General features: G+C 44.0%; 2 protein-coding genes across 2 annotated transcripts in view; both read left to right on the top strand.

Annotated features, from left to right (window-relative positions):
• Positions 1 to 5,700: 5,700 nt before the first annotated feature.
• Positions 5,701 to 43,988, top strand: PAH (phenylalanine hydroxylase). Its single transcript, XM_072849481.1, has 13 exons — positions 5,701 to 5,742; positions 9,990 to 10,097; positions 20,987 to 21,170; positions 29,794 to 29,882; positions 32,089 to 32,156; positions 34,966 to 35,162; positions 35,520 to 35,655; positions 36,965 to 37,034; positions 38,573 to 38,629; positions 39,649 to 39,744; positions 40,074 to 40,207; positions 43,214 to 43,329; positions 43,945 to 43,988. Exons 1-13 carry the CDS (start codon positions 5,701 to 5,703, stop codon positions 43,986 to 43,988), a joined length of 1,341 nt encoding a protein of 446 aa, XP_072705582.1.
• Positions 43,989 to 50,073: 6,085 nt separating this feature from the next.
• Positions 50,074 to 71,504, top strand: part of LOC140654304 (tyrosine 3-monooxygenase-like) — a 34,436-nt gene continuing 13,005 nt past the window's right edge. Inside the window, exons 1-9 of the mRNA XM_072867877.1 lie at positions 50,074 to 50,097; positions 50,554 to 50,751; positions 51,670 to 51,844; positions 55,317 to 55,405; positions 58,940 to 59,007; positions 60,205 to 60,255; positions 63,985 to 64,130; positions 70,524 to 70,659; positions 71,310 to 71,379. Of these exons, the coding sequence (XP_072723978.1) occupies positions 50,074 to 50,097; positions 50,554 to 50,751; positions 51,670 to 51,844; positions 55,317 to 55,405; positions 58,940 to 59,007; positions 60,205 to 60,255; positions 63,985 to 64,130; positions 70,524 to 70,659; positions 71,310 to 71,379 (957 nt within the window). The remainder of the gene's footprint in view (positions 50,098 to 50,553; positions 50,752 to 51,669; positions 51,845 to 55,316; positions 55,406 to 58,939; positions 59,008 to 60,204; positions 60,256 to 63,984; positions 64,131 to 70,523; positions 70,660 to 71,309; positions 71,380 to 71,504) is intronic.

The raw sequence follows: 71,504 nt of genomic DNA on the forward strand, positions 1-71,504 counted from the left end.
TTTTTATCTTCTTCTTTTTTTCTTTTTCTTTTTCTTTCTTTTTTTTTTTTTTAAATCTTGAACTGTCATTATTTTATAGTGGCTTTTTTGTGTGCCTAAATTGTAGCCACACTCACGAGGTCTTTTGAAGTCCTTGCCTTTTTTTTTTAAAAACTTTGGTATGCCTTTTTTTTTTTTTTTCCACCCCTTTTCTTTTTTAAAGGCCATTTACGTTATGATTAAATGCCGTCTTGGAAAAGCAGAACGAAAGTCGTTAATCTATATAGATCTTCAAAGAATCGATACATTCGGGACTTCTGTAGGATTTGTTACACTCCATTTTGTTACAGTAGGCAGCTCGTCTGGATTTGGGCACATGTGTTTCTCTCCCTCCCCTCGCCCTCCCCCTCCCCTTTCCAGCTTCCCCCCCCAAGAGTGAAAATAAAGTAAAAGGTCTTTCATGGTAAACAAAACCAGCTTATTCTCCACATAGAACACATGAATAGCTGGAAAAAAAACTTACAATAAATGGTGCATTTTTTTCTCTGCTGGGTATAGCATTCAAGATCAGTCCAGTATTCAAGAAGCAGTCCATTTTTTGCTCAGCAAGAGAGTTTAGAAAAGAAGCGTGGGGTCTATTCAAGGATCTTTTCCCCCTTCACAATTGCTGGGCTTTATGAAACCTATCTTCCATGCCTTGTCAGAGTATTTCTGGGGACCAATTAGTGCTTTGTTGCAAGGCTTCTTTGCTGAATCTTTGAGCAGCAAGAAAAAGCTCTCTTGAGTCTCCCCTTATTTTGACTATTTCAGTCATTACTCAGTGTAATAATTAATATGACAACTGGACGCTGAAGTTTGTATAGAAACACCTCGGCTGCAGGAGAGAGCGTGCAGTGGGTGGTAACAAGCTACAGATCAGACCGAGAAGCCACACACACAAGGAAGGGGGAAAAAAAAAAGAGAGGGAGAGAGAATAATGAATGAAAAGAAAGAGAGAAAGAATAAAGATAAATAAATAGTTGGCGCAACCCGAAGAAACATAATACAAGCTTGGAAGGAAAAAAAAAAAGGCAATTAGGAGGGAGGGGGGCGACCCCGGAGAGGTAAACTTATTTTGAAACAGTTTCTATGTGAACATAATTTTCAAAACTTTGCTACTTTCAGAAGGCAGGAAAGTGATTTTTCCCTGACGGCTGTTCCTTCGGGTACGTAATTTTCATCTGCCTACACTTTTGCATACTTGATAAACTTTAACGTCTCTTCCTAAGCATCCCTTTAGAGAAAGAAGGACTTTGAGCATTAAACCGTGTTCGTGAGTAAGTGTTGCCCATCCTGCCCAGGGTGGAGGGAGGCTAGTTCTCGGGATAGCAAGTTGTACGAGTTGTCTTAGCGTTGTATCGTCTACAAGAAGAATAAAGCCTGCGCCCCAATGAAGAATTAAAAATGACGTTTGACCAGGGACACTGCTGAATTCTTCTCGAAAGGCGTCTTGGGATGAACACTCATCACTTTGCAGACATTTCTTGGGCTGCCAATTAGGGCATAATAAATAATTAGAGGTTTTAAGCATATTAGATACAGCTCATGCTAATGAGCTACATCAGGTCTTGTGCTAACCTGAAGTGACAGTTTGCATATAGGGCTGCAAGAAAAAAAAGAAAAAAAAAGAAGCAGCAGCCGCGGCAGTCGCTCCCCCCCGGCCCCAGCCCCGGCCCGCTCGCCCCTCCGCCGCTCCCGCGGGTCCCGCCCGGCGCTGCCGCCCGCCGGCGCCGGGGTGCGCGGCGACCCCGGCCCTCCGCGCCCGCGGAGCGGGGCCCTTCGCCCGCCGGCCCCGCCGGGTGGCCCCATTGTGCGGCCACGCGTCCCGCGTCCATCACAGCCCCGGGGGATAAATCACACCGGGCTGCCCCCCCGCCTCCCCCCATCGCCACTTTTTGGAGAGCTAAATTTTGGAGGCTGGGGGGTGCTTCTCCCGGCGCCTCCGAGGCGGCAGTCCCCTGGCAGGAGGGGTGGGAGGGGGTTTGGGTGATGCCTGCCGCAGCCTGGGAGGCAGACCCCCTCCCCGTCCCCCCCCGGGGGCAGGCGGCGGGGACCGCCGGGTGTTCCCCGCCCCCGCTCCCGGCCTCGGCGGCCGCTGCCGTGAGGACACAGTGCCACCTCCCGGCCACCCCGCGCTCCGGAGGGAAGAGGACGGGGGGAACTCGTCTGGGGAGGGGACGGGGTGCGGCCAAAAAAGCATTTAGCAGCGGGCTGCAGGAGATGTCGGGGAGCCCGGCTCTGCAAGGAGCGGGGGATGTGGCCGGGCGGTTTTGCAACCACGGTGTAGACTGGGGTGTGAGGAAATGCAGCCTGGCTGGCACGTAACGGAGAGCTGCAGCACCCGGAGACCTCTGGTAAATGCGTACACGATATCGGTAAGGGGGAGTCCCCCCTGCCATAGACACACACAACCCCTCTGAGATAGTCACTGAATCTTTGTTTGGAAATTTTTCAGGAGCTTCTGGTTTTACTAGAAAAGCCTCTCTCCATTGCTCACTGCTCCCTCAAATCAACCAGGACATCCTGAAGCAGCAGGGCAGGCCGGGAGCTGCAGAACAAGGATAGTCCCAGTGTCCTTGCACAGGAAGGGGCATCCCTGCCCAAACCAGAAAACACACAGCTATGAGGAAGCCACCGCTCTGCAAATACTGGCTAAAGGCAGAGGCGGGAAAGAGCAGTCTGAAAAGCAGCCAAAGTCCGTGGCCCTTTGACCGTGCATCATGCCAGCCAGGAGAACCAGCCAACTTTCAGTGCAAAGAGCCCTCTTAGTGGTGGCCGAGCAGCACAGCCAGGAATGGATGTTTGTGGTGCAGGTGTGTGTGTGCGTGCCTCAAGAAGGTGTGTGTTTCTGAGAGTGAAAAGGTGTTTTTAGGTGGAGGCAATGTGGGACATCAGTGCATACCTGCCTATGGTTGAAAGGAGGGGGGTTGCACAGTGCCGCAGCAAGAGCCCAGAGCAGGTCTAGTGGACGCAAAGCTCAAGTGCTCACCCAGAGTACGGGGAACCGGACACATAAGGCAACTTGAAAGCCAAGTGGGTAATCCCAGTTAGCAATATCACTGCAAGGGGATGAACCCGTGCACTGAACTAGTACTTCAAAGAGGACAGGGAAGCTCAGGCAATTTGGACTCTGAAACGGTCCAAGGTAACCAGTAGTGATGCAATTGTGTGTTCATACTGTAATGGCACTGGACACACACAGACACACACACACCCCTTTGCTCCAGAACAAGAGAATTTGGGAATTCCTCCTGGCAAGAAGGAGCTTTGCTTCCCTCCAGCCAGTGCCTTTTGCTACCAGGCAACCTCTGACAGTCCAAGCTGATTAAACAGTGAACTGGTGGCAGTACACTGGTGATATTATTATGATTATGTAGCAATAAGAGTAAGAGATAAGCTTGCAATATCAATAGAAAAAGCAGGGGGTAGGAGGAGTCAAAATAGATAATTATGAGGATTTGGCATGAGCAGTATTTTGCATACCCAATATTTTACTTTGCCTTGCCATTACTGTCACAGTGGAGTGAACATAGGGTGTAATACATAAGAAAAGGAATGGGAGAAAGGAAAAGAAGGCTAAATGCATGTAAAAGCCACAGAGAAGGAAAAAAGGTTGATCAAAGGCTAGTGAAAAGAGAAGAAAAAAAGAAAGAAAAAGGAAGGCACAAACAAAGGACAGAAAAAAAATAGTTTATGACTTTGGATGCCTCAGTTATTTAGGCCAGCCTTAGGATATGCATTTAAGTTTTTAAAAATCTAGTTGAAAAATATATCAGGTAGTGAGGAATGGTGTGTGCGGAAAGTAAACAAGACCAGTTGCTGGAGGCTGTCCTGCCCTGCACAAGGACTACTATAATCAGTGTTGTCACAATCCTCATCTCACTGCTTTTTTTTTTTGCAAGGTGGCCTTCAGTGTCCCTATCCATATAGGACTGTGCTGGTTGCTGCACAAACACAGGACACAAAATACTGCCTCCCATTGAGAACTTATTGGCTGAGCAGTTAAAAAAATGGTAGTTTTTATATTGCTGGTAATTACCAAGGTTAACCTCCCTTTCTCCTACTGCCCCATCTCTCCTTGCCCCAACCTGCTGCCATGGTGTCAGCAGGGCCCAGTGTGTTATGTGTATATTGCATTTGGATGCCTACCTTGACCTGCCAGCCCATACCACAGGCTTGCTGGTCACTTCAGAAAGTAACTTTCTACCCCTGCATGCAGCTGCAGTATGCACAAACAAGCAGCTCTTCTGAAAAAGGTATGTATTCATGCCCAAAGCACCGAGTTACTTCAGATGCACATTATACAATCAATAATTTCAGTGGGCTGGATTCTAATTCCATGGTCATGGGGTTCAACATGTGTTCGGAGTGAGATCCCTGAAAGTGGCTCCACTCAGTTTCCCTACTATGAGGCTGATCAGATTTAGCAGCTGTTGGATTTTGTAAATACCAATAATTCACGGTAAATCTTTGTTAGTATTCACCAATCTGAGTGTGCACTGGTGCATGCAGTAGAGCTTCTCTCAAGGCTAAAATAACTGTAAAGAGATGATCTCTTTATTCCACAGAATTTAGCTTCATCACAAAAATATAGCAAGATTATCTGCCTTGACATAGCTTGTCTCAGTACAGACTTCATCTTTCCAAATAGCAAGACAGATACTTGACCAGTTCTTTTTTTTTTCACCTGCCCTCCGGTATTGGGCTACAGCTTTCCATTATTCCCTCAATGCCTTTGGTGACTCTTTCTAAACCAAATCTGGGCTTTTTTATATCAAGCCTTTAGGAACCTTTTCTGAAATAATTCATGCCCCGCCACCCCATTCCCCTTGTAGCTCTCCACGGCTGATACTATATACAAGCACACATCTTCTACAGTTCTTCTGCATCCTCCTGCCCTCTAGCTCTGACCTACTCTTCTCTGTTCCTTTTCTTCCTTTACCTTCTTCCCTTTCTCCAGGTCCAAACTCATATCCCAGTGTGAGGTTCATGCAGCTAACCCCTGTCTCATACATCCTTTACACCGGGTTTCTCTCTCTCCAATGTCTGGTGTGTGGAGCGATGTCTCCTGCTCTCTGACCTCTTGGATGCAGCCCAACAGGTTCTACTAAAGGACAAATCCCTCAGCTGCTGTGCTGTGTCACAGCCCTCCCTGGCTCGTGTCTGGCATCCAAAGAGTGGATCCTGGAGAACATCTGATCTCTGGTCACGTGGAGTGAGCCCCAATGGGAAACCCACCTGAGGCTGAACACGCACGCAGTGGTGGGAATGGACTGGAGGAGGCTGAACCGAAGACGATGCATTGACGTGCAAAAATGAAAACTGCATCTGATGTCAATCAGGAGGAGGAAGGCTGTTAATTCAAAGCATGCCGCTTGTCCACATTGGGTACAGATAGAAACAATATGCTGGAGAGCTGCTATGTGCCGGGGTGGGACTCACAGGGGCCAGCCGACGTGGAGTGGCTTGTCCATGTGCCAGGGGTGGGTGGGGGGGGCGTGTAGGGAGAACGCCCCTTTGGCACGGTGTCCGGGGGAGGGAGCTGGGGAAGGGGATGGCTTTGCTTCACTTGCTCCACTTTAAATAACTTTGCACAGAGCTCTGGCCACTGTAGTAAGGTCAGAAGGCTTCACCTGCAGTGGCGAAGGGGCCTCCCTGCGTGGGCATCGCTGCCCCTGCAACATGGACGCACAGCACTGCAAAATGAATGGTGACCCTTTCCAGGTAAGCGATGGGGTCTGTGTGCCCGCTCTTTGCGGGGGGGGGGGCTGTGGCTGCCTCCCTCCCACCCCCCCATGCTTGCAAATCTTGTCCCCCGCTCTCTGAGAGGCAGCGTGACCCAAGATGGGGGGAAACAATGTGCCTGTCTTGATGCTTTGCGGTGCCTGGTTGCCATCATTCTCCCTTTTGGCAGCCAGCGCACTTGTCTGTTGTTAATTGTGGTCACGAAAGTGCAATGAGAATGAAAATGAACATTGCAATAGTATCCTTGCATATATGGCAAACAGAAGAAGCAGCAGAAAAGACCAGCAGCTAATTAGAGGTCTTAAACCTGTGTGATGAAAAGCAAGTTGTCTGTTTCTGTTAAAGGAAAGCAGCTGAAGTTACATGCTCTTTTGGTGGAGCTATTTGTTAAATTTTGGGACTCTGATATCCCTTTTTTTTAATGTTTACTGACTTACTTTGAACCCTTTGCTTTCAAAAATACAGGGAAGTCCTGAAGCCCATGCCTTTCGATTACAGGCACTATAGTTACTGCAGGGGCAAGCAACATAACTTGAGGCCAGCATGCTTAATTATTAAGCATTAAAATATTAAGCATTATTAAAAATTCTGCATGTGTGTCTCCTATGCAATGCTGCTGAAGCCAGAGACAAGCTGTAGAAGACATGGGAAAAAAAAAAGGCTCCAGTTTCTACAAGCCATTTTAAGAGCGGAGAGGCCAAGGAAGCCCGGTTTCCTACTGCTTTGTGTGTGAGGCTGAACTCCCACAATAATTCTCCAGGGTCTCACCTTGCTACTTTCCCAAGTTGTGTAATTGCTTGGTCCCAATGAGATCTGTGGGATCTAAGCATCTAAATGCCTTAAGAAATCTGACTTGGAAACTAGTTCTATCTTCAGAAGTAACTTTAGGAATTTTATTTCCTTTGAAATATTTTTTTTCTGAGTTTTTCCCTACTATTTTGTCTATCTAGTAAGTCTGGAATTTGTGACACAGAGGTGAAATTTTTCTCTCACTGAAACTGCAGGCCAAACTTCCCCTGGCTTTAACAGTGTTGGAATTCACTCTGAAGGGCTTTATCTAACCTGCTCGGAAATGGATTAGAAGGCTGATAGGTCTGTGTTACGGATCTCTAATACTGCCACATGTTCAGGAAGGCAATATGAATCTCTGGGCAAAGTGGTTAACTAAAAATGCAGGTTTGCATTGCACTCAGGTAAACCCCTCCTTGCATCTACACGTCACCTGTCTTTGAGATTGTAGTAGGTCCAGGAATGGATGTTCATTTTGTCAACTGGTTCTAATTTTACTTCTTGAAAAAAAAAGAAGGAGCTGGAAGAAAATTAGAGCTTAATTTACCCCACACTACATTTATAGATCACATATACATGCCATATAGGCAATATTTAAATGACAATGAGGCAATTTGTTCAACTCTTAATCATAATCACAGCAGTAACAGAACAGTAGAACTACCCCAAAGTTGCAATTCCTCTCTATATAACAGGTTGAAAACCACGAAATTAGCATGAGAATTGAGAATGGATAAACTGTGATCAAAAGTTACAACTATGCATAGGTACTACAAAAAGCTCAGCAATAAATGTGCCTGTGTGTATGTTGATGTATATTACCTCCAGTGTATATGTTGATGTGTGTTGCCTCCAGTGTGTATTGATGTATATTGCCTCCATATATATTGATAAGAACTGGGTAGCAGGAAAACAATCATTTTACTCTTCTTTTGCAATGAAAGCTGTCATCTCTGCAGACAGACTCAGGCATGAACTAACGTTTGTACAAAGATCTTCCAGTGAACTGAGTGCATATGCAGATGTGCAAGAAGTTAAGCAAGTATCACACTATTTGCAGGATTAGTGCCTGCTCCTACTGCAATGTGTCCTACTTTTAAGCACCAACATAAGTCAATTTACAAGAGTGGGAAAATGAGTGAGGACAGATTGAAAGTGGCTGATCACAACACATCAAGGCTAGTGACCAATGAGAATCTATCTGGGTTGGAAAGAAGGTTTTTAAGGCATTTTTTGGGTAATCTCATTATATAAAGAGATCAATTAACATCAGAATTACCTTGCAGGACTTGAACCTTGCATTATATCCCCTGCAGCTGTCCAAACCACAAATTCTTCCTTTGTCACACAGATACAAGTCAACCTGCCATAGAAGTTGGTCCTCCCGGCATGCCTTGGCAAGAGTATTTTAAATACGTAACTGCACGGCTTTTAAAACAGTTCCAGTGCACACCATGAAAACCAAATCCTTGGTCCATTGGGTAGACACTGGTGTAGCACAGTTCTATCCTTAAGATCAGTTTTGGTTGTGGTGGGAGAAACCAGAAGGGCAAAGCAATGCATGGACAGAACAGAAGGGCAAATCAGATGATGGTTTTGGTTACACTAACTATCATCAAATTTCCAGACTACTGATGTTTGGCTTGCCTTTTGACAGACTCCTGGCGTTGTTTTCCTTTGTGGTTGCTTCAGGTGTAAATGGGTTTCATTAGCAAGCTGCCACATCACTCCTGACTGTTTTTCCTCTTGGTCCCCACCATGTAAGAGCTGGGACAGCTTCCTGGCTAGGTGAGGACCCAGGAGACACAGAGATGCTGCAGGAAGTGTCACGGATGAACAGGTGACAATCTTGCCTCTGGTGCATAAAACCAGTATTTCTACTACAGTTCTCACTAGAGGTTCCCCAAGAAGGTGGAAAACATATGGATAACCTTTGCAAGCTCTGGAAATAAAGCCAGATAGAAAAATCTGTTGCCAGTTTCTGGCAATGAATTCTCAGGTTAGCAGCAGCCTCAGAGACAGCCTGAAGAATCACAATTATTTACTTTAGAAAAGAAGGCGGTTCCTTGTAACACTGCCTTAGAAAATGTAGTTCCACCAACAGCTTTATGGCTTCAGTGCAGCTGGATTTGATTACTAATTTGTCTGCTACAAAGACTGTCTTTTCTAAGGACAATATTTGGGAACTGAGACTCTTTATACTCCGATTTATATGTTAAATTAAGCAACAGGTATAATGAGGACAGTCTCTGACTGAAAATACAGACCTTCATAAAGAAAAATTGAATGGATACCTTGAGCCAAGTTTTGGCTCAGGACTTGTTACCTCAGTATCTGTCTGTGTTGCGGATATCTGGTGTGATCTTTGAAATACCAACCAGGGGCAATTTGCCCAAGGCCAGTAGATGTTAAAAAAAACCCCAGCAAATAAGGCATTAATGTGACTTCCAAAAGTTTGTGATGGTTGTGTATCAAATTTACTCTGACATCAGACAAATTAAGCTATTCTGGAAATCTCAGCAGTCACTTACCTGCCATGTCAGCTACCCAGATAATTTTGAAAATCTGGCCCCACTCCAGGACTCAGTTTCCTTTTTCCGAAGTGGTGAAATAGCTCTTCTCTACTTAAAAGGGGTTTTGTGGAGAGAAACACATGTACTGAGACATACTAAGACATTCTGGTAATGAGAACCATGAAAATAATTGAAATAAACATTCTCCTTGCTTGGGCATACTGGAAATGGCCTTTTAGAATTTGCAGAGCAGAAAATCAATAAAAGAAAGGGAACAAACATAAATGAAAACACATCTTGCCTTGAGTCTTTACTCACTGTGGGATTTAGGGAAGATCTAAATGTTTGCTCCAATATTTTTCCTCCTTTTTTTTGCTTGTTGTTGTTATTTTGTTTTTAAAACAACTTCCATATCCCTCTTGTGAATACCTCCTCTCCTGAAGCTACCTGGAAGGTAGAAGCAGAACTGAAGGGAAACATAGATCATGGCCTGCATCTTTGCACAGAGCTCACCTACATTGCTCTGCTTAATCATGAGTGTTAAAGAAAAGAAAGCCTGAAGGAAGGTCTTTGCACTGTAGCTGAAACCAAAGTGCAGTAATGTTTCCAGTCATCCCTGAGCTTGATACACTTGAGAGGTGAAGCAAGACAGAGGTGATACTTGGGTATTTTCATGTCCTTTTTGACTACCTTGCTCCCACATGAGCCCTAGTTTGAGAGACAGGATTTTTGTCTGTACCATCATAAATCAGAGCAGCCCCAGAGCTGCTCTACTGGCAGCAACAGTGGCCTTGATTCCCGCTTAAAGCAACTTTATACCCTCTTTACATTGCTGATGCCATGCAAAAAGGGAAATGGAGCAAAGCAAAACTGACTTCTAGGGTGAATGTACTTTTTTTGTTTGTTTGTTTTCTTTTCTTTCAGGAATCTATGTACATTGAAGAGTCCTCAAATAAAAATGGTGTGATTTCGTTGATTTTCTCTCTGAAAGAAGAAGTTGGGGCATTGGCTAAAGTTCTGCGCACATTTGAGGTAAATATTTCCCTTCAAGAGACCTGATCAGGTCTTTACATTTTTGCATTGCAACAACATTTGCTCAGGGTATTTGTGATCATGTTTGTAATTCCATTTCATTGCCATAATGGGGGAAACCACCATGTGTTTCTTTTCTGGAGTTAAAATCACTTAAAGTTCTGGAGCAGAAGTGGCCTTTTTAGGTTAAAATTTGACTTCAAACTTTTAAATTAAAACCTCTACTTTTAACAGATATGAGGGTGGAAAAAACACATTTTCTCAATTTAAGAAGTAGATATTCCATTGTAACTGCTTGAGTAAGAGGTAGAAGTGAATTGGGCCATAACCAGAGATTGACATCTGAGTATGTATATGTATATGTATATGTATATTTATATTTATAGAAAGGCAAATATAACCTGAATGTGAGCTGTATGACTCATAGTGCACATGTTGCATGAAGTGTTTCTACTGGGGGCAGCTACTGTCCTCTTAGCCCTTGTTTACCTCAGTAAATCTGATATAAATAAGGCCACCATCTCCCACTGTTGGTACTTCTACGGAGAGGGTAGACGGTACCTACAAAACAGCATAAAAATGGCAGCATTTTGCACTTTGTTCACTCCAAAGGAACTCAGCAGCTTGTACTGACTGATTTGGAAAGCTTTTGGGGAAACAAGGAGCCATTTACCTTTCAGGACATTGTGTGCCTATTTATTCTTCCATAAATATTTCCCAGATGTCATGGATGCCTTTTAAAAAGCATAAAATCCTTGCAATTCAGGATGGCTGTGTTGCAACACACACATCTGTGTACTCTGTGCTCCCAAGCAAATACACTCTGTTATATTGGTTTTGTGCCTTTTTTTTTTTTAAGACCATCATTCTGTAATGGTTGTGCTTGAAAGCAGCTTCCTGTAGGACACTGTAAAAAGTTGTGGCCTGCATACTTTCCATTTGTAAACTGAATTGATTAGGGAATGAAAGGTTTGTGTGGTATTTGTACAAATGAAAAATAATTATGAGTTATAGGACATATTTGATTCATTAAGATGAAGGGAAATTCATACCAAGGAGAGCAGAGCTGGTCTAAATCTGTGAATTGACCATTGTAATACAGTCCTGCAAAATGTCCGTATATCAGCGGTGTGCATGTCTGTAGGTGAACTAAGGAGGCCTGTTGATATTCTCTTGTTAAATGCATTGCTGTCTACTAACCAAATTGCTATCAGCCTTAAAGGAAAATCTGCAGGGCAGCTAGTATAGGAAGGAGAGAAGTAGCCACTCCTTGCATATCACTCTTCTTGCCCCAAAGCAGGTACCTAGACTAGACCAGCTGAATCATGGTTTTCCCAAGTGACCCTGACAGCAACCGAGGGGATGGGGCTCAGCTAAAGATGTCTGCACTGTGGTGGTTTCCCATCCCAATGAGGCTGATTCTTTCTGTGCAAACTTGCAGCCTCCCCCAGCACCAAGGTTTGACGAGAGACCGGGCATAGGAGCTCTTATGCCAGTTTTGCATGCTGCTGGCAATGTAGTAGGGCTGGAGGGAAGGGATTTAATGGTACAAGCCTGACCTGTAGCTTCAGCTCCTCAGGGCTGTCATTAATGAATTCGTAAGCACTGGGGTGTGTAAACCAGAGCAGCCCTTGGGCTGTTCTAGCTCAAAGCGAAGGACCTCGCCCTGTGTACAGCTGCCTAAGACTCATGGACATGCACGGCTGAGACAACCTCCACCCTTTCCCACCGAGGCCATAATCATGGTGCCTCAGAGACACACACTTTGTGCTCAGTGACATCTGCAGCAGGGATGGGGAAGATGGTGATACATAGGTGAAGGGTGGGGACAAGGAGGAAGACCTTGAGAGTTTTTTTTCGTCTTGTACCCCTTCCCTGCTTGATAAAATCAACTGTGAGATGCAGGTTAGCTACAGGAGTTGGTCCAGACCCTCTGTTGGTGGGCAGGGAGACCCCCTTGCCTTGTCCCCAGGGTTTCTGTCACTGGCTCAGTGCTGGCCTGGGGAAACACAGCAGGTTTGTCTCAGACAGGTGGCACAGGGTGGAGATGTGGGGATGGCTGCTCTGGCTGTCACTGCCTCACACAACCACATGAAGTAGGAAAAAGGAAAACACAAAAGCCACAAAATATGATCAGACTGTTCCCCAGAGCAGACGTAGCGCTGCAGCTGCTGGCCCCCGCAGAGGGCCAGACCTTGTGCGGCCGCTCATGCTGATGGCCATGCGTGCCACATTCGGAGCCCCTCTGATCCTTGCTGAGGCTGGGAGTTGCCCAGGCTGCCGGGGTCTCTCTGGGCACTTGCGCGTGGGAACGCAGGCGGAGAGCACAGCTCAACCCTCTCCGCCTCGCAGCTTGCGCCTGGAAGTGATTAAAGGACAGTGGCTGGCTTTGAGGATTTTGCCTCTTCTCTAGCCAATCTGTAAAATTACTCTGGGACATGGAGAGGGGAGGAGGAGGATTATGAGAGCTGTAAATATGAAAGTCTTGAAAACAAATCCTCTCTCAAGACAGGGAAGAAAGCATGGAAGCAAGATCCAGACTGAGACACAGGGAACTGAGGGGATACCTAAAGAAAGGAGAGATCTTGTGGTGCCACCAGCACCCAGGCTGCCTTTCTGTAAAGGAGGTGTCTGTGTGGACCTTGGGAGGTTCATCCTCTCACTGGTTTAAGAGCTGGAGAAAAAAATTTCTGTTACTTTGGGAGGGCTGTTCAGTCACTCTTGTGTCCCTGCCCAGGATGCAGGAGCAGCTCCTCACTCCCAGGTTCACATCCTCCCCATGTCCTACTTCTGTGCTGGGGTGAAACTTGGCCAGGCATTAGCCCCCACCACAGCTTGATCTCCATGGGGAGCAAGAGCCCAAAGGGAGCTGTGCTGTGCTCCAGCCTGGCCATCCACCTGGGTAACAGGAGGTCCAGGGCTGATGGCAAATCAAGCACCACAGCTGCTCCCCAGTCCAGACATAACCTGTACTTACCCAAGAGGCAAACCTCCCAGGGAAGGAAGTAGTGTCCAAACACGGCCCGGATGAACTAGGTAAGCCCCCATTGTGGGCCAGGATGGACTGAAGGTAGGGGAGCCTCGTATCCAGGTAGGTGAAGGCACAAGGCCAGTGGCTACAGAGAGAGCATTGATGGCACAGAATTATATCCTGTAACTGAGACACCAGGCTTAAGAGAATTTCAATGTGTTTTGGGGAGACTTTAATGTTCATCCTACTCAAATATCCCTCAGGGTTGCTCATGCAGTTGACAGAGTGCTGCATGTTCTCACATTTATTTTTTTGCTCAAAGACCCAAACTCTTGTTTTCTGTTCAGATCCCAGTTGCACACAAGTATGTGGCTACAGAGACAACTGTTGTTTTTCCTATGTAGCTTGAAGGCTTTTTTCTGAGGAATCTCCTCTATGTACTCAGCTCCTTATGTCTGCTGGCTTTGTGTCCAGAATGTACTTGATTATATCCACTTTTTTCTTATGTTTACTCTTGATTCATATTCTCTCTAATGCGAGAGAGAATATGGGCCAATGCACAATGTCCAAAAAGCAAGCAGTCTGTATTGAAGAAGGGCTGGACCCTCTGAATGGCAGGCACATATTTAAAGAAAGATTATATGGCTTTTTAAGCTGAAAGCATTTCTGTCTTTAAAAGCAAACCCAGACCATGTCTATGGAAGGGTTCAACATCCACTTTGGGTGGGAGGAAAGTCCTTTCCCAGTCTCACACACAAAAGTAAGCAGCACTCAGGAAGACACACACCCCCCCCCCCCCCCCCCCCCCCCCGACCTCAGCAGGCTCCTAAGCTCTTCTGACCCCTGGCTCTTGTCTCCCCTCTGTTTTGCAAATCCTTGCCTGGCTGCATGAATGTGCTCCTCCTGAACTGCTCTGTACCCAGGGTCCCCTATGCCAATGTTGACAGTAGAGTCCCTGCAGTCCCTTCTCCACCTTCCCTGTGGAGACGCAGTGTCCACAGGGCCAGACTCGCCCTCTGACATGTGTTGTCATGTAACAGCAGCTCAATCATACCCAGCAATAAGCAGATTGTTAAAACTGAATACTTTTCTTCCACACTAGCTGCTCTGTGTGTATATTGGGATGAAGTAAAGATTCACTTTCTGCTTATCAAACCCAATTATTTTGCACTTGAAAAGCCTATTTGTCCATAATCTTTATCTGTCCTAGTGCACATACAACTTCCTTATGGGTTCTGCTTCGGTAACACCCCTGTCCTCATTGCAGGTTTGAGGGTGGTCATAGAGACAGCATAAACCCACCAGCAGAGTCTTTTCACCAACTTCATTTTAGTAGGACCCGCTGTATACTAAGGCACTGCTTGGTGCAGCCATATGCTGTTTATTTGTCTCATGCTGTTACAGAAGATGATAGCTAGGAAGCCAAAACTCAAATAAATACCTTAGTCTGAAACAGAACATCACACATAAGCAAGCATCATGCTTAAAATCAGGAAGACAGAATAGTTATTGTGGAGTTATGTTTCTTTTTTGATTCACTGAACAAATCGAAAAGTTATAGCATATAAGTCCAGGTCAGAAAAAGACAGAAATCTTCCAGGTTTCAAAACTGAAAAAGCAAAGCAGAGCATTTTGGGCTAAACCAAATGTTACACTTGATGGGAATGTTTATTTTTCTCTGTAGTGATAAAAGCCTATTGAAATTGAGATCATTTTTTTAGACAACAACAAAGTCCATTCTGAAAGAAAAAAGTGAAGAAAAAAAAAGTTGTCCCCTCTCAAAGACTGGCATTTCCAAAGTTAAATTAATAATTAAAAAATATCAGAACTAAACATTTCAATATGCAAAAAGGATTGCCCTCAGTTTTAATTGAAATTTTTCCACATGAATTTGTGAATACATTAATCTCCTCCAAAGTTCTTTTCCTGATGGATTTACAGGTAGTAGAAGACATGTCAGCTGTAGTATGTGGCAAACATTGGGTTGGAATATATTACAAGTTTGCTTAACCCATTCTCAGAGAGGAGCTTTCCATCTTCACTAACGTCACCTTCCCAAATACAGAGCAGGACTTCAGTACAAGGTCCAGCTGTCAATGGTGTTACTTACAGTGGGTAGGGCTTTAGCTCAAAAGCAGCCCCATTGATTTGCACCGAGTAGTGCTCCTGCTCCCAGAGTAAGTTACTGCTCCGTGGGAGGACTGGATGAGAATAACGGGCTGCACCAAATGAGACGCTGTGCTTTCAGAGCCAGTAAAGGTGATTGTGCTCTTTTTCTGTTTAGGAGCTTACTTTATTCAACAGAAAGTCCAAAGTGACTGTTATCTCTTTGTCCCTTGGGAAGGTATTGGCTCTGCAGTGTTTTGGGTTGTTTCCAAATCAGGAGAAGCGAGCAGTCACTTTGGCCAGGGGGTGTGTTGGAGGTGTCTGCAGTGATAGGTGAACAGGCCAGGCATGCCTCTCCCAAGAGACTTGTTTTCTTCATCACAGTATGCATATGCACAGCTACATTTTATTACATCTGAAGTCACTGCTCCAAATCTGTGTCCTTAGTTTGAGCTTTCCTCTTTCCAGGGCCAGGAGAGCAAGACTCCTTGATCTAGTAAACCAACATGAGTTTAAAGAGAGGAGTGCCGTCTTGCTAGGTGCTTGTGCAGTGCCACATGCTGTCACATATGCTTTTTGGTTTGTCCTGCTCTATGTGTTTTGTGGCTAGATTGTGCTGAACACCTCATACCAAACTTTAGGGTTGGAGCAGAAGTGTCGAGTGATGGACACCAGGGGCTGCTCCACAGCTGGCTGCCCTTTGGAGCAGTTTGCTGGCATGGGCCAGCTCTGGGTCCCTTTGCCTCCATGAGCTTGGCGTCCGAGGAAAACCCTAGCAGATGTGAAGGAGAAGATGGGGAAGCACTGTCTTCAGCTGAGAAGCAGACCCTTGGACAGTAAAGCTGAGCCAGACGGCTGCCTTTGCCTCCACTTTGGGAAACCATGGCTGAAGGCATCGCTGTAACTTCCTAACTCCCCTGATCTCCTGTGAAAATTAGGCACTGAGTTTCTACTTGTGCTTCTGAAATTGTCCACCTTCAGGAAGCCCTGAACTAGCCCATGACAAGCATTAAAAGAACATGTCACTTTTTTTTGTATCAGGAAAGTGCAAGTAAATCCTTGTTTTGGGAGATTTAACCCAAGTTCTCACTGAATGTTGATTAGCGGCATCGTAAGTGCTGTCGACGGTTCTTCATCTGGTAACAATGTGGGGTCTCCTGATGAAGCCAAACTTACTTAATGACAACAGTCAAGAAAACAAGCTGCAGATGGATTTCACAGCTGTACTTAGTTTTAGCAACCATATACAGGAGCATTTAGTTATGCGTAAACAGAAGGACATATGAACGCCATGGGAAGCAGCAGCCCATAACATTTCCAGAAAGTATCCATCCCCACTGAAAGCTTCCCCATGAAGCTATGAAAACACAACTTTTCTTTTCCAATGATCAGGCCATTAAACTCTCTGTGGGTGGGACTAAATTCTCTTGGTGATGACCTCTGCAAGACTGCCGATGTAGTGTAACACCAGGCTGGTTTGATCCCGCTAGTGTGGGGCAGCTGCAGTGTCGGAGACACTCAGTTGTGGTGGCATAACTGGAATAACCTAGAGAAGGGGCTGGAGCTGCTTCATGGCCTCTGAGAGGGAGCTAAGGCTGAGATCCAGCACTGTGGGGTAAGGCAGGCAGGGAGATAGGCAATCTCCCCCTGTGTCCACCATTGCCTCTGGTGTAAATTGGTGTCTGTATCGCTAACCCCTGTCATTCAAAAATCATGACTTACACAGAATGGACGTAGTTCTAACTTTATTTTTGAGCTCTGAAAATGTCTTGACACTTCTTTGATGGGGAGTGATAGAGATACAGTTAACTTGGATATTCAAATAATGAAGGCTGACATCTTTCACCCCCCAGCAGTGGAGGTTTTAAGAAAAAAAAGCAAGAAATTTGGAGTGACTTCTGCTAACTTCAAGGGATCTGGCAATACATTACCCCTGTGATCTCCATTAAGTGTTACACCTAATGCTACCCTCAGTCCTCAAGACAAAATCTGTTCTGAATTATTAATACTTACTAAAAAGTATGTTAGAAATGGCCTAGTACACTGCTTTGAAATAAATGCAAGGTGAACAGCTACCCCCACCTCTACCAACACAGAAGCACTGCAACAGGTACGTAGTTGTATGATAGGATGTGTCCATGTAGGAGAGACTCAAACTCTATGCTGGTCGTAAACCTGAGGAGAAGTAGGGAAGCACCAACCTGCTGCAAGGTCTTTGCAGCTGCAATGAATGGTGGGGCAAATTCAGCAAAGGCACATCTAGTCTCAAGCCATGGGCTCATCTGATTCCTACCAGCTCTAAAATAGGAAACGCAGAAGAGACCAATGTTAATAGTTCAGGTGTGAATCCCGCCTCAAACATGTGACAGCCCAGATGTTCCAAAAACAGTTGGGTTAGGAATTAGGTTCCATCAACAAAAAATAGCTCAGAAATTATGAAGTCCCATAAAATAAATACAGAATTTTTATTAGCTGCCTTTTGAGGGCATACAATGTCAAGATTTCAAGCTCTACTAAAAAACAGAGAGATTGAAAACTGCTTAAAATTAACAACTAAACCAAAAAATGCCCCCCTTCTCCTTTCTCAGGTAACCATTTGTCTCCAGAAGTTGGAGCTTTAAATAAAGCATCAACTACTGTGACAAACCTGGCGCATTTGCAAGATTTGGCAATACTGAGGATACAAAAAGTTTTGAACAATGTGAAACTATGAAGATTAAACACTAGATGGAGTAGTTGGACTAGAATGAAATTGAGATTTGTAAAGCAACTCTAATAACAGAGCCATTGTAAATATTTTGAAATCGGGGGCTTAGTAGCAAGGCACAGTGTATGACAGCATATTTCTACAGGAGCGCCAGTTCAGGGAGTTGGATGTATGCTGCTGAATTCTTGCTTTGAAAACAGTGACCAGAAGGGTTCTCCCTTCAGCTTCTCTGCCGTGAGGTCCTGAAGCCTTCACACAAGGAGGTAACAGGTTGGCTCTGCACATTGCTGAGCTGCAGGCACCCCTCAAATAAACAGCAAACCAGCTTCACACTCTGGGGGAAGCTGTTTTGCTTATCCCAGGTGTAAGAAAGGAGGTGACTCTCTCCATGAGCTCCTTCCTCCCTGTCTTCTTTTTTTTTAACTTTTTCCCACTCTCTTAGGTTGTGGCAATACTCTGGGAGGCATTGATGCTCCCACTGCCTTCAGCATGCCTTGTGCCCATCCCGCAGCTGGTCTCTTCATTCCCAAACCCTGCATCATTCCCGCCATTTTGTGGGCACCTCTGTTTGTGCAGCTGCTCACTGAGTCAGGTTGGAGAGCTGGTACAGTGGAAAAGTCACCTGGCCAAAAAAAAAAAAGATACAGTTGAGGTACCTGTGTGATCTCTCAAACAGCTCTGCTATCTCCAGGGGAGGGATGCTGAGGCAGGGATGAACATTTGTGGGTAGGGGAGGAAAGCAGGGGACAATGGCCACTGGAGATGTCCATGTTACCACAGCCTCTGCAAGACATAGAAAGCCCAAGCAGGGTCCGGGACCTCATTCCTCTGTGAGTCTACACAGAGACGGAATACAGCACCCTGACGCATCAGTGCAAGGCGAAGGTAAAGCAGCACCCAGTGTGCCTGAGCTGAGCCTTTGCACGGGGGGAGGTTTTACACCCACTCTCCACCTTTGTGAGTGGCTCCGCAGAGCAGCCGAATGGCCCAGGGCTCTGGGTGCCAGCCCCACGTTGCTGCACTGCTCTCCACGGCATGGCTGCGGCAAAGGGGCTGGCAGCCCTCTGCGTCTGCTCTCTGTAAAAAGCTTTCCAGCCCCGAGTCATCTGAACTTCCATCTCTGGGCCGCCCCACCTCCCTGTGCCTCACCAAGCGCAGGGTACAATGTGTGGTCTGTCTGTGAAACGGGGCTTTGGAGGCCTAAAACAAATTGTCTTTGGGGCCCAGGACAGTGGCCGCCATTCTCTCCTCCAGACGGCCCTGTGAGGACAGCCTCTCTCAAGAGCAGCAAATGCGCTTTTGACCTTTTCAAGTTATTGTATTGGTATCTAGCCAAACAATTTAAGTTCATCTGTAGCGTGTGACACTCAGGAAACAGAGGAATGACATGCATGCTGTTTCCTACCAAGTAATAAACTGCCTTTTGTGGTGGAGTGAATGAGGCCTTTGCCACTGATGGCCAGATGCCCCCCTGCGCTGTGCAAGCACTGAGAGGAGCAAAGAAAACCTTAAAGGGCTTGAGAAGCTCAAACTAGAGGGAGGTACAGAAAAAAAGCTTCCCTCTTTCTTCCCTGTAGGTCACAAGTAGATCCTTGCAGCGTTTCTTCGTGGATGAAATCCTGACCCCACTACAGCAGGGGGTTTGACACTGACACCAGCGGGGCCATCGTTTCACCCCATGTAGTTTGGGGTCTTCTTAAGCCTGAAAGCAGCAAGCCAGCAGCTTCTCCAGGGCTGCTGAGCACTGTGTGTCAGCTCCTCTGACTCTTCTGCAGTTGATCTTCAAGGCCAAATTTCCTCCAGGGATTTGCCTATTCCTCCCAGGTGACAGAAGCCCAGACTTGGCCTGGGCATGCCGTGGCTGCAGCTCCAGTGTGAGCCTGACAGGAAGGTCAGGTGGTAAAGTCGGCACCAACTGAAATCTGTTTAAAAGGTTTTTCTCAAAAAAAAAAAAAAGTAATATTTTCATATTCAAATTACAGTGCTCAGGAGAACATTTGAGTTCAGCTAAACTGAGGTAGATTTACCTGGACTTGTGTTTAAGTGACTGGAAAAATAGGATTTTTAGCTACTTGTTTTATGCATTGACTTGGTGGCATGTCTGAGGTCAGGTACCCACTGGCCGTAGTCATCAAGACTATAGTTGCCAATGATGCCTTTCTTCAGAGCTAGGAGGCACTGCTGCTGGTCAGTGAAGATATTTGGTGAGATGGAATTTTAATTTCCATGCTAAGGAAAAGCCTTCTTTGCTGTGAGAGTGACCAGACTCTGGAGCAGGTTGCCCAGAGAAGTTGTGGAGTCTTCATCTGCGGAGATACTCAAAACCCGACTGGACACAGTCCTGAGCAATCTGCTCTAGCAGACCCTGCCTGAGCAGACTGTTGGACTAGGTGATCTCCAGAGGCTCCATCCAACCTCAGCGACTCTGTGATTCTGTGATTATTTTGTGATTCTGTGATTTAAAACACCCATGTTTTTATTTGCACAAACCTGGGCTAACTTTTTGGTGCAGATCCATGCTTTCCATTGGATCTCTGCCCAACACCTGCTCACAGCCCTGGAAACTGTGCAGGTGGCTTTGCAGGTGACTGTGCAGTGGCTTGACAGAAGCTTATCTCACAGGGTGCCCAGCTGCTTGCTCTTCCAACCTCCTTTCAAGATGCTCATAAATACAGCATTCGCTTTCTCCTGAGAGGGTTCTCTACAGGTGGAACACCTACTTCCCATGTTGATCCTGGGGAAATGTTCTTGTCCACCCAGACAAGCTACCATTATGTACTTGCAGTACTGGAGTCACCATTTACAATACAAAGCCTGTTTATAACTTGTATCCTGCTTCCACCTCTCCCAAAGATTTATGTAGTGCATAATCTTTATGCTGGTGCTCTGCACAAGGGTGAACCCCACATCCTTCTCATGCTTCCTTTTTGTCTCTCTCCCTGTTGTGAAAGTCTTCAGTCCAGTGGCCACCAGAGGCAAGTCTCTACTTTTGAGTTATTTGGATTGTATAGTATGGGTTGTTGACTAACACATGAATTTTAGCTAGTCTTTATGTCATATTTCTTCCCCCAAACCCTGTGTGGCCAAAATAACTCTTTCTCATAGGAAAAAGGTATAAACCTGACCCACATTGAGTCTCGACCTTCCCGTCTCAACAAAGATGAGTACGAATTCTTCATTAACTTGGAAGGCAAGAATGTCCCAGCGCTGGACAAGATCATCAAGTCCTTGAGAAATGATATCGGAGCAACGGTCCATGAGCTTTCACGAACAAAGAAGAAGGACACTGGTAAGGATACACTGACAAGGATAATATTGACAAGGAATATTTATGTCACTTACTTAAATGATTTCTTTTTCCTGTAGCAAAGGAGTTCCTCTTGGATCTGTATAGCTGCATTTCCCTCCCTCTGCTATTTTGCCTATGTTGTAAGCTTTTTCATATGAAGATTTTTCTCTCAGTGTAAACTGCCACGCTCCATCTTTTGCCATGCTTCTGACTAGGTCTCCTGGGAACTGGTGTTATGGTGTTATGTTGTCATCTGTCTGGTTGGTTGGCAGCACTCACATTCTCTTAAAGACAGCCTTGTTGCAGTAGCTTGTTACACTACCTGCAGAAGTTAAAAGGGATCAAAGGATGATTGCAGTTACAGGCTAAGGGCTCAACTTGTAAATCCCTAAGCAATGGTGCAGGAAGTTGTAGGTACATCTATTTTCTGCTCCCGGTCTCTACCCTGTTTTAAAACACAGCTTTTGGTAAGTCATGCAGGGTGGCAACTTTTGTTCTTGACACACACCTGTAATGTGAAGGAATAACAGGGGTGCAGGTGGGACACAAACTGCCATGTTTAATGCAGATACATTAGCTTATCAAGCCCAACGACATATCCCCTGAATCTCTGACTACCACCCCATAGCTTTTGGACCACTGTGCACTGAAAGCCACTGCAGGGCCTGTACACTTTTAGCCTTTTCCTGTGTTCTCTGCCCACATGACAACTTAGAGGAAGAGAGACAACAAGGATCTCTGTGTGGGATGCACTACTCTGCCTAGTTACTGTCTGCCCTGAGTCAAAAAACCCACATAAACTCAATCACAATTTAAAAGGGCAAACAGTTCCAGCAAAATCTGCAGGTGCATGCGTAGTCTCAGTTTGTAGATGGTAGATCAATTCCCGTGAGAAATCCAGGCCTTGATCTGCCTCCTTTTCCCTCTCACCCCATCCCCATAATAAATCTGTGCCTGTCCACTACCCAGCAGAGTCAAGCCTCTACAGTGCCATTTTGTGGAAAAGTGTCACCTACTGAAGAATGCCTTTCTCCTTCTTAAGGAAGGATGGCTCCCTGGAGTCCCAAGGGAGGTCACCAAGAGGGTGTCCTGGAGACAACTACAATGCCTGTGCATTGTGTGTCCCAGCTGAGGGACTGTCCTATCTTGAACACTTCTCCCAGAGGGCACTCAGGTGAAAAGAAGCTGGTTTTTAACTTTTAAATGATATGCAGACCCTGTGAACCCAGTCAGACTTTGTCGTCTTGTACAGTGAGTCCATTCAGAGTCTATCCATACAGAGCCAGCACTGACAGGTGAGTACGTTACAAATATGATAGGGCATCTTAAAAACAGGTGTAAAATTTAAAATCAGAAGATGGGGATGAAAGTCCTGCAAGGGGTTATGTGGTCTGTCCCCTGGCAAACGGCAGGACTAGCTAAACCACTGTCTGTCCTGAGCAGTGGACGTTTCCTCGGCTCCATGGCTCTGCACTGTGGGGCTGCCCTGCTCTGACCCCGTCTCACTTGCTGCACTGATAGCTGATGACTTCTCCTCCTGCCTGCCTTTGACACTGGGAACTAAAGATACTCTTCCTCTTTAGACCAGCCTTTTTGGTGTCTGGTGATATATCCTGCCCAACCTCAGCCTTCTCTTCTCAGGGCACCTGGTTTCTGGCCTTGTGGTCAGTCTTGTTGCTCTTTTCTGGAGTGTCTCCAGTAGAGTAGATAAAACCTAGGTGTAACTATAGGCTATAAGGATTCTATTGCTTTGGTGAGAAATTAATTAGCTATTTATTAAACCAGTTGTTCCTCATTTCCTGACTCTTTATAAACTTTATTCAATGGATCCTTCACACAAAGACCAGCTGCCTTCCAGGTTCTCCTTATTCAGGTAAGAACTGCTGGTAAAGGGCAGCATAACAAAACAAAAAGTGACAGTGAAGTGCTGTCGCAGTGCCTTCCCCCTTGCCAAATATCTCTGGGACCTCACAAATCAACCTGGCACAAACCTTGTGGTGTAGCGGATGTGCCAAGAGCCTGGCACCAAGCAGTGGCATCCTCATGGGGCAGGAGGAGGAATTGCCCTCCTGTGTTCCTGAGCTGGCATGTTCCTTTGAACGCCTGGATTTACTTTCTGATTTTGGTCTCCTGGACTCTGGCTGCTGGCTGCTGCAGCCCCATCCTTGTGGGACCCTTGCATCTCTGGGCTGAGATGAGAGGAGGGGAGGAAAAGTCCCCTGGGGTGACCATCCCCCCTGCTCCCCGCTGTGCCTCACACAGGTACATGTGAGTCCAACACCATCCGTCCGCCTCTCCACTTTTTGGGCCTGTGGATGCCCCTCACTCCTGTGATTGAAACTGGGGAGGCTCTGCCACCCACTTTGGTGGGAGCAGGAATAACTCTCTGTTCCTGGAAGAAATCCCAGGGAGGTCAGTTGTAATTCTGCCTTCAGAGGGAAATAAGGAAAGATTTTGTGAGTTGTCCATGCTCCTAATTGTCAGAGATTTTTGCTGGAGTTGACGCTGCTCAGTACAGTGGTGGCTGCCCAGCATCCAGTCTGAGACATAATTAAATGCCTCTTCAGATAACAGATGTGATTTTAATAGGATTTCAGACTTTAAATACTTTTGGTCTGGATCTTCCTCTTCCTTCCTAGGAACAACATGAAAGGCCATTAATACCTTCTTGAGATCAGCACTGGTAATCCTTTTACCGTTTCCTTTGTGTCCTCCCCATGACATTACATTTGAAGATGAAAAAGAAGAAAGCAGATACTCTTTGGAGTCAGTTCTCTCCATTCATGAGACAGAGGGACAAAAGGTTGATTAGGTGATTTATGATCACGTCAAATCAAAGATGTTCTTTTTGGGGGGCTTTTTTATTTCCAGAAGAAAGCTACAGGGCCTAGCAGGGCTTGCCATTACTTTTGTTTTTCTAATTATTACTAAGAAGTTAATAATAAACTTTATTAAATAATTAAGTTTTGTATAAGCATAGACCAGAGTTGGATAGAGATACAGCTCTAAATATCAGCCAAGAAAGGCTTGTGAGTGAAATTCTGACCTCACAGAAGTCAAAACTCCCATGGTCAGCTGTAGGATTAGGATTTCACTGCATGTTACTGTGTTGATCAAAGGATTTTTTAAGCTAGATTATCCTGTCAGTGCTGCAGAAAGGGACTTGAGCCCCTTCTGTCTGAGAGGATAACTTGTATTTGTTTGTTAGTTTCAGTAATTCAGAAATAGTATAAAGTGGAAGCAATTTATTGCCAAGGAAAGAGAGGAAGATTGATATTTCTTTTTGCCCTTTCCCTTTTTCTTTTCTGGTTTTTTTTTTTTTTTTCAATTTCAACTTCTCTTATGAGTAGTAAGGGTCCAGTCAAACTGAAATCACCAAAGAGACATATTTTGAAACGTCAAACAAGGCCTGCTTAGGGTATAAACTGTGAGTGGCAAATTCTGGGCTGAGGCAGCTACAAGGGCAGAGCCCTGGCAAATCTGGTCATAATCCACAGATGTGATTTTCTGATTTTTTTTTTCCTAAAACACAGAATGAGACCAATAGGCCTCCAGGGAGCACAATCTCAGGAATATGGTTTATGGGGACATTGTCACACTTTTTTTAGTTGGCAGGTAAAGGCTGGGAAGTTTTTCTCCTGAAGGCAGTCTGAGCTTCCATGGGACTGATTCTTTCATTGCTGCCTGAAAATGCTCTCAGCCCTTCTTTGCTAAGGCTTCACTTTGCTCATGTTCATGACTTGAGCAAAAAATCCCTATTTTACTCAGTTTCCTATAGGAAGCACACAGTGCCATTCTTGGGACAGTGTTCTGTGGACAGTCAGAAAAAAATTCTTGCCTTGCCCTTCTGTATAGTTCAGCATTAAACACATGTGTATGTGCTTTATTGGGCAAGGTATAAATGAACAGTGCTTTTTTTTGGTCTGAGCACTCTGTTTTTAGGATCTTTCCTCTCTTCAACACAAAATGTAATTTTGGTTTCCCATTTACACACCAAAATAGTTACAAATACCAGGTTTGGATCAACAGTGTAATTTTAGCTGAGAGCAGGCCAGCAAAATGCCCTAAATCTAAAGGTAGTTTTAGAGCTTCGGAGGAGATGGGCTAGCAGTCACTGGGCCAAAAGCCCTTTGTAGAGATGGAAAGATTTGTTGTGAAAACACAGTGCATCTCTTCATGGCTCTTTTTGGAAACAAGCTGGGTATCTGCAGACCACTCAGAGCCCATGAATAAAAATAATTAAATATTATTCTGTTGCAACATTAAGGGAAATGCAGACAATTTATTGCATTTCTGAGACAGGCTGGAGGCTGAGGTTCTGTAGGGGCCTTGTTTGCTAAACCCTGAGGCTGGCCAAAGCATTTGGGACTGTTTAAAAAAGGCCTAAACCTGGGCCTTGAACTGCTATAAATTGCATAGACCTGTCTTTGACCCTCCTCACAATGGCCCGAATGGAGGAGTTCTGCAGAAGTCCTCGCTGCCCCTGCTTTGCTGCCCCTCATATAAATGGCTTATTAGCATTCTGCTAAGCATTTGACCTCATGGTAATTTGGTCACCACTTGGGTGTCCAGCATGATCCCATAAATGCTGCTGTTTCACTTACAGACAAATCAATATTTATTACTGATCAGCCCACGTTTGCTCCTCAGACCTTCACAGAGGCCCAGTGTTGCAACAGCTTGCCCTGGCAATTCATTAATGGCTGTGCAGACAGACAGCTAGTCTGGTGAACGGGGCTGGAGGAGGATGTCACAAACAAAATATGGGATAGATTCAGCCAGGGGGTAATTTGATTTGATCTTTTAAATAGTTGCTGGGAGGGCTGGGGACAGCCTCCTGGCACACCACAGCTAGGCAGAAGACCCAGTAGCCCTTTTGCACCCTGGTCCCTGACGCGAGGGCTGTACAGACTTGGTGCAGTGCCTGCCCTGAGGCTGTGCTTAGCGCCTTTGATTCTTGTTTCCACAAGAGCTGAGAAGGCTCAGGACTTTCCAGGGCCTGACTTAACATCAACTATGATGGTGCAAATAGCACTAAGCATCCTCAGGATTTCCCTTTCACAGCCTGCCCCTGTCATGCAGCTCTGCAAGCTCAGAGCTGCTCTCTCTGAGCTACCGCTGGTGTCTGGGGGGACCTGGGTGAAGGGTAGAGATCTGCTGAAAACAGGTCAGGTACCTATAGGGGCTGCATGCCTAAAAGATAAGGTACTGCTCCTATGTAGGGGAAAAACAAGCCACCCACCTCCGTGCCTGGGACTGATATCACATCAGCCCAGGGCTCAGTCTGTCCCAGAGTTTTTCATGAGCTCTGCACCAAGTACTTTGGAGATCTTGAGAATAAGATATATTTAATGAAAGTAAGTCACTATTATATATCTGTTTATCCCTTCTTGAAGTTGCAATGATTCAAACCCTGCCTACCTAGACTTTTCTGATTCAGGGCAGCAAAACCCTACAGATATCGCTGCTGAAATCCACTTCAGCCCCCAGCAGTCTTTCTGCACATTCTGGACCCTTCAGGTCATGGTGGGTCCCTGAGAATAGCAATTATTCACTCTGACACTGACAAATCCTTTGCTGTGGGGCTGCCAGACAGCTTTTTTTCTAGTGCCTAATCCCGAAACATTTATCAGTGTGCCTCACCCCAACATGATAGTGGGGAGTCTGAAGCACAAATCAGTCAAGTGATTCCCCACCATCACACAAAGCTCAGTGGCAGAGGTAGGAGATAAACCCTGTGCCTGGCTGCCCATATAGAAAATAGGGGCAGGATGGCTGGGTGTGCTCACCCTTCACATGGTGTAAGTGAGTAGTGACTCCTCTCTAGGACTCCAGCACACCTTTTTCTCCTTACCTCCTCTGACCGGTTTAACTCAAGGGGCTGGAGGTGCAGGAAGGCTGCTAACAGCAAGGTGAGAGAGTATTTCTGGAGAAACTGGAGAGCTAGCGGTACACCCAGCAAATAAAGTCATTTTGGGACGATCTTCCTGGGACTGCTGCTGCCATCTAGTGACTTGTTCAGGTCTGGTTTTTAGGGCAAAGCAGAAGGGTGTGCAGCTCGGAAAGGGGGGGACCAAAACCCACTTCTGCTGGGCGGGAGAAAGGGAGGCAGAGCGGGGAGCACTGCCGAGCCGCCGGGACGGGTCTCTGCAGCCCAGGGAGCCCGGGCAGCCCAGGACCTTCCCCGACTGGCAGCCACCAGCCGCCTGCTTTGCCTGGCCGGCCTGAAAGAAATCTGAGGGCTCCTAGCGGGAGCGTTGGATGGAGCCAGGCTGCTGGTGGGACAGCAGGTCAGGGGGAGCGAGCACTCTGTGTGGGGCTGAGCCGTGGTCGCCCAAAGTGTGCCCTGTAAATCTGCTGTTGTTGCACCGGCCCCTCTGTGCAGGTGCCTCGCAGAAACCCAGCGCCACAAGTGCCCTCCGTGTTAGGCTCAGCAGAAAGCAAGGCTGAACAGTCCTGGAAACAGAGTGATCCTCTTATCCTGTAGGTGGTCCATCCAGGTCCGGGATGAGCCCCATCAGCCAGGCACTGCAGGGAGCTCATGCAGCAGCTGCCGGATGGGGATCAGGTTGACAGGCACAAACCCCAAAATCAAATGGGGAGGTATGGCTGAGTGGCAGTGCTCCCAGCCGAACAGAGAGCCACACAGGGGAATGAGCTGGTTTCCATGCACTGACTGAGCAAGCGACACCCGTTTGTGCAAGAAGGTCACTAAATGAACTGCAATGTTTTATTGATAGAGAGACTGCTCAGAGCCCCTGGGCTTGGACTAGCAGACCTTTGGGTGATATTAGCCTCGGAGTCCATGGACCTGACTTGTACTCAGTGTGGGGAGCATATCGGACATGACTGAAGGGCCTGAGCATGGGGTACCTCCTTAGATGGAGGTCTTGTGCCCTTTCCTCGGAAAAAAACCATGGTAGAACTGGAAGTAGTGCAGAGAGAAGTGATGTGAGTGCTCAAAGATAGCCCATGGTTTCTGTGCCTAAAATACACAGGCAAAATCTCAGCCAGGACAATGGATGGTAGATGGAGGACCTGACAGAGAGCTATAAAATCCTAGGTGGCCTGGAGAAGGTGAACAACAACAAATGATTTTTGTATGCAGGAAGTAATTAACATCAAATTAAATAATCAAGTTTAAAACAAAAGGGAGTAATTTTTCCTATCACATGTAAAGAAATGATAGAGGTCAGTGCTGCAGAGTTTGCTGGAGACAGATGTGTACACAGGTTCAAAGAGCAGTTAGTTGTATTTGTGGGATGTTCATCACAGGCTTTTCAATTCAGGCATGGCTGTAGCCTCTGACTCAGGCAGAAGGGAAAGGAAAAAGTAAAAAGGCAGGCAGCTAGGGTCAAAGGGCCAAAAATGTAAGAATAGGGCAGCAGAAGGGAAAGCCAAACAAGCCAAACCCAGCAGCACTGGCGGCTCCCAGGATGTCCCCAGCTGCCAGTGGTACCTACTGGTGGTACCTACAGATGCACTTCCCGAAGCGATGACAGGACAAGGGAGAGGAATGGGCCCATGATCCCTGCACTCCCTCCGTTGAGCTTCCCTGTCTCAGTGTTTCAGAGGGCTGGGGTGGCCAAGCCCAGTGGTGGCTGACAAGGATGTCTGTTGCTTGGTATGCAGCCAGATCCTTCTGGAGGAGATGGAAGAGGGAGCTGCAGCCCGGTACAGCCACTGTACATGTGTGCCAGGCCTCTTGCTGGTGAGGGGACATGTGGCAGGGGACTGCCTGGACCACTGGGTGAATACACTCATGGCTCCAGGAAGGAGGGCTGACCTAGGATGACTGCTCCATGTACCTCATGAGCTGCAAAGAGCCTCTCCTCGTAGTGCAATTGCAATGAAGGCATTTTCCTTCTGCTTTCCCCTCTCGGAACACATCGCATCTGGAAAGCCCTATGATTCTTCCTTGCTCTCCACCTTATGTCATTCTGTAAAGGGAGGGCCACATGGGCATTACGTGCTGTGTAGTCGGTGAGGTTCCATTTCACATGGTGGCTGCACCGTAGGCAGTGTGTATATTATGTGAGTTACAATGCAATAGAGAACCAGGCCCAGAATGTTAATTAAATGAATGCATTATTGTATAATGACTGCAGTAATACAATCCTAGTCTGAGGTATTAGGGTGCCATTTATCATTTTATTTCAGCATCCTAGCTTAAGTAAGGCCACCAAGTAAGTCTTAGAAAGAGATTTTCAGAGGGTCAAATAATCCTGTATCCTTCTTGCTGTGGGGTTTCTTGCTGTTCCTTTGAAACAGCTGATTCTAGCTACTGTGAAAGGAAGGATGCTCTGGAAAAATTCCTACATTTTGGTAAGCCAAGAAACCAGAATAATAAACAGAAAATCATAAACATTACAAGCCAGCTCTGCACTAAGGGCTAAACATTCCTGATGCTCTGTATTCTTCCAATAGTGCAAAACAGCTACAAATTCAAGACAGCTTGCAGGGTTTGCTCTTGCCTCCTACTACAGGGAAAGACCATAGCTGCCCAAATAATTTAGCCCCTTGCATTTGTTTCTTTATGATGAAAAGATGGAAAGACCAGAAGAAAGCCCCAAACCAAGTAACGAAGCAGCACACCAGTCTCTATTTCTTTTCTGTTTTGCAGTGCCATGGTTCCCAAGGAGTATCCAGGAGCTGGACAGGTTTGCCAATCAGATCCTAAGCTATGGAGCAGAACTGGATGCTGACCATCCTGTAAGAAAAAGAGCTTTATTTTTTTAACATGTTTCTAGTTATTGGGACAGATGTTTCTCTCATTTACATTTGCTCTGCTTTAAGACAAATCTAGTAGACTAAGTCTCACGGGGTTTAGGACAAGAAGGGTACCACATTTCTAGGGTTAGAATCAGCCCAATCCTTACTATGAAATAAATCAGACCAAAGGGTGCTTTAATTTGAGCAAATACCAGGCGACCTTAAAAGTCATAGAGGTTATCAGAGCACAGAGCCACCACAGGGACACCTCTGGTTTTCCCAAGTGGCTCTGATATGGTGACTTCAGACTAATTTTGTGAATCACTAGCAACAAAAACTTCAGAGCAGCATATCATAGCCCAGAGATAGGAAGACTCTTTTTTTCATCCTTGATCCCATAAACACGATTAAGCTTAGTGCCTTGTTATGTGGTTGTTAAATCTGACATGATGCTTGTATGGTGAGACAGAACAAAAGAAAAGGTCTCTGTTTCAAAAAGTTTGTGGTTTAAATGGTAGAGCCAGAAAGTTTTGTTCATTGGCTTAGCTGATAAAAAAAAATTATTCAGTGGTTTTTCAGCTCTTCCAGATACAAGAATACTTTCTGCCTCTATTCCCTCTCCAAGCAAACAACAACTTATTTTCATTTGTCAAAACACACTGAGTTCCATGCAGCGCAACAGAAATTGCTGCTATTAGTTTAATTGAGATAGGGTGATTATAAATAAATTACATGCAGTGCAACAAAAATTGCTGCTATTAGTTTAATTGAGATGGGGTGATTAGTCATTCACTACCTATTGCTTAATTCGAGATGTGTTATGTATCATGTACAATGATTCATGATGTTCAGTGTGGTCATGTGAAAGGCAGACTGAAAGGAGATACAGTGAGTCAATGGCCCCCTTGTGTGTCATATGGGAATAGACCAAGATTGTATTTGAAAAAAGACACCAAAAAAAAAAAGATATTAAAAGGAATGAAGCATCTCTACTCCAGTTCCTAGAATTAGTTAGTGAGCAGTTTGTGCCTTAAAAAGGAAACCCAGCTGCTGGGGTAAATAGGTGTGACAGTACATAGAGTGCAGAAAAAAAGAAATTAAAGGAGCCTGGGTCTTTAGTAGTAAAGTCATATGTGATTTAATCACAAATGCTATTAACCTATGCTAGGTTAATCTTGGACAGCACATTTTTTAGGCCATTGGCTGCATCTTTTTGACTCACACTCTTAGATCTCCACTCTGCTTCAGCTGCCTCCTGCACCTGGTTGTGTTTCGTGGCCCCTCATTCCGGTTGTGCCATGCACCACTAAGAGATGCATTCATGAACTGCTGTGGTGCCCAGTGAGTTGTTGCTATTTGCCCTGCAGAAGTGTGTCCTAGCTTGGAAGGATGTTTCTCTATTTTAGGTGGTGAAGACACTCCTAGCCCTGAGGAACTTTTAGTCTAAATAGCAGGCACACTGGGATAGAAGAATGGTTATACTAGATGAAGATTTAGAGATTATATTTCTTATCCCTGGTTCTATTGGTAATTAGCTGCAAAGGTCAAGCTCCCAACCGCAAGGTCTATTAGACATTCTCTGTAGTAATTAAATCCCTTCAAATTGTTGAATTCATAGTGCAAATGGGGCTTTTGGGCCTGCAAAGTGCCTACTGTTCTTCTAACAGTTTGAAAATGAGCACCTTTAAATGTGGTTTATGTTGAAAACACACCTAAAAAGCCTGACTGAGCTGATGAGTGTGCTTCTAATGCGGTTTGACTCTGCTTCTCTAGACCAGCCCAGCTCTGTTGGGAACTGCAACAAGCTTCATAAGAAACTAGAAGGACCTGGTTATCTGAGTGCCGTTAATGAGGTGTATTGCTGTCACAGAAGCACCTTTGCTGGCACTGTAAAGGAGCATGCTTCCCCTTTTTGTAGCAAGTGTAAATAAGAAAATGAAAGGACTTGGGAGGTAAGAGGTGTTGGGAGGCTGTGGCTGAATGGCTGCTCTGGTGGCCCCACAGACTGGGAAGGAGTGTCCTGTGTGAGTGTCCTGAGGCTCAAGGTGTCCTGTGTGAGCGGAGCCGGGCAGGACGGAGGCAGCTTCCCCACTCACCCTCCTGCACTTCTTGGACTGCACCAGCCGTGCCCAAGGGCACTTGGTGAGAGGAACGCTGTTCACCACCTGCACTTACACAGGCACTGACCATCGCTGTTTCTCTTTAGGGCTTCAAAGATCCTGTGTACCGGGCCCGGAGGAAGGAGTTTGCAGATATTGCCTACAACTACAGACAGTGAGTGCTCAGTGCGTGGGCAGAAAGCAAGCGCACATCTCCTGCCCTCTCCTAGGGCTCTCACCCTGCTGTCAATCCCTATTTTTCCACAAGCGTCCTCCTGCTGTTGGCTTTTCTCTGCCATGTGTTTAAATCTTCCTGTTCATGCATTTATCCCCAAATCACAGTAAAACAAAAGTAAATTGTTCCAGGCACACGTTCAGAAGAGAACATCGCCTCCCTTCTTTCCCCACAACACCCCTCTTCCCCAGCTTTGTTGTCTAATTGAGCAGCAGACTCCGTTGCTACTACAAAGATCTGAGCATTGAATAAAGCCGCTTCTGGTATTCTCCCCATTAAATCAGGGCTGGGGGAGGAGTGCCTATAATTTACATTAAAGCAGGAGCTGCATACACTATTAAAATAATGAATAACTTATGGTTCTGATGCTAATCCACCGCCTGATACTCTACTTTTATCATGTCTGACCCAGCTGCAATCAGCAATTTGGGCTCTCATTTCCCAAGAAAAATAAATGGAGATGATAAATTCAGTTAGAACAGGCTTGCTTGATTGCTTTCAGTGATCAGATGTGGAGGAGATAAAATTCTGTTCCCATAGCCACTCACACATTTACATCAGTACTACTGGGCCTGATTCTTGCTGAGACTGGTAAAAATTGTGATTGCAAAGGATAAAGTAACATATGTTGTACATTTAGGGCTCCACTTTGCACAAGACTCTGATGAAAAGATAATCCCTGAGCCAAAGAGCTAATAATCTAATCACAAAATGAGACAAAATTGGACTGATTGATGGAAAGTTAAAAAAGTCAGGTGGAAAAAGTCAGGAGCCCCGTTTATAGCTAGAAAATTTGGATAAGACTTTGTGGCCAGATGTGGATGGATCTAAAGCCCATTTATAGGTGTCTCACATATTTATCTTTCCTGCATAATGGATAGCAAATTCTGGTCTCTAGTTTGGAGGCTTTCACCAAATCCTACATAGAGATAAAACAAAAAACATGTTAACCACGCCCTTCCCCCAAGATTCAAACTGAAACCATCTTAGGAAGATGAAACCATTATATTCCAAGATGTAACTAATTAATATTTAGTCTGTTATCCAGATCCTCAGACACACCAGAAACAGAGCCTATACAGACCTGGACCTATGTCCGAAAAGCACCTTTTATGTGAACTTCTTGGACCTTCCAATTAGGTCTTTCAGTAACAGAGCAGTAAGAAGGGTGTGAAAGCCCATGTCTGGACTTCTGGGGCTCATGGAAAGAAGGCATGTGGTTTTTGAGACTTTGGGTGTTGATTTGGGAAGGCCCAGATGGATCTGTGATGTCTTTGCCCTGGGTGCTACACCAGGCGGACATGCCTTTCGGGGTCTACAGTGGGGAGGAGAGGTCAAGGGGGTGTCTTCAGCATGGGGGGACAGAGACGCAGAGAACCAGGCAGGAGGAGAGGGACAACCAAAGTTATCAAGCTTCATATCTGAAAAGGCAAATGTGATTAGCTTGTGAAGGTGCTACCCAGCTACAAAGGTGAGGTGGGTCTGCGGTTGCTTGTTTTGTACTCTTCTTTCCACCATCAATTTCATCTTCTTCTGTGTCCTTTCTTTTGCACCTATTTTGTCCTCTTTCCTCCTGCTGTTTGCCTCTCTGCTCTGCCTTTGCTCTTTTGCTTTCTCTCCCGATACATTTACACATTGTTTTTGTTGAATGCTTAATTTCCCTGACTTCTTTGCTTTTAGCTTGCCTCTTCCCTCTGCTTTCCTTTGCTTCTGGCCCTGTTAATCCCTGAATTTTTTTAATTGAAATTTGAAAGGTTTTTAAGTCATAGCTTCCCCCTGTAGCCCTGGAAGGTGGTTGAGGATTACTTAGGAGTACCATAGGAACAACAATCCCCCAGCAATCCTCATAATTCAACATGATGTTTAAAGCTCCACAGATCAAGGAGGGCTGATACAGAGAGACAGAAAATGACGGCGCTCCAGAGGAGCTGCCCTGAGGCTCAAGGAAAAAATGAGGGAGTGGGAGATGGTGGGGTGTCATCAAGACTTTAACAATGGGTCTCTGGGGCTTGGAAAGCTCCAGCATTATTCCAGCAGTGATGTTAACCCTATTAAGTTACTTAAAACCCTTTGATTTTTCAAAGCTGCTGGATTCACCTATGGCCCTATCATTATTGTTAAGGAATTGACTATTCACAGGAGGCCAAACTACATTGCTTGCGATTGTCTTATTCCTGCTAGCTTCAACATGAGCTAAGCACATGGAGGCCTGAGGGTGGGATTTGACTCAAAATTACTCATTACAATTATAAAAAGTCAAACTGGCTGGAGTCTGCATCTGTTACAGCATAAAGCACAGATCAGAATTTCTCTGCCCCTCCAAGAAACAGTTTTCTGGAGCTGATGGCTTCCCTGTTGTAACCAAAACAATTAATGTAATGTGTATTAGAGCAAGAAATAAAACAGCTGCTCCATATTTAGAAATGCAAATAAATTGAAACCAACAGCCAGCAAATATTTTTAGAAGAACATCTTGATAAGACAAATAAGCACGAATTTATTTTTACCACAATAATGCAAGGAGTTTTCTAAAGGCCAGTATCTCAGCTGATGTCAGTCAAGTCCTTCCCAGCATGTGCCTAGGGGCAGGTGAGGGTCCTTTTGCACCTGCATGTCAGACCAAAGGTATCTATCTCCCCTCCTGCACCAGCAGCTCCTGGACAGCTCATGTAAAGCTCCTGAGTATGATATGGGTGGCATAAGACATTTTCTCTGTTGCTCCTATGGAGGGTATCCATTTTCTTTCCAGTGGCCAACCTATTCCTCGAGTGACCTACACAGAAGAAGAAAAGAAAACATGGGGCACGGTCTTCAGGGAGCTGAAGAGTCTCTATCCAACTCATGCTTGTTATGAACACAACCACGTGTTCCCACTGCTGGAGAAGTACTGTGGCTACCAGGAGGACAACATTCCCCAGCTTGAAGATATTTCAAGATTCTTGCAGAGTAGGTTTGAAGCATATAAAAGAACTAAACCAAATGAAAGGCCTCAGCTGTCAGTGGGGTTGGTGCTTCCAGAGATGGAAAAGCGGTCCTTGCTTTATCACAGGCTTGGGCATCACTTAGCCTGTGTCCCAAGTCCCTCTCTGAAACTTCCAGGGGTACAATGGTACAGATGCTCAGATACTGTGATTGTGGTACACATGGGTAGAAAATTCCCTGCTCTTTCACAGCTAAACTCTGTTTAACATAAGGAGAGCAAAGAAAACAATTAAAAAACTTTTTCTGCTGTGAGGAGTCAGGATAAGGACACATTAAGCACACTAGCTGTTTTTAAGATGCCATTTTTTTTTGTCCCTTCAGCCTGCACTGGATTTCGCCTGCGTCCTGTTGCAGGCTTGCTCTCCTCTCGGGATTTCTTGGCTGGGCTGGCGTTCCGAGTATTTCACTCTACGCAGTATATTCGCCATGCATCCAAACCCATGTACACACCAGAGCCGTAAGTACTGTGGCACAGAAAGTGTGTAAAATTGCAGCAGACTAACAGTGGGGTCAGCCCAACTGATAATAACCATGTGGGACTCTGGGGCACTCCTGGGAACAGAGCTAATGGAGAGTGGCCAAGCGACTGCTCTCTTCTGAAAACATTTCCGGAAGACTTCCAGTCTTTTTAACAAGCTGCATCCTCTTCTGCAAGTTCTTATGGGACTGATCAGACAGTTTTGCTACTGAAGGCATGCTTGCGTGGTGGCTGGGAGGCGAGAGAGCAGTGTACAAAGGCATTTAGCTTAGCTATTAGCACCCAAACAGTGGTGTGAAATCTAGTGCAGGAATGACTCAATATGTTGCAAGCAAGCTTCTGGCAGCAATAGAGGAAGCCTAGATCATTGATCCTTTCTCTTTTTCAGTTTTATATTGTAATGTTTCTCTCTGTCCCTGTCCATTGTCCTTTTCCACTTGCCGTTTTCAGAACAGTTTTCTTCCTCTGCTTCATATTGTTGCAATTCTTTCTCCTCTCTCTTACCGTTTCTTTGCTTCCTACTTCTTCACACAACCTCCTTTTTCCCTCCATTTTTCTATCCCTTATTCTTCTGATTTTCCTCCCTGCTTCTCCTCACCCCATTCTCATTGTGCACAAAGCCAGGCTGAAATATCTTTCACAGAATTTGCCCTCCTGGGAACATCTTATCCCTCTCCCCTTTCTGTCTCACCAAATGACTTCTCTGTCTTTGAAAAATCTAGCAGTCCCTAGGTAAGTCCTTCCCCAAACATGCCTGTCCAGCTGCCAACTTCAACTTCTGATGAAAATAGTTCTACCTGAGGAAGGGTGAGCTTCCACCTCTCAGTGGGAGGCTGTGGGCCTGAACATGGACTGGAGTTGAGCTCTTGAGGTGCATATTGACACCATGGTGAATTGTCTTAGTAGCCTGAGCTTCATCTGAAGACGTTTCTTGTCCTTGAGACTGAAAATCCATGTTCCCTTTGGTGGGGTGATTTCTTTCTGGGCTTTCCTGAGCTGGGTGGGCTGTTGAGTGGATGATTTTCTTCCATAAAGAAAAACAAATAATGTATCATCCTTCCTCTGAGGGATGTATGATGACAAAAGCACTGAAAACCCTGGAGTGTGCAAGCCTTTCCATCACAAGAATAATTTTAGAGCAAAATATTTTCCCGTGAGTCTTGAGCATTATTTGCTGGTAGGAGCAAGTGCATAGTACTCCTGACTATGTGCTGACTCTGGGGCATTCATCCTGCATTGATGGACTTTTCCTAAATTAAAGTTATTCAGATGTCATGTTTTCCTGCAGTGATATTTGCCATGAGCTGCTAGGACACGTGCCTCTTTTTGCCGATCCCAGTTTTGCTCAGTTTTCCCAGGTAAGTTGCTCAGTGGTTTTACTATTTTTATAATTGAGCACACCAGAGACTAGGTAACCCAGAGGATGAACCAAGAGCTATGAGGGGTGTGGTGTTTATTAGCATATTGTTTGAGTGACTGAGGCTGATTTATTTATTGCTTGAAATCATGACACAAATCACTTAGGTGAACTCATACACCCAAACTCCAAATGTCTGTCTTGTGTGAGTTGTTTTTTTACAGGCAAACCTGTTGCAAAGCTGTCATCTAAAACCTTGTTGTAGATGTTGATCCTTCTGAGCAAAGTTAAATGGCTCATGAGTCAGATGAATTATTGCCCCACCCTGCAGTCCAAATGTTAGGGAAAGTGAAGATTTTTTTTGTTTTCTATTGAAGCCACAGAGGAGACTGAGTGAAGTGGGGAACTGTCCCAGCTGCAAGCACGGGAGAAGGCTGGAGAGGAGCTTTCTCTTTGGTAGCGTTAATGTCTCTGGAAAAGAAGCCAAACCTCGGTGAAGGAGTAAACTTTTGTCTGCATCTTACCAGAAAACATGAAAAGACAGAAAGAGAGAATGTCAGAAAGACAGAGAGACAGACAGACAGGCAGACAGAGAGAGAAGGAAGGAAGGAAGGAAAGAAAGAAAGAAAGAAAGAAGGAAAGAAGGAAAAGGAAAGACAAGAAGAGAAAGAAAAACAGAGACAAAGGATGGAAAGAAGGATGGAGGACAGAAGGGTAGAAGGACAGAAGGAAGGAAGGAAGGGAAAATGGACTTGATGTAACATCCTGCTCACAAGACAAAAGTTGACTTGATGTAGTTAGTAAGCATTCAGTATTGCTCTCAGGCTCTGCCTTTTCCCAGAACTGGGGTTTCCTTCCAGATAAGCCCTATTGCACCTTGGTTTATTAGAATTTGACATGGTGATGGCTGCTCCCATGCTCTTGGTGTGGGTGTGTGTGTGGCTCTTATTTTGCACTGCCCAGTCCTCACTGGAGCAAACCAAGAAAGGTACCTCGTTATATGCAGTGTTGTGTGGCTGTCTTCTGAATCCAGCTATGGCATGCATCCTGGGAAAGTCTCCATTAGCTCCCAAGGTACGAATAAGCTCTTTCAAATCGTGCCCTGCCATTCAGGAAAAATAACTCATTCAAGGCTCCAGGAAGACTCCTGCAATCAGGGTCCATCAAAACAAAGAGAAATATTTAAGGTGTGTGGGTGTGACTGATTTACCTCCTTTTGACCATATCATTCTCTTGGGTGTGCATTGTAGACTTTATCAAAAGCCTGTCAAAGCAAGAGGAAAATTTTATTTGACCTCAGTGAGCTTTGTACCAGGCACAAAGGATCATGCCTTGTAAATGACATTTGGACAGGACCTTTTGTTCATTTCTGGAGAGATTTCTGGTTTAAAATTGATGTTGCATGATAGCAACATGTCCTGTAAACATTTGTGTGTGGTAGTAAGTGATGGTAACATTTAAAATGTGAGAAACTACATAAGACAAGACGGGAAGAATGTTTGCAATAACAGCTTGAAGAATAATGGTTTATTGTTACAGGAAATTGGACTGGCATCTCTGGGAGCTCCGGATGATTTCATCGAGAAACTCGCTACGGTAATTTAATAAATGAGGGCTCAATTTTCCAAAGCACCCTGTGTTGTCTTAATTCTGCTGCCACTGAAGTCACTGATAGAACTCCCATAGAGTTGAATGGGAACAGAGAGAAGTCCGTGATTGGAAAACCCCACCCTGAAACAGTTGCATTAAAGGAAAATAACTTTGGCACCCCTTATTCAAAGTGACAGTTGTGATTAAACACAGAAGCCCAGACAAGATTTCCTCCAGCACAAACATATTGGGCAAGAAGAGATACATGTTACTACATCCCCACAGGAAATTTCAGGAGGCAGCTTCAGTAGTTGTTCTACCTGCAAGTGCCCCTTCTCATCCACCCTGCCAGGCAGATAATGTCCTCTGCAGTCAGTGTGGCTCACCTGAATCCTACCCTGAGACTACTGAGACCCAGAAGTGCAAACTTCAAATAAAAACAAGGGTATTCCTGTGAGATTAGTGTCCCCAGTACCAACTTGCCTGGGCAAGGCATTGCACCGTCTTTGCTGTTTCTGATAGATGAGGTAGTTCTTCTGAGCCAGAGCAGGTATCCCTTCATAATGACAAACCAAGAAGTCAAGCTAGGCCACACACCATCTTCCTTCAATATTGCACTAACAGCCCATTCCCTCTCCTGCTGCTGCAGCTAGACACCCTCTGTGTGAAACAGGACACAAAGTTCTATCAACTAAGGTTCAAACTTCAACTGGTTGGGCAGCCAAAATGAAATTTTACTGCTATAGTTTCATTGTCTCTGCTCGGCTGACAAATATAAGCACAGTAAAACACAATGTGTTTGTCAGGGAACTGAACTGATTTGCAGGCACATTGAGTCTAGCACTGTGCCCCTTCCAGATGAAGAATTTCCATCTTTGGGGACATTTATTGTATTTATACAGTTGATATTTGACACATGGCAACATTTTAAATAGAAATGTAAACTCCAAATGTATTCAAATCAATGATGTGCGCCTGCTCTTTTTGATCAAGGAATCATATGTTTCTGTCAATTTTCTTGCTAGGTTTATTGGTTTACGGTGGAGTTTGGACTATGTAAGGAAGGCGATTCACTCAAGGCATATGGTGCAGGGCTGCTGTCTTCATTTGGGGAGCTGCAGGTGTGTCCTATAAAACAACGTTTCAAAGATGTTTATAATTGCTCAAATTTCTCTTCTGAATGTCTTCAGATCCTTATTTTGCTTCATACTTTGCGCACAGAAGTAGCATGAAATGTACTTCATTGAAGAGCTCTAATAAATGTTTCAGTGTGTCCATACACAGGGGACTCACACCTGCTTCTTTCCTAGTAAGTGACATGGTCATTGTATTCCACAGGAACAACTCTTTCCTGTCTGAAACAGGGTGGCATTTAATAGCTTAATCTTTCTTTCACAGCAAATTCAAGCACTTTTTAACTGAAATAAATTTCTTATCCTTTTGCTCACAGTATTGTTTGTCAAGTAAGCCTGAGATTCAGCCTCTTGTCCTGGAGAAGACTGCTGTGCAGAAGTACCCTGTTACTGAGTTCCAGCCTGTCTACTATGTTGCTGAAAGTTTTAAAGATGCTAAAGAAAAGCTAAGGTAATCCAGTCATTCCATACAAGATCCAATTTCTTGTTCACTGCCAATACAATGGATCCCATTGCTATAACAAGTCTTGGGTTGACAGTAATGTTTTGAGAGGCATTAGAAAAAGTTGTGCAATGCTTAAAGAGACTAAGCAGTTGTTACACTCAAAATCTTGTTATGGGCAATAAGGGGAACATGCCTTATACATGAAGCCAAGAATTTGCGGTTAGTCTAATTAAGAGTTTCATCTGTATAACCAAAATCCAATAAAAAATTATTATTAGTCCAACTGCAATGATACTAACACTTAGGGTCAAAGCTAGCTAATTAACACAAAGCAAGTCTCTTTAACAACACTATAGTTATAAGTTCTTGTACAAAAAATCTCCTAGTATCTACTCCTTTTCCTCTGCAGTTATGCTCACCCTTACACTTCCTTTTGTGTCTTAAGTCAACAGTTTCAGGCTGGCGGTGGGGGGTGGAGTTGTCAAGTAATCAGCATCTTGAGGTCTTCAGAGCAGGACTGTGACATTAATGAATGGAGCTTCTTCCTCTCTTTTGTGAGGAGGTGGATGGTGTTGATGCTTCCTTTCTTCCTCCTCAGCGCAAGGTTTCCTCAGGGCCATTTTTATGTTTTCTAACATGCTTTACATCTTGCTCTTTCTACATTGGTCTGCAAATCTATGTTACTCCTGACTTTACAATTTATGTTAAATATTTTTTTCTTTGTCCCTTTTGATTCCTCTAAAACCGTTCTTTTTCTCAGCTCCTAAGTTTGCTTTACTATGAATAACTGACTAGTGGGGAGTTGTTGATAGCCCAGGGACAACCAGCATCATCCTATGCTTGCACCTTTAAGGCCTCTGTTATCACCCCATGCTGGTACTCCTTTATGCTGCATTATTACTTTAGGGTCAGACTTAGTTCAGTCTGTACAGTGTAACTACTTGCTATTCCTGCCTATATAAAAATTATTAATGATAGGCATTATAGCACAGAGTTATTCAGAATTAAGCAAAACCAAAACAAATTAGGTAATAACTACATGGTCATTAGACAATTGCTATTACAGCTAAACAAAACTGCAAGCAAGCCTAATAAACCCAATCCTGAGGCCTGTGTGGTTAGCTTAATACAGCCTGCAGCTTGTTACCAGCAGTGTCTTTACAAGACTACAGGGCTACACAGTAAATCTTTCAGTCATCTGTGACTGAAATACAGATTCAGTTCCAGTTCAACAAGACTTTGAAATAATGGTCCAGATTCAGTTCTGGTTCTTGAAACAGGAATGGCTCAGATTGTGTTTGGGGTTCAGCTTGGGTTCCACCTCGGAGCAATATTTCTATTTCTGTTTAAAAAAACCACCACCGTATTTCTGGATGTTAGCCAAGCCAACTGGGAGTTAGCCTTGGTTCACACTCAACAAATTTTTCACTTGGAGATGCCACACAGGGACTTGTCCCAGACCTGCAGTCTCTTCTCTCTCTCTCTCCCATTCACAGATAAACACATACCGAGACCAAAGATATTCTGCTGCCCCAGGCTCCCCAGCTCCAAAGTCTTCCTAGCTACCTCCCCTGCTGCTTCCTCAGTCATCATAAGCCTGTAGCCTCTCCTTCTGCCCTTTTCTCTGCGGTAATACCTGAGAAAGATGGCCTTCTCTTCTGGTTTGTGCTATTAATATCCTGCACAGAGTTTCTACCTTCTCTGTATACTTCTCTAACTGAGTAGCAAGTTCCTTGAGAAAATGGAATATGCTGCCTTACTCTATAAAAACGATCTTGGAGCTTCTTTTAATTGCTTCAGTGACCAAATTGGAAAACTGGTTAAACTGAAATAGAGGTCTGGGAGTTTGTTCAGTGCCTGTGTTCGTGGCTTGCACCTGGACATGTGTGTTTGTGTGTAATGGAAAACCTCCCTGAAAAATTATGCTGAGGCTGACCTAAAATATTTCAGCTTAAGGCATTTGTCTTCTAATTAGGATCTTACCTTCACCTGAGATGTAGGAAGACTGTCTTCTAATGTGGATCTCTGCCCTTAGAAAACCTGGACTGATGCCACTAAACATTTTCATCCTAGCCAACATAATTTTTTTCCACTGTCACACTTTGCGGCCTGCTCACACTGAACTCTATTTGAGACAATGGCCTTAGCTGATAATAATTAGGACTAAACTGAAGGAGCAATGTGGAGCTGGCATCCGGCATATTCCACTGTTCTGGGTGTATGGAATTTACCATGCTGAGTCACAGTCTGTATAGTGGGGCTCCATAATCAACTCCTGCGTGCTTTCCTTCCTCTTTCAGCAGTAACTGCAGTAATCCAAAGAAGATATATAAGCCAGTATCCTGCTGGGGTCTACAAGGAGCCTGGAACAATAGCTCTGACCATCTCATCCCATTCAAGGTCCTCCTTTCCACAGTTCTGTGGTTATGCAAATTAATGTTTTCCCAAGATACCAAAATCTTAATGTTTCTGCCATGGAATTAACTATTTTGCAGAAGGGAAGGCTGCAAATAAGGGGTGGCAAGAATGCTGCTTCACTCCGTTGACTATCTCCTATCTTTGCAATGACCTGGAAGCCACTACCAACCATACCAGAAGTTAGCACTCTGCTTGCTCCTTGGTATGCCAGGATGGCACAGGTATTTGACCTTACTTTCCCAGAAATTGCAGACTTGGATCAGGATTCCTATATTATGCATTACTGAAAGGAAAATGAGGTTTTCAAGTTTGGCAAACCCCAGTAGCTACATAGTTGGCCTATACCAGGAGTAGTGTTGCCATGCCAATAGCATAATTAGTCCTGTTTGGAAAAAAACAAAGGTGGTAAGGACAAACGCAGATTCAAGCGTGTCACAGAATGCTGTAGGTCTCAAATCACTCGGCAGGAATTTCAGTTATTTCCTCTCACAGATTTTCTTATTCCCCTCATCAAATGCACACACCGAGGAAAGAGTGAATTACTGAAAAAAGGAGCTTTTCAAGTTTGTATGTGTTTTTGTATTTTTGCCTCAGGAAATTTGCTCAAACGATACCTCGTCCTTTCTCTGTTCGGTACAATCCCTACACCCAGAGGATTGAAGTCTTGGACAATGCAAAACAGCTGAAGAACTTAGCCGACACTATCAATAGTAAGGAACTACAGATTTGTTACCTTGAATTCCTCAAACCTTGGATCAGAAATAGCAACCACAAAGCAGATTTCATCTAGTTGCTTGTAATGCTCTGAGCCTGACCAAGTTCAAGCAGCACACATCTCCTTTCTGGTGCAAAAATTGCTTCCTAATTCTAGCCAAGCTTCAAAATAGCATTTCCCCTTGTCTGTAGTTTGTTCCATCTGAAATATCCAGTTTTAGTGGAGGTGCTAGGAAAGGGCAGAGGGCCTTGTGATGGACTCTGATGTGTGGCTCTAGCTGTTCTCGCTAAGGAAGTAAAGGAAAAGCTTGGCTTTAATCACATTTCCTTTTGCCATTCTAGCCTTTTTCCTGATAAATTTTACCCCTAACATTGGCTAACCTACTAAAAGCCAGCACCCCTGATCCTGTGATCCATACTTGTATGGCTGATGAAGGCAAAGGGCTGACTCTGCAAACCTTACTCCAATAAGGCCCTAATAAATGTGTCCAATTTAGCACTTCTTTGTTCACCTTATTCTTTCAGGGAATGGATATAAAGAGTAAACATATACAGGAGTGTTAGAAATGGGCTAGCTGTAGGATTAACTGCTCTGATTCTTTCCTTTGCAGGTGAGATGGGGATCCTTTGCAATGCCCTCCAGAAGATAAAATGAAGATTCGCTGTAACTTGCTAATCGCTGGCTGCTGACTTGAAGCTGCCATGTGCAAATACCAGTCTTCTTCTAGTCTCTGTCTATTATCTTCCTATGTATTGCATGAATGCTTTTGTTGTATATCTTAATTACTATAGATTAGCGGAGAAAGAGACACCTACAAGTAACCCTTGGCTCTTTTGGCCTTCAAACACTAATCCATTTTTTCTCACTAATGAAAAAAATCACCTTAGTTCTGGGAATCTGAGGAAAGCCTTCGTATCTCTTGTGCCAAAGGTTAGCAGAAGGAAGAGATCTCCACCATGCAGAGCTATAGTCTGCTGCAGCTGTGAGGTTGCATTACCACAGGATGGTAATGACCAACAGACTAATCCACCTTGCTTTCTCTCACAGTCATTCTCCCCTCAGTCCCTCACATTTGTGCAAGGTTCCCATGGTGTCCCAAACTCTACACCTTTCAGGGGGTATACATATACTGCTTGGCCCTCTGTACCTCTACTTTTATACACAAGCACCTTGATCCTGATATTTTTTTTCCTAAAAATGTGATATTGCCATTGATCCAAAGCACAGATGCTAGCAGAAAAGACAGCAAGTATGCTGCAGCCTCATTAACAAAGATTTATTACCGTGTATAAATATACTGTATTTGCACAAGCACCAATCCCAAAAAGGTTTGTGCAAGTCAAGAATGCTGTATGCTGTGATGTGTCATTGGTGTGCAGAGCAGAGTCCATAGGCAAGGCACTGAGACTGCCTATCCAGAGCATGGAGTCTGTGCCTCAATACAGGACCCACAAAAAAGCTCCTTCAGAGGAGAGTTACCTAAAGGCAAGTCTGTGTGGCTTTCTGCAGTTGGATGTGAGGTCAGTTTATCAATACTTCATGCAAGCAAGAAACCATGCAGATGCTTTAACAGGGCATCAAGACCTTATTAGTCCAGTCTCAGAGCTGTGCTGGCTGTAATGTTGTGTAACGTCATGGATTCAGAGCTGATTCAGGACCAGCCAGCTTACAGAAAGGGGAGACCTCTCTTAATAGACATAATCAGCTACTCACTGTGGAAGGCTGATGTGTGAAGGCTACCTTGTGTTGTGTGTGTCCTCTGAGAGTGCTTTATTCAGCACTGCTACAAGGTGTCTCCTAACTTTCTGGACTCACAATCCAGGAGGTGGATACCAACACCTTGGAAATGGAGGACAAGTGGTTCTTACAATGCAGCTGAAGACACCAGAGCCTTCCAACTCCTAACTCACTGTATGTGTGGCTAGAGTCCCCACCAAAGCTATGGAAGACCTGGGTTAGCTGTGTTCCAGTCTGAGTGTATTCAAACTCCAACATGGTATCTTTCAAGACAGCGCCTAAGTCATGATACTTTTTAGAGTCTCCTTCCTTCTCCCACGTGAGCTTTAATCTCCCTTTTTGGGTTAAAGCAGTTTTATTCTTCCTGGAGTATAGGTCAGCTGAGGCAGCAAATGGAAGCAAAGCTGAATCCAGATTAACTCAATGGCTCAGCCATGGAGAGAGAAGAGCTTGGCTGTTCAGAAAGCTATTTCTGTATTTTATCCAATAACTTTCACTCAAAGCAGCTAAATGCCCTCTTGGACTGGTCCATATTGTATAATGCCTCCCTGTCACTCCCTAGTTGAAGGAGAAAGGAGATCAGCACTTGTACATTGGAACAAAATGGAGCAAAGCAAAGCAGAACAGTATTTCCAGCTTGAAACAATTCTACATTATGATACTAACATGATTCAGGAGTCACATTTCTGTTAGAAGATCCAAAGATGGAGAGGGATTTGAAAGTCCACAAGTCTCATACCTGCTACTGTACTAATCTTGTATTTATAGTTTGAAAATCAATGGAGCTTTAATGTAAGCCTCATCCTTTAGGAAGATAGAAAGTACAGCTGTTTCCATTATATTTGTGGTGAGTAATAACATTAATCTAAGCATACCAGCTGGAACCCTTTTCAATAGACATATAGTCATGCAAAATGGTATCATTTTGGTGCTTTGAAGTGAGCTTTTTTATCTCTGTATCTATCTTTTTTGTTCCTTTTTTCCTCATGACAATGTCTGTGTAGATCTTTCAGTCCTGTTTGGCATGTATTTTCAGTGTGAAAGTAGCCCATATTTTTCTCTCTTAATATAATAGGACCCATAAGGTAACTGTGTACCACAAAGAGACAATTTCATCTCAAGGGTGAAGTCTTTCAAACTAGTCCTCAACTTTCCAAGCTCCTCTGCTTCTGGCTGTTGTTATGAGTGACAGCAGCAGTAAATCTATAGTGATATTGAGAACCCAGGATTCATGGTTGTCTTTTATGTGCAAGGGGAATGGTTAAAGAGTATTGATGCCACATGTCTGATTCTGTGTCCCTTAATGCAGGTTTAAATGAGCAATAACTCCAGCCAAAGCAGCATAACATAGATGTTCAGCAAGACTGAGAGATGAGAAAAAGTTAAATGCTCAGTATTTTAAAAGTAGAGGAAATATACTGAAAGTAGATTTTCTTGCAGAACAAATAGCTTGTGCATATGTGCTTTAAATAGTACAAATAAGTTGCATTTTAAATAGTACTTCTTAATGGGTGGCTTCTTATTTCCATGCTAAAGAAAATTAAAGTTATCTGGCCAGTGTAACTCCTCTTTGTAAGGTAACCACACAGGTTGATCCGAATTAAATACCCAGGTAGGGGGGAACGCCCATTTGAGGTGGGTTCCAACTCAAAAAAGGCTGTCTTGCACTGGTTGAGTATAACTCATCTAGACAAGATCATAAACTGATATATAAAAAAAAATATCTTGATGTGTCTAATTACCTAGAAATGTACAGCAAAGCCTTGATTGCTCTACCTTTGTATACTCTGTACATCTTTGTATGCTACTCTGACTAACCCATCCTAAGCTACTCTTTTAAGTAATCTTCTCTTCTATCCCACTATGGTCACATTTTTTGATGTCCCCATCTCCAGCTTTGTTTCAGGTGACCAAAGAAGCCCTCTCATGAGGCCTCCTTCCTTTGCAGTGACCTTGGCCAAGGTCAGTGATGGTGATGGAGGGGGAGTTGTCAGCACAGGTTACACAGGGAGGTGGTCTCCTCTGGGTGTCTTAAGATGCCTAGATATGACAGAAGCCTTGCAGTAGGGATGCTTTATTCCTCAAAGGATGCAGAAATTGTTGAAAGAGGGATTAAGCACAAGATGACCCCACAAGAGTGCATCCTTTTGAAGTCTGTCTCTTTGCTGCTTCAAACCATTCTGGCAGTTAGCAGAGAAGATTTTTTTCATGTTCAAATGTAACCATTTAAACTAACCTAAATAAACAGAAATATTAATGCCACATCCATCTCAAATGAATAGCACTGTGCTCATACAGAGTGGAGATATTCGCGATGGGAACAGATCAAAAATGGGCAGGCTGTTCATGGCGATCAGCCACAGCCTTTTAAAGCACCCACCCCAGGGGCTGTACGAGAGGGGGTGAGCCTACTCTTGGAGTGGGAGATCCCAGCCTTCTGCAGGGAGAAGCTGCCTGTCCCCATGGGAAAGGATGACACACTGTGCTCCAGCCCTTGCATAGCCCTTTAAACTGCAGCATCCACCCTGAGACCTCTCCTCCTGCACTCCTAGAGTCCCCAAAAGTGCTGAAAGCAGGACTCTGGGATGTCTCAGCAGAGCTGACTTACACCATGACACCATGGGTGAGGCCTTCCTGGGCCTGCCCCAAGCATGGATTCAAGGTGGTATTGGAGTGTCCACTGGCTGGGCAAGGACATTTCACCATGTGCAGAGCCAGGGCCCTCTGTACTGGTTTTGCAGCGGGCTGCAAAGCTGTGCTGTAAGCTCTGCCTATGCTGCTTCAACTATCACACTGGCTGATGGGTCCAGTCTGGCTCTATAGAGAAACCTCAATTCATACACAGAACCATGATTAGTATTCTACAAACATATAGAGATGGGACTCTGACACTAGAGCATAGAGACAGCCACAGGAGCCTGATGTCCCTGCTCTGCCAGTATTTGTGGCCAGTGGCTTAAACATGCATCTTGAGCCCTAGGGCTTTCACCTACAAGTCCATATGTAGCTGGAGTAGGAGACCTTGTGCCATGTTGCGGATGGAGTGAGAGTGCACTTCACTCATAAGAGAGAAGCAAAAATACACTTTATTGATATAGAACAGGGAGTTAACAAAGTTCAATGCGACAGTGGTTTAACAAGATTCGATGGCAAAGTACACTTGATTATTTACTGCATAGAGGACAGGGTCAGACAAAACTGTCAGGGAGACCCTCCCATTGAGTCATGAGATTCAGAAAGGACCCCCTTGCTTTCTAAACTCCTTCTCAGAGAGGAGTCTAGGCGCAGCTGGATCCAGTTCTAGTCCCAGACTTGGTCAATGGTTTATGTCTAAAGGATTATACATGCGCAACCAAACCTTTATATCACTTAGCTAAGATTTCCAAGTTTAGCATGCTATTAGTCACTCACCAAGGATCTGTGCGGCAGGGAATCTCTCAACTTCGAGGAGTAACCTTGAGAGGCATCCCTACTCACAGGGAGATCCTGGTGTGCAGCCCGCTACCATGCAGGAGAGCTCAATGGGCCCTGGGCTGTCCACTATTTAAGGAGTAAGATGATTGACTCATAGTCATATTTGCATATCAGCAAGACATTTGGATCACTGCTTCAGGAAGCTCTTGACTACTTTGTTGCCATCTGTCCTCAAGGTCCAGCATAAGCTGGATGCAGCTATTAGGATGACTCCCACTGGTGGCTACTGCTTACACGGGGACGGGGGTGGAGCACACCACCACTTGCCATTTGTTGTTTGTGCCATGTCTGTGCCCTGGATGTGGGGATGCATGCACCCACCCTTCATGGGAAAGGCCCAGTTTGGACCCAGATAGTCAGACTCAGCTCAGCTCTTTCTCCTGTGCCCAGCCTTGCCACCACTGCTGAGGGAACGTAGGAGTGGGAAGAGCCTTTTTGCCCCTTAAAGCCCACTTCTTCTCCCCCCACCCCGTTCAGTTTGCAGCTGCAATTCAGCCACCTCTGAAGTGCCCCCTTGCCCTTCGGAGCCCCTGGGACATGAGCCGGGCCAGGGGTGGGGGGCCCGGGGCAGACCGTGGAGCAGAGGGTGCCGCCGCCCGGAGCCGAGCCGGGTTCAGCACCGCGGACAGTGGCCTGCCCTGCCCTGCCCTGCCCTGCCCTGCCCCGCCCCGCCCTGCCCCACCCCGCCCTGCCTGCGGGAAGACACCTCTTCCTGGGCTGGCACTCATCACGTCCTCCAAAGCCCTCAGTGCCCGAGGGCTGGATGGGCCAATGTTCCTCAGAACGCTGAGACCTGCCTGCTGGGCATGGTGCTCCAAAATTTACCTTTGGTTTGTCTGTCTCAGCCAGGCAACAGATGGGGAAATCGAGACCTTGTTGCTCTGTCTTGGACCAAGGGGAAACGTGGTGCTGTCACGGTCTCTGGAGAACAAAATTTGGTTGCACCGTCTTTAACTTTCCTGGCCAGGGAGGAGGCAAGAGAAACACAGCACTGGGGTGTGTGACCTAGCCAGGATCAGCTAAGGGGCACATCAGAAATGGCTCCATTTGCAAAGGGAGGACAGAGAGGTGGCCTTCCCTGTGGGCCTGCAAGACGATTTTCACAGGGGTTCCAGCACACTGTAACTCAGGGTATGAAGACATGAGTGCTCATACCCAGAAGCATGTTTATGGATGTCAAGGGATGCCATGCCCTGGAAGGAGAAGAGCTGAATCCTCCTTGAGCTTGCCCTGCCAGCTGTAAGAAAGATGTGACCCTGGACTTTTTGAGAGCCTAGTTCACTGGAGATTAAATCACGACACAAACAAATTCCAACAGAGGAACTTAGCCTAGAGGCAGCACTCGGCTCTTGTGGGTATAGGGTAGGACAGGTCAGATCCTGTGGGCAGGAAAAGCTCAGAAGTAGGCAATGAGCTTTGACTCTGGCTCAGGTCTCTCTGGCACTCCCACAATTGTGTCTGTTGGGAGTGGACACCACTTGGATTGGGCTAGGGGTTGGGGGAAGAGCCCCTTTGGTTTCCTGGGGGCATGGTCAATGCAAAGAGGGCCCCAGTGAGGTAAAAGAGGGTGGGGAGGAAGGACAATCTCAGACATTGTGCAGGGCAGTCCAGACTGGGAGATGTAAAAGGGACTCAGGCTAACTGCCTCTCCACAAAGGAGCCCACCTCCAGGGTTGAATGGCTTGCAGACACCTTCAAACAGAGCAGGAGGGCCATGCTTTGAAGTTACCCAGAGGAGGAGGGTTATCTTGGGCTCTTGCGCATATCCTATGCAGGCAGTTTCCCTTGATGCGTCTGGCGTGGCCAACATAAATGTCCCTACGCCCAACACAGTAGCAATCAGCTTGCCTCACTGCTGTCTGGCAGCTCTGATTTTATCACCCACATAGACACACTGCCTCTCCAGTCCCACCACATCCCCTGGCCATTTCTCTGGGAGAAGCACTCACATCCTCGGGCAGTTTCCACTCAACATCTGGCAATTGCAATCCACTCCCCTGTCTCCCAGATGAAGACTGACTTGCTGGGGATCTCAGGCCAAAAGGAAGAGGCCAGCAAGGAGAAGGAGATGCATGGCATAGAGTCCTTGAAGAGGCAAGGCAGCCTGGACTCCAACAGGGAAGATGGCAGAGCCACTCTCATCTTGACCCTCACCCTTTGCAACGTGAGGAAGATTGAGCTCTCTAGGGCAGCCAGAGTCTTTGAGGTACAGACCTCACCATTCCCTTCTTCCACTGAGCTCTCTCTTCTATCCCTATTGCCTTCACCTCTCCCACTCTGCATCTCCTCCTCTCTCACCCTTCTCCTGCTCCCTGCCTGACTTATGCCTCCACCCGCCTTCCCCCTTTCTCATTGTCCTTGTTTTGCTACAGCTGCTCAGAGAGGTTGGCTGGCCTCTCCAGGTGAAGAAGGAGAGTGCTCTGGAGGGAGGGAGCAGCTGGACACAGTCATTTAGAAGAATCATCATTTTATATAAGGACTGTTTAGAGCAGATACCAATCTATTATGTCTCTAGTAGTTGTGGTGGCCAGCCACGACTAAACAACAGGCCAGCATTTCAAGCACTCAGATTGTGGGGATGTTAGAAGCCAATGAATTCTCCCTGCATGTTTGGCAGGAGATAAAGAGAATACAAGAGCTGTAAACCATACAGGCATTATATATTCTGGGCACTTGAAATACCCCTACCAGGTGCTCACTCTCATCTGTGAAAATGAATAACTCAAAAGAAAAGTATTATATTTGTTACTTATTTTTAATTGTTTGCAATTATTTAATGATTATGGTGTTATTATACATCAATAGATCCTCTTTCATTCTGCCGAGGTCTTAAGAGTTACCCAGCCACTCTATTATTGCTGCACAGATGAAATGCTACAGTCAACAGTATCTCATCTTTCATCTTCATCTATCTCTACCTAATTCTACAGTGTTTAATCTTTAGCTCTGCCCTGTATTTTAGCTCCTTCTCCATTGGGCATTATTAGGCTTCATTGCTTAACATGCACTTCTTGTTAAGACCTCTTTTAGTCACCTTTTAAAGACATTGTAGAAGTGTATCTAGACTTACCTGGCTTTTCAGTCTCTGGAGAAGCTTCATCATATGAGCATCTGGCTCTTGCAGATGCTTGAAACTCAGATCCATCACTTTGAAACCAGACGAGCCAAAAAGCCCAAGAACTCCGCTGACAATCTCGACATTTTTGTTGAATGTGAAGTTCACAGTGCTGATGTTAGCATCCTTATCACCTCCTTAAAGAGAGTAGCAGAGGATGTGAAAACTAGTAGAGAAGACAAAGGTAAGAAATGTATGCATCTGTTAGCTGTTTTGTTTCTTTTCGGAGTACTTTTTTAAGCATTAGCTTCATAGTAGTAATTTAATTAATCTGGAAAACAGGTGCATTAATTTTTCTTCACTGCATGACTGTTTTCCCTGAATTGGGACCATTCCCATTGGTGTGGAAAGTGAGGCACTTTGTGATAGCCAGTGGAACCGAGGTGAGAAAAGTGTTCCAGCAAAAAAGGAGATGAGAATGATAGAGCAGCAAAACAAGAAGTTGAGGAGAAACTGGAAACTCCTCAATGACAGGAAGACTGTAGGCTGAGAGCTGAGAGCTGTGCAGAGAACTGACTTCTCTGAAGCTCTGCAGAGTGAACACAGACACTTGTTGGGAATGCAGTGATATGGCAGAGGGTCTGAATGTTTCATTTGCTTGTAGTGTATTGCATTGGTTTTGTTAAGAGAAGCAGTGGCTGGCTGTTTATGGTGTCCCAGCTACTGCCATCTGGGTCCACTAGGACTGTCTGGAGGTAGATTGCTCCTTCACTGAAAAGAGCTAAATGCAACAAGCTGTAAGAAATTTCCAGAGTGCAAGAGGGAGAGAGGGTCAGCAGAAAGTCTGCAGGTACTGGGCAGGCTGGGAGAACCAGGGCATGACCTCTTGTAGAGAACAGACCCGCTGCCAAATCTGGAGTAACAGAGCATCAGGCATTTTCCCAGGCACCTGAAAAGCTTGTTTGGAAGCTGTGCAGCTTCAAAGGTTGCACTTTAGGAACAGTATTTCACCTGGCAAAGTGCTGCAAGTGGCTTACTACTGCCTGTGCTGTATTTGGGTCACCATCCCTAGCAGTCATCAGGATAAGTGAGTTTGCCAGAGGTAGACTGGTATTTTTCCTGTTTACAGGTGGGTAGGGGGATCAGTGAGTACAACAAGCTGTTAGAGACCTTTAATACAATCCTGAGAGAGCCAGGGATGCCCTGAATAGATAAGAAGGCGGAAGGTCCAGCTCATGGATTGAGTTCTCTGAATACAGAATTGCCATGAGGTTTCCCACCCTTGACAAGGCCAGGCAGAAATCTTCAGGGCCCTTTTAGCTAATACATTCCTGTTTGGACATCTTTGGGTGTTGCTTGAAATTTACCTTCAGGCTAGTGATGAGAGGCAGTTCATGCCAAGCTGTTATCAGGGACTGCGGGGATATCAAAAGGGTATCACTGTCATCAGGGAAACTGGAGAGGCAAAGAAGATTTGGGAGCTGAAGAAGTATTTCTTTAGGATTTCCTTGGCGGTTTAGAGGTTTGTGCTCAGAAGTAGCAGTTATTTTCAGATGTGCTGCGACTGGGATCTACAATAAAAACAAGGGACTGTTAAAAAAGGGTGTGTTTATGGTTAAAGCAGAGGAATATTAGGGACATAATTTTCTTAACATTTTCCTTTTTCTTATGGTTTTGAACAGCAATCATAAAAGTAATCAGGTTTATTTTGGATGTAATGATGCTAGAATTAATACACTTGCCATGCAAATGGCCAGAGTCTTTCTGTTTCTAAGTTATCTCAGATTTACACACAGCACTCCTTCCTTTGTAAAGAGTCTTTTCTTGGTGTTTCAGACCCCAGAATTCAGTAGTGCCATAAGCAGTTCATTTGATTTCAAGACGAGAGGGTCAGAGAGTTGGTATTTGTGACCCACAGAGACACCTTAGGTGTAGGCACCAGCAAGAACTGGGGATTTGGAAGTTTTGGCCTTAAAGCTCTTCGTGTTTTGTTCCTATTGAGGTGAATTTGGGGGTGCTAAAGTGTCAGAGGACTTTCAGCTCAGACAGCCCCTAGGTGTAAGATTGGCTAGTGGCTAATTTTCCTGGTATATCTTATTGAAAGTGGCAGTGCATCTTGTTGAAAGAGACTAGCTGCAGCTTCACTTTCTAGTGAGGTTTGCAGATGCCTGTGAGAGCATATTGGCAACTAGGAGATATCTAAGTTGCATAAGCTTGCTTACTGGTCAGCAATTATTTTACTGGGAAGATGCAAGTATGTAAGTTCTGGCTACCCTTGTCACCTGAAGCTCCAGCTCCTGGATTAATCTATTTTTTCCCACATGGACGTTTTATTCTTTCCTTTGGAGTTTTTAGGTGAGCCAGACAGGCCTTCCCAGGCAGTTTGCTGAAGGACAGTGATAAGACAATGCCCTGCCCATAGTGGTTTGAACCCAATTTAATTTGGTACTCAGTTGAGAAAAGCAGTGGTTATCTCTGCTTCCATGAAGCAGAGACAGAAGCAGCCAAACTGGCATCTGTCAGCACTATCCCTGTTTTATTGGCTGCATCCATTTCTGTGACCGGGCCAAGGGTTTTGCCATGGTCCTTCCCCTCTCCTTTAGCCTGTCTGCCCTCTCCCAGGACTCAGTAAGGGATAGGCAAGATGTGTATGGGGACGTACAGTGGAAGACTTATGATCAGGTACAGGTTTTCAGGAGATATGGCTATAGATGGCAGGACAGGCATCTTGCAGAACCATTGGTAAAGCCAAAGACAAAGGCTCAGCAAAAAAATTCGCGGGTGCTGTAAGTCATCTGTTAGACTAGTATTTCTTCCTTCTTATCGCAGAACTGGCTACAACTGCATGAAAGAACTGGAATTTCCCAACATTGGTGTGTATTTGTAGCCTTGTATCTTTGTGAACTGGCTGTGCCTGGATATAATATAATAAGGCTAAAGCTAAATTTGCCATTCAGGACAGAGATGCCTGGTCTCTTGTCAAGTATGAGATTAAGGTGACCCCAAATGGACCTTTTCTGAGCTGTAACACTCTAGGTCTGATCACAGCATCAGTCTGACCTCAGAAAGCAGTATAACTTTTGTCTTTTTTTCAGTATTTTTTAAAATTCATTGTTTATAAATGCTGGCACTTAAATAAAAATGAGCACACTTTATTTTAATTTTAGTCACCAGGAAAGGTCCCCACTTCAGGGGAAGGAAACTGTTTGGAAATTCAGCTAATGCTAGAATAATTTTGCTGAAAAAAAATAAAAATGAGCCAGAAGGAAAAAACTTGAAATCAGGATACTTCTTGGCCTATTTTCTTTCTAGAATTTTCATGTTTTTCTTTTAAAATGTTGTTTTCACTTTTAAAGGTATGAAAATTTAAGACTACTTTTTAGAGAAGATCAAAATATTTTCTTAAATCCAAAATGTAGAAATAGATTTGTTGTGCTGTGTCAAACAGAACATCTCATTTGGCCTAAAAATAAATGTTTTTGCCTTTAAAAATTGTTTCTACTAATTAAAACTGAGAGATTGTCATTGCAAGTTAGTTTCAGATGATTTTTCATTCAGTCTGCCAGACTCTGCAAGCGAAGTCAACTACTGACATATGGTGACAAGTAGATATGAATATTCTTAGATATTGTAATCTTCAGCACAACTTTTATTTTCTGTGTCTTTTAAAAATTATTTGATCCTATCTCATTTGACTCTTGCTGCTTTCTCTCCAGTTCCCTGGTTCCCCAGAAAAATCCAAGATCTGGACAAGTGTCACCATCTGATCACTAAGTATGATCCCAGTTTGGACCATGGTCACCCTGTAAGTTTGATGTCACTGCTATTTCATTTTTTAAAAAGAAACTCTCTGTAGGGAAATTTTTGTAAGGAAAATTTAAGGAGTAAAGAAATACTCATGAAAGGACAGAAAAAATGAAGGATCAGATAAAGGCTGATCTTTGGCAGAATTAGGGAGTATAGAATGACTAATTTAATAATGAGAAAAGCTTATGGGTCTTGATTTGTCAAGGTACATAAGATTAACATCAGACACATGCTGAAGTAATTTTTATTCAACATATTCTTTAGCATGAATTTACATTTTGTTGTTTAGTTTAAAAAATCTCATTTATTTTTTCACCCCTGGTATATCTGAAGTATGCTCACTTTGTGTTAGCTGGTCTACATAAAAGTCAAGTTCTCCAGCCTTCTGCTTTTTTGTGTTTTCTATGTTTTAACCTTTCAGATATTCCATACCTGCATTTTTAATTTTGCATATGCCAGGAATCTCATTCAAGTGCAGATGTACAGAGGATGGTTATCAGGACAAGTGGCAAAGAGCTAGTCACTAATAAATACCAGATCCTCCGATCCCACAGAAGGCAGTATTATGCTTAAACTTGCAAAAATCGGCTAGACAGAAAATAAGATAAATACATGACAGCACTGATTAATGGATATAATACCTGGACTGAGATTTAAATGTGACTGGAGAAGCTCAAAAGGTCTAGTGATTTCAGTTGATGTAAGCACCTAAAGTTTAAATAGGAAGCAAGCTGGAAAGATTATAATCCTAATTTACATCTGACTTTTCACAAGGTCTTTGGAGCCAGTATTTTGGCAGTATTTATTGATACTACTCTGCAAATATTGTTAGAATGCTTGTGATGGGCTTTCCCTTGGATTCAGGCAGTAGATCTTGAATGGGCCACAAAAAGAACTTTATTCATAATAGTTTTGTGTGCGTACTCTTAGCCTTGCCATAAGCAGAAACCCTAGAGAAGGAAGAGGAAAAATGCACTGTAGAGTCCTGTTCTAGTGATGATAATAGTTAAGGCAAAGTGCTGGGAACAAACAAACACACACTCGTTTCATCAAAGTTTTCTAACTTTAGTACAGATGAGATATGAGTTAGGTACAGACAAATAAGGGACTCCAAAGGGCCATTTGCTGACTGCCAAGGTAGGTCACAGAATTGTTGTGAAGTGTTGTGCCAAACATCACATAGAAGTGATGCATGAAAAGGAAAAAAAGCACAGACTTTGCACTGAAAAATGCAAAGAAGATTTAGATGGGTGCCAACAGAACATACAAGATTTTGTCATTCTCTTCTCTAAATGTCTGAATTCTATTTAGACCCTTTCACTAACCTACACAATGTTAATGTTGTTAGCTATGTCCAGTTCTGTGTGGTACAAAAAAACTTTAGAAGTCTATCTTCCATTTTTGAGAATCACTTATTAAAATATAATGCTCTAGGAGACCTTCATATCCTCCTTAACGAGGACATAGAATCATAGAATCATTTAGGTTGGAAAAGACCTTTAAGATCATCAAGTCCAATCATTAACCTAGCACTGCCAAGTCCACTACTAAACCATGTTCCTAAGCACCACATCTACACGTTTTTTAAATACCTCCAGGGATGGTGACTCAACCACTTCCCTGGGCAGCCTGTTCCAATGCTTGACAACCCTTTCAGTGAAGAAATTTTTCCTAATATCCATTCTAAACCTCCCCTGGTGCAACTTGAGGCCATCTTTCATTCTTCCTCACATCCTTCTGATAGAAACAATCCAAGTATTTGTCTTTTTCCTGAGCTAGCTCTGAGGCTGTTTCTCATGAGATAAATGAATGCACATTGGGAATTCTTTGAACTGGACTAAGTTCCCTTCCTACTTTGTCAAATAGAAGGTGTGAGCACTGAAGAGGATGAGAGAGAGCACCAGTGGTGCAGAGTTACCAAAGCATTGAGTGGGGATTAATCTACACTGCAGAATGCAGTGCAATGTAAAAATACCTAAACTAGCTTGAAACAAGTTAGCTCAGGCACTGAAAATCATTTGTCTGTGGCAGGAGGGAGCACAACACAAGCTCATTTACTGTGCTGCTAAGCATGGCTCAAAAATGGACAGGTTGGAGGAAAGTATAAAATATGCTGATGTACAGGTAGCTCAGCAGAGATTTTGCATGTACATTTATTACCAAATAGACAGTTTGGGCTGTCCATCTCAACAGCTTCACTTTGTTCTTCACTGTCTCTGTAATGTCCAGTAAAGCAAACCAATGACACCATGACACCAGTCTCTGGGGCACCCTGACACTTGCTGTAGAGGTCCCCCACGGAGACTCCTGCTGCTCAGAGGGTGGGTACAGAGCCCTGGAAACTGTAGGGACAAAGCTGAGAGGTCACATCATCAATGCTAGTCTGGCCCAATGGCTTTTCCATGTGTTTTGCATGGACTTGTTATAGCTACTGACAAGCAAGGGTGGCATCTGAATGAACATATTATCCATAACACATAACAAAAATAAACATGTTCTCAGGATCCAGTTCTTTCCTCAGATTCATGCACACAATACTCATTAACTGCACTATTACTGGTAGTATTGCTACACTGAAAATTATGTGAATAAACCTAAGGGAGAAATTTGGCTTGTAGTATGCAAAGTGGTTCCAGTAAATTCTGAATATTTTAGAATAATAAATATTTGTACAGTGATGCTGATCAATGCTGCTTTATGAGTTATATTAGTAACACAGTGCCAGATTTCAGATTTCAGATAATATTCCTATTACGAATGATGTAAAATTCAAAGGAATTTGATTCCACATCTCTATTCATATTTAATAGCTGGAGAAGCCTGCTTGAAGCTCAACTTCTAGTAAACACTGGCGGGGGGGGAGAGGGAAGAAAACTCTGGTATTTAGTTAAGTAAACTGCCCCTTTAAACAGATACCACTGAATCTGTCTTTATCCTAACACAGTAATAAATGGGCAAGGGGGAATTGAGCTGAAAGCCTCTAATTTCCACAGATTCATTGGTGAAATCTAATGATTTCTAACCAGTGAGGACCTCTTATTCTCCTGAAGTGCAGGGTACTGTGCAGGTGCAGTGTACTTTCTCTGGCGAGGTGGTACTAGATTTGGTACCATCATGTCCATCACAGTCCTGTATTGCATCCTTCATGCTTAGCACACAAAATAAATGATTGAGAGATTAGCTCTTCCCCAGCAGAAGCAACACCCCTATTTCAATTCCATTTGTAATGTGATTTGCATTTATATTTGACTGTAAGTGCAATGGTTTGTGATGTAGTGTTTATGAACAACTCCAAAACCTTCCCACCAAGCCATGTTACTCTCCTTTCTGGTCACAGGCCCCAAATTTTCATCAAAATGTCACGGATGTAACTGAATTTGGCTTACCCTGTTCATAAGGTTCAAGATTCATTGCCTCAGAAAAAACAATCTATCTGAGGCCTAGTTATTCTGAATGCTTCTGTCAGCAAATTTATTTATGCCCACCAATCTCTCTTAATGTAAAACTTTTTTTGAATTATTTTCTAACTCAGGGATACGCCGACCTGGAGTATAAGAAACGGAGGGCATTCTTTGCTGACCTTGCCTTTAATTACAGAGTGTAAGTACGAGGCTGCTGAAGACAGACTTCAGCGGTCCACATGTGCTTTCAGACATTTTTGTGTGCAAGAAATACCAGAGACCTAATCTTTTGTCAATGTATCAATGGGGCTATCTGTTAGAAAACAGAATTCAGCCACAGAAGCTTTCACTCGATAGGAAATAGACTTTTCCCACAACACAGCAAATATACCTTAAGATAAAAATCTTAGGATTGCATTCACATCTCCTTCAGTGCTGCATTTTGTCTTAGCAGAGGTGGTTTCTCCATATGGCTCTTTCATTTCAATTTTGCAGTTCCTTTTAGGATTAGCTCCTGAGCTGAGGCTAATCTTTTTCAAGGAACTATAAGGAACAATGTTTAGGGACATACTTTTGACAAAGAAAAGCAATTTACTATTTTGGTTACTTGTTTGACAAAATGTCTCTAGCCATGTACATTAGCTACCTAAAAACCTCTCAGGTCTCATGTGGGTGACTGAAAACGTTTCTGCCTTTATATGTAAAACCTCACCAGAATCACACTGCTGTCTGACAGAGTCAGTCAGATGTATAGGTAGAACTGGTTGTGGATTATCAGCCTCGTGGTCTCCAAGAACTGGTGGAATCTCCCACGTCTTGAGAGACTTCTATTTGAGTACAGTTTTCTCACCACCACTATATATCACAGCTAGTGCAGCATAAAACAGCATAAAAGCACACACTGAACTGACTCAGAGCTACTCAAGAAGCAACAGTGAGGAAGAGGAGAGAAGACTGCCCACCAGAGAAGTTTGTGATAACCATGCAGTGTATGCCTGGGCAGCTCTCTGCTGGTGAGTTTATGAATGCTTCTCTGCGATGATACTGTGCTGATCACATCCTCCATGGATGGACCCTCCAGGCACACACTGCGTTTTGATCGCTGGATTGCCTTCAGCAGAGGTAAGGGTAAGCCTGAAGATCTCTTTTTTCTTCTGTAAAGCAGAACATGTCTCCCTTTCTTACCATATCCCTCTGTACCTCCCCACACTGGAACAGAGGAGAAAATGCACACATTAGAGCCTACCAAGACAAAGAAGTTGTTAATTATGTACTATTTTGCTGTTTCTGTCTTCATTACAGCAAATATTCATGGTGCGGGCAAAGAAAATAATACTTGGAAACTGAACTTGAAACCTGCTTTAGACACATGCATTATTTCCTCTCTTCATTACAGAGGAGACCCTTTGCCTCGCATCGAGTACACAGCGCAGGAGACTGCAACTTGGTGAGTTTGTTACTTGTACTCTGACTCCTGGGCCATTCCGCTGCAGTCCCAGGAAAGACTGTCAATGTGAGACAGTTATAACATTTTAAAACCATATTTATCCAGCTCAGATTTTACACCTTGGTTAAGTGTCATCTTTTGGTCATTTGTTTTGCAGAAAGCCATTCTCAGGGCTGGTCTTAACTAATCACTTTCTAGAGCAAAATGCATTTTCCTGACCATGTCTCTGCCTGCCAATACCATCAAGATATCCGAAGCCAGAAAACATGTGAAGCCTATAGCATAACTTCTTCTAACTGACCTCTAATTAACCATAGCTATGGTGGTGACAGAAATATCACCTTTCCAAATCTGTTACCAGGAGAAAATGCCCACTTGCAGGATGGAAGTTCACTCATAGGATGTGGCTAATCCAATGTTCATAGGACAGACCAGCCTTGCTTGTTCTCCTGCAAGAATTCATTGCTGTTAACCTGAAGAGGTATCATTCTCTCAAACTGAAGATAAAGGAAATTTTGGAGTACCCTTCCAGGATACATTATTTACACTGTAAAAAGGCATTTGATGTCATATGAAATGATGGCAAGTTACTTTTACATGGGTGCAGCATTTCTTCACTGGGGCTTTGTTTCTCCTGAACATTTGCCTCTCAAAAAAACCCCCCAAAAACCAAAACAACCAACCAACCAACATTAATTCAATTCAAAGTATGTTTGCAGACTTTATGTGAAATATGTGGCAGATTTGAAAGAAAGCAGTTCTTATTTCATATACCTCTGTTTCCACTTTCTCCCACTAACTTTAACAAATCTCAGTAAGCAGCAATAATTACACATTTGTATGATAATACAAACATAAGTATGTCCAAATGTCCCAACTAAGAGCAGAGTCCCAGGATTGAGCAAGGTGCCACGTGCACATAATAAGAGAGTCTTTGTTCAGAAAAATTTATAATTTAAATGGAAAGACAGCCTAAAGGTGGGAAAAAGAAAGAATGATGACCACATTTTATAACTGTGGAACTGAAAATACCAGAGCTTAAGTGATTTGCCCAAAATTATACACAAAGTTTATGTCAATGCCAGGAATTAAATCCATACACTAGATGTCTCTTGCCAGAACCTCAACCACAGGGCCATCCCATCTTTTTCAGTGATTATTTTATTTTAAATAAAATCTACTGTGTCATAGAAAGCTTGAGGGGTGTTGCCCACAATCACATTGAAACCTTGCATCCAACTCGTCCAGGCGGTTACATTTTTATTAAGCTCAAATAGGTTTTTATAGCATCTTTCAGTTGTCAAAGATTGATGGTCGGTGTCACGCTCATGATTGCTACCACCAGCCAACAATCTTGGCATGGGATGGTGTGTGGGAATGTCATATTTAAGAAAATTTAATTTTGTGTTCTTTCCTGTTTTTCCCTTTTGTTGCCAACCTCCGTCATTCCAGCCCTTCTCCACCTAGAATTAGTCCCACTGTGGTAACAGAATAGACCTTTAAAGGAGTATCTGCCTATTTCCCCAAACAGCCAGCCCCAGCAACCCAGGTTGTCTTGTTATGTAAAGCTGTTTCCAAAATTAGACCTCCCAATGGTTATCACAGCCCCCTGGGGCTGTGCCCTGAGGTCAGCTGCATTACAGCACAACTTAATTGAGCACTGTGCAATTGAACGGGAAATTTGTAGCACAGACTAAATTCCCTTGGTGTTCACTCTGAAGAGTTGTTGGATGCCTTCAGTTTGTAGCAACATGGTTATAAAAATGAAAACTAATCAAGTGAAGAAATATGACTTTCTGAAAACAGAGGGTACGGATGATCTGAGTTTCTGTTTTCAAGCAGGCTTCTTGGAAGGCCCTGAAACTAAGTAGTCATAAAAGATGTCTTATGGGTAAAAGCTATATAAGAAAAAGGGAGAATCCAGGAGAAAATTATGGGGATGCACCTGTCACATCGTCATAATAAAACCGAATAGTGCCACTTCTTTCTAAAAGAATAAGGAAATGTATGTAAAATAAGGTCATTGCCTTTAAAGTGTTTCAAGTGGCTGGCTCTATCATTCATTATCAGGCTCCTTTCTAGAGTATTTCACAGACCGTGCTTTCAGCAGTTTCTCTTTCCATCTCTGGACTGAAGTACCATCAAGTAGTAGCTTAATGGTCCTTTGGGTGATAGCACTTCCATACGGTGAGGCATTACACCTATTTGAGACACTACATTAGGGCAAGCTAAATTGTTGTCTGGAAATATCTGCTACTTTATTGACTTTGGAGTGAACTTAGATGATTGCCTTAGAGGTACTTAGAGAGGAGGGACACTTAGGTTTGGGTAATTCATCACTAGTCTCTGAGACTGCCTACGTTTCTGTGGTAGTCAATGTTTGGACAGACAGTAGAATGATACTTTGATAAAAGGGACCATATGTGCAAAATTGTAAACAAGCCTGCTCTCTCTAGACTCCAGTCTGGGGATGAACTGTGTACTGGTTCAGAGCCTATGCAATCCCACTGAAGTCAGTAGTATTCTACAGGGAAATAAGCCAGGGCAACACTTGAACTCTAGTCCTCCTCATTTTTTCCTAATTCTTCCATGGAAATGGCCCAGTCTCCTGCGGCTTTTGCAATAGTGACAGCAGCCACTGTTTCCCTCTGTTCTTTTAAGTTTTTTTCCTCCTAAGGTTTTCCTCCCCCCTTCATTCTGGTTCATTACTCCCACACTGTGTAAGACATTCATACAAACGAAGAGAGCCATTACCAGGGACTGGCTATCACCTCCATAGCAACAATAGCATCACAAAAAAAATACAATACAAAAACAACAAAAGGTCATTTTCCGTAGCCAGCATTTCCAAGAATGATCTCAATTTTCATAAAACAATGTTTATAAAATTGTTAACACCCTAGGGCCATGTCTGAACAAAAATAACCAATTCTATAAGGTTCTTTGCCATCCTATTACTACTACTTGTTTATTTTGCAACAGCTAAATATATTCCAAACCACAGCTCTAAATCCAAGCACCATCAAGTTTGGGAGAAGCTTGAAGCCTGTGCCCAAATCTGGTTATATATATTTTTCTTCAGCTGGTGTGTTTTTGTATAATGGGCTAAACACTTCAAGAAGTTGGCATGTCTTTCAAATACATAGCCCATGCCAGGCATTTTGAACTGCAAAAGTATGAACCTCTTTGCCTGTCCAGATGTTACTCTTCAGTATCAGAAAATGTGGTTTTTTAGGAGGAGGTTTGTAAGAGTCAAATATAGGCTAGGCTTCAGCATGGAGATTGAGGGACCGGCATTTCAAGTTGTACCCCAATGTAGAGGGGAAGGGAATACCTGACTCATTCCATCCCTAAACTTCACAACATAGAGAGGGCCACAGCCTCAGCTTTCTCCCTGAGATTTCCCTGGTACCTCCAACACCCTTATACCTAAGCAAGAAACACTTCTGAATCAGGATTAGAGTCCTTTTACATTAAAGGAGGGTGTAGGAAGGGATAAAAAAGATTTGCTGAACAGAACCCACCTTCTAAACGAAAAGCAAAAAAAAAAACCCCTTATGCTTTGCTCCATCCACCCAGGCATCAGCTTCCAAGCACCAGGTGTCCTGAGTTCAGATTTTTAGACCTTTGCCTATGCTGGGGGTTTATGCCTCTCTGTGGATCTGTAGATAGGGCAGATAAGTACTGCTTTATTGAGGTGGGTCATGCTATGTGGCTTTTGCTTTTCAGGAGAGAAGTCTACAGGAAGCTGAGCAGCCTTTACCCTACTCATGCCTGTACACAGTACCTGGATGCTTTCCAGCAGCTGCAGAAATACTGTGGCTATCAAGAGGATAACATACCTCAACTTCAGGATGTCTCCAGATTTTTAAAAGGTCGGTCACTATGAACCATGGTTTATTCTAGGGTTTCCTGGATATGTTTGTAGACTACATACACACACAAACCGTCTTGTAGGACCCAAGCTGGTGAGCACAGCTGATTAGCTGTAGAGTTCCCTCATACAAGATGAGATGTAGCACAGGGCATTAATACCAGGCATATCTAGGGACCACGCTGTAAGTCAGTTTGTGTTTGCTCTGTGAGTGGCTGCAGTTGGTATAGCACAAACCAACTAATTCCAGTACTAGCAGCAGTACAGCCACAGCAGCACACTGCTCAGCATGACTTCAACACACAGGTTTTCTAGGGGTTTGGCTGTATTTTATGCTTCTATAGCTGTGCTGCTAGTAAGACCCAAACACAAGTCCAGGTAGATACCTCTCAAATCCACTTTTTTTCTGATGCATGAGACAGAATGGCAACGTGTGTTAGAGGAAATGATTTCCAGGGGATCCTGCTAGTCATTCAGCAGCTGCCTTGAAACAACACTGCTTCTTTCTGTCTCTGTGGTCCCACTTGGCACACTAAATTCCTTGGTACCTACCACGTGGCTGACAGGAGAGAAGAAAGGCTGTGATGCTAGTCTGTAAATGCATGAAGATGTGGCCTTAGATGAAAGGACACACAAGATTGCTAGTAGCTGGGGGATGACTAGCAAGGGGCAGGAGAGGAAGGGAGCCTGCATTATTTTTATGAGGCCACATGCTGCATGAATTTCCAAGGCCAGGTGCTTTGTGTCAACCAGCTGATTTCCTACAGTTATCAAGAATGACTAAAGAAAGGTGGTCTTTAAAGCCTCCTAGCTCCTTCTCAGTGACAAGGAGATGTGCCAGAGAGAGGAGGACAGCTGATCACTATGATGAAATAAATAATAAAAAGTATGGCTTAACTTTAAATAAATTAAATTTAAATATGATATTCAGGAAATCAAGTGACCTGCTCATGTATCAGTAAATGATGCTAGTAAGCTTGAATAAGCTTTCTGTTGCTGAAGAGTTTTCTAAGACATTGCCATTTTTAGGGAAGATTAAGCTGTTTGATGACAAAGTTTTTATTGCTTCTTTAGTGTAAGGGAATAGAGGGTTGGCATATGAAAAGCATCTCTCCTGAGCACCATTCCCTTCTATTCAACCATCCATCTTACTTCCCTCCTATAGTAACTGGGCTGATAAATATTTTTTCTCATGAAGTAGTTGATCTCATCTTATCTCATTTACACAGTAGCTGACAGCAGGGAGCTCCAGCAATCATGTGATACTGATTTGATTACCACAGATATTCACATTCTTTAAGTGAATCAGGTGATTTCAAAGTGAGAGAATTTAGGATAATGCAAGAATATCCTGTCATAATACGGCTTGTATTGCTCATGTTGGTTGACAGGATTTGATTGCCTGGAGTCTGGGCCTGCTCAATTCTTTCGTAGGCTCTGGTTCTAAATTTTCTCTATGCCATACAAACTGTCCTAAGCAAAAAAAAAAAAACAAAACGCAGTAAAAACAGTAATTCTGAAAATTCTGCTAATAACGGTTGGGAAGATGTTCACAGTGAGTTTCAACTCATTTACTATAAACACGGGGTGCCTAGTGTAAGCTAATTGTCCAAACTATTCTGAATGGGAATGAGAATCAGGCACTTCAGAGGCATTTTATTCCATCCTGGAATGGGTGTCTAAGGAAAATGGAAAGAATGGCTCTCGGGAGTGCTGGTCCTACCCTCCTTAAACTGTAGATAAAACCTGGATTAGATTAGCCTACAGGTTTTGTAAAAGATTATGCATAGATGGAACAAAGTTTGTTCAAAAGAACTGTGTAGACACAATTAAGAGTGAGCAAGCTATTTTAGTCCCATTATATGGAGCTTTGAATTGATATCTTACTTCAATGATTCCCTCTAATAAGGTCATTTCACTATGCAGAATACTTTCTAGAATAGCATGAAGATTGACATTATTGTAAGGTCTCTTTGTAACAAACTCAGTTTGAGTCAGAAGCATCTGCAAGGTCTGTAAAATCTGTGTTAAAGACAGCCTCATGCTAAGCAGCCACTGGGTGAGGGGTATGATTTATAAGGAGCTCTTCTGCGTTATTACTAATTTGGGTGGCTTTTACCACCAGCGTCAGCAAGGCCAGAATTTTTGCTCCTTACAACTCATCAATCAACTGTGTGCTTAGGCTCTTTCCTGTGTTACAGGTGTGCAGTGCTCAACCAACCAAACCTTAACCAAACTATAGGCTGTGACATGTCTCCCCAAATTCCTTGGCCTACAGTGGATGTATTTCACCTACAGCCTATGTGGAGATGCATAGTACAGTTCTTCCTGTCACTGGTTAGTTCTGGGTGAGCCCCGAACTGTCCCACTCTCCCATTTAGGACATAAATCCCAGCACATATCTTTGCTAAATACTGCCTCTAAGGACCAGACCATTCTTTAGCATATATGATGATAAGACTTTATATAGAATAGAATAGAATAGAACAGAATAGAATAGAATAGAATAGAATAGAATAGACTATTTCAGTTGGAAAGGACCTACAACGATCATCTAGTCCAACTGCCAGACCAATTCAGGGCTGACCAAAAGTTAAAGCAATGTTGTTAAGGGCATTGTCCAAATGCCTCTTAAACACTGACAGGCTCAGGGCATCGACCACCTCTCTAGGAAGCCTCTTCCAGTGTTTGACCACCATCTCGATAAAGAAATGCTTCCTAATGTCCAGTCTAAACCTCCCCTGGTGCAGCTTTGAAAAACCTCCCCTGGCACAGTTTTGAATATAATAAACTATAGGGATGCAGAGAGAGAGAGAGAGGGATATCCTGGAGAGAAAGTGATCATGTTATAACCAGCCCACACAGCCATATAAACTTACATCTCTTTTCCTCAGCAGTATCTGTGAACTCAAGCAAGCAATTCCTTTTGACTTCAATACAAGTTGAACTACAAGATCTGTCTAGTATTACCTGGCTTGCTAGTAAGGCTGGTTTGAACAGAGATAAATCCACATCATAAGTATTTCATAATTACTTAAAGGGAATTTAAATGGTTAGCCATGTGACTGTTTCAAATGGCAAGTATTTTTCTAAAGGGTTAACTAGATGAACCTAAGCACATCTTTCTTTCTAGGAAAGATGTTTGGATTTAGGCATTCATTGTCATCCACAGCTGGAAGAAATTACAGCCAGCGAACTCAAGCAAGCTCACACTACAACGCACAGGCCTGTATACACGAGTTTTTTAGGCCAAGAATTAAGCCTTACAGATCACTTTAGGTCAACTGCTCAAGACCTTCTCTTCAACTCATTTTTATTTCAGAGATCTTTGGGCAGCAGGTCCAATCAACCACACCCCCAATTCTCTACTGATTGCTGGTTTTATTGTGCAGTAATGAAATAGAAGTTCAGATTTTGCAGCTATTACCTTCAGCAGATAACTTTTTCCTATGGCTTTTCAAGGCAACTGGCCAAGTCTGTTCCATCAGCAGACTGTCTGATTCACTGGCCTATATTTAAAAGGGCAACTCAGGGAACATAAGCTGTAATTTTCATTTTCCCTCCTGCTTCTCCAACATGGATGCTAAAGCAATATAAATTTCCCTAGACTCTTTCATAGTCCTTCCAAAACTGAGTTACTTAGTTCTCGTCTAATATATTTTTCAGCTGGTGCAGTTTTCACTTCACTCAGACTCAGAATGTAGCCCAAAGATGACCAGATTCTGAGATTTTCGCATTCCTCTGGATTGGCTTAGTATGGCATCAGCAGCAAGGGAGTACCCTTCTTGTGCCAGCTCCTGGCCAGTGCCTAAAGAGACATAGCTGATGGTCTGTCTATTCCCCCAAACACCCTGCTTTCTTGACTGGGGAGGGGGGAGAACAGTAAGCTGCTTTACGACCACTTCTGATTCCCTAGTTAATTCTGATGCCTTTGCTCAGCATATAGACAAAGATAAAGACATAATCTCCACAGTTCTTTTAGCTGTGGTTCGGCTTTGAAGCAGTTCTGTACACACTACCTTTGAATTCAGTGGAGCAATAGAAGATAACCATGGCAAATTCTAACCACCTAGTCCCTCACATTGTCAGGTAGAAGCATTCCTTGCTGTCCACTCTTTTTTTGTCCTGTATAGCTTCAGATGTTTTGCCACTTCTAATTCTTCCAGTTAAGTCTTTTTTTGTTTTCCTTTTCTTCTCTTTCTTTTTTTTTTTTTTTTTTTTAATGAGAAATGTGCTAATAGCCAGACAGAGCAAGACAAGAAATACTGGAAGAAACATTAAAAAACAAAACAAAACAAATCTTGTAAATGGCTTGGTTTCTGGGTGGGAATTTTTTTGTTTGTTTACATAAAATAAATTAGGTTCCAGGCTTCATGACACAATAGAATATGGATAGAGAAGGGAGAATAAAGCCATTTCTGATTTTTTTTTAAATGTAGTTTTATGCTTTAAAGAAGATGAAATGTCATTTATGGGAGCTGAGAATGCAACACAGATTTTGAATATAGGACTTCAAAAAGATTATCATTGGCTCTCTTTTAAAGCAGTGATTTTCAATTTTCTTAGCTTTGCAGACCACCAACATGTTTCCCATGGAAATGTAGATTCTGTATTCTGCTGACCATAGGACTGGTTATTTTGTTAGTCGTCTCTCACAGACCTTTCATAGTAGTGCAGGTTGTCCCGGGGTAACACTGATTGCACAAGCTGAAATCACGGTGCAAATGTATTGCATTCTTCTGTCCTGTTCTATGGACACATGCAAAGCAAAACATATACAATCGCATCACTGGGAGGCTGTGTAGTTAGTTGTCATGGTTTAGCCCCAGCCAGCAGCTAAGCACCACGCAGCCGCTCGCTCACTTCCCCCCCGGTGGGATGGGGGAGAGAATCGGAAGAGCAAAAGTAAGAAAACTCATGGGTTGAGATAAGAACAGTTTAATAATTGGAACAAAATAATAATAATAATAATAATAATAATAATAATGATGAATTATAATGAGAAGGAAAACAACGAGAGAGAGAGAGAGAGAGGAACAAAACCCAAGGGAGGGAAAAAAAGGGGGGGGGGGGGAATTATACAACCGCTCACCACCTGCCAACCGATGCCCAGCCAGTCCCCGAGCAGCGATCGCTACCCCCCAGCCAACTCCCCCAGTTTATATACTGGGCATGACATCATATGGTATGGAATAGCCCTTTGGTCAGTTTGGATCAACTATCCTGGCTGTGCCCCCTCCCATTTCTTGGGCACCTGGCAGAGCATGGGGAGCTGAAGGAAAAAAAAAAAGTCCTTGACCAATGTAAATACCGCTTAGTGACAGTCAAAACATCAGTGTGTTATCAATATTATTCTCATACTAAAATCCAAAGCACAGCACTATACCAGCTACTAGGAAGAAAACTAACTCTATCCCAGCTGAAACCAGGACATTAGTTCTAGACAAACATAACAGTGAAAAAAAAACAGGGGAAAAATAGGTGAGAGCACTGATGGAAACTCTGATGTTAAATGGTTAAGGGCCAAATTCCAGCACCCTTATCTCTGATGAGGACCTGTTTGCTCTTTCTTCTGTGTGTTCCCATTCTAACGAAGTCCAGGCAGAAAGATAAAATTGATAGCAAGTTTTGCCAGAGCTGAGCTAGTTTATACATGTGGAGCATGCACTGACAGAGGGAACTGAAGTTGAATAGTATGCTCCAATTCTACCTCTGGGATATGTTAAACTAGGTCCATTGAGGAAGAGAAGAATTGCCCAGACTGCAGCAGGGCATCCTCATGGTCCACCTACTTCTGTCTTCAACAGTGCAAGGTACCAGGGGTTTCAGGGTAGGGAATAAGAAAGTCTGCAGGAGGGGGCTAAACAGTAACCTAGCATCAGGGAACAGCCAGGTGCTCTCAGACAAGGGTAGGGGTGGGGTGTGTCCCTTACCTAACTCCTGATTTTCTTTTACATACACTATACAGGAAATGACAGAGATAATCCAAGGATTAATAGACTAGCCAGAACTGAAAATGCAGGTTCTGTCCCCTGCTTGATCATAAGGATCATACGTGACCTCAGACACATCAGTAGCATGTGGGACATAGTAGATAAATATGTGTAAATGTACTAAAAATGTAAACTGGGGTAGGCAGTACTCCCATACCTCATATCTTTGCTGTGTGAATACACGTAGGATGGACGGCTAGGTGATTTGATGTTGCAGTAATTGGACCCATAGCAGTACAGGGGCATGTCGATAATGACAAGCCAGGATGTTCCTACTATGCTTAGGTGGAGGGAGCTACTGCAACAGAGCACGAAGGTCCTCTGAAACTGCTTACCTGTAGTAAGTGTGCTATGTAGTTAACCCTAGAAATGCCTAAATTCGGTGTCACTTCCCTTTGCAGAGAGAACAGGTTTCCAGCTGAGACCAGCTGCAGGACTGCTGTCTGCTCGTGACTTCCTTGCCAGCCTGGCATTTCGTGTCTTCCAGAGCACACAGTATATAAGGCACTTCTCTTCTCCTATGCATTCCCCAGAACCGTAAGTTTGATGCCCTGGCACAGTCCCGACCTTCTGAATGTGTTGAGGATGATTCTCTTGGGAACAGCTCTGGAGCTCTACCCAGTAGCCCACAGAATGAAACTATTTGAGAAACTGGTAGCTGGAGAGTTAGAAGGGGAAGTCATGCACGAGAGGGTGTGGTCTCTGTCTCTCTTGCAAAGTTGTCTGGGGAAGGAAAAGACTGGAGAATATCTGGTTTAATCTTTTCATCCTGCCTTCAGTTACCATCTGCTGGGGTTTGATTTCCTGCTGTGAAACTCTCCCAGTAAGTGCTGGCCAGACAACAACAATTACATTTCATGAGAAATTACAAGTTCGCACAGACACTTTTGTTGTATGCTGGGACAAAACAGGGGCCTTTCAAAGACATTGTGACATAGGAGACTAGTGCCCGTGCCATCCCAAGTGAGACAATAGCCAAGGTAGCAGGGGGCAGCTGGCTCCCCATGGCAGAAGGGAATGCTCTGTCATGCTCCCTGCAGAGCCAGGCCAGGTATGGAGGCAGGTACTGTGGAGCAGCCCTCACACTAGCTCCCTTTGGGGGTCTATCGGCTAAAGTCCTTCATGGGAAGTTCATGTAGGGCAGGAAAAGAAACCTTTATTAAACATGAAGGTCACTTGTTTTCCAGAGACTGCTGCCATGAGTTGTTGGGTCATGTTCCCATGCTAGCTGACAAGGAGTTTGCCCAGTTCTCACAGGTAAGAAGCTTGTTCTGCTGGCTGTTTAACCATCTACTCTGGATAGCAGGCCAGACGTGCCTCAAAGGCATGCAGCTCACCATGCAAAAACCACTATCTTAAGACTTGATTGTGCCTGAGTCGCA

The sequence above is a fragment of the Ciconia boyciana genome, chromosome 1 (genome assembly GCF_034638445.1).
Source record: "Ciconia boyciana chromosome 1, ASM3463844v1, whole genome shotgun sequence".
NCBI classification, from domain to species: domain Eukaryota; kingdom Metazoa; phylum Chordata; class Aves; order Ciconiiformes; family Ciconiidae; genus Ciconia; species Ciconia boyciana.

Excerpts from the sequence above, each read along its gene's own strand:
- PAH (XM_072849481.1), top strand. The coding sequence starts at position 5,701 with ATGGACGCACAGCACTGCAAAATGAATGGTGACCCTTTCCAG. Across the intron at positions 35,163-35,519 it reads TATTTCAAGATTCTTGCAGA|CCTGCACTGGATTTCGCCTG; the intron begins GTAGGTTTGAAG and ends TTGTCCCTTCAG. Across the intron at positions 37,035-38,572 it reads GTTTTGCTCAGTTTTCCCAG|GAAATTGGACTGGCATCTCT; the intron begins GTAAGTTGCTCA and ends TTATTGTTACAG.